The sequence below is a fragment of the Alligator mississippiensis genome, chromosome 7, assembly GCF_030867095.1.
Source record: "Alligator mississippiensis isolate rAllMis1 chromosome 7, rAllMis1, whole genome shotgun sequence".
In the NCBI taxonomy this organism is placed as follows: domain Eukaryota; kingdom Metazoa; phylum Chordata; order Crocodylia; family Alligatoridae; genus Alligator; species Alligator mississippiensis.
In genome coordinates, this window is record NC_081830.1 from 21,314,497 (window position 1) to 21,385,609 (window position 71,113).

General features: G+C 49.2%; 1 protein-coding gene and 1 long non-coding RNA gene across 2 annotated transcripts; both read left to right on the forward strand.

The window, feature by feature from the left end:
- Positions 1 to 621: 621 nt before the first annotated feature.
- LOC109284156 (uncharacterized) lies at positions 622 to 51,693 on the forward strand. Its single transcript, XR_009463386.1, has 3 exons — positions 622 to 769; positions 49,496 to 49,850; positions 51,258 to 51,693. It is a non-coding gene; the product is annotated as an uncharacterized LOC109284156 (long non-coding RNA).
- A 5,722-nt stretch (positions 51,694 to 57,415) lies between these two features.
- On the forward strand, positions 57,416 to 60,417 carry ZNF703 (zinc finger protein 703). The gene is made up of 2 exons (XM_059730701.1): positions 57,416 to 57,704; positions 57,798 to 60,417. Exons 1-2 carry the CDS (start codon positions 57,495 to 57,497, stop codon positions 59,157 to 59,159), a joined length of 1,572 nt encoding a protein of 523 aa, XP_059586684.1. The 5' UTR covers positions 57,416 to 57,494; the 3' UTR covers positions 59,160 to 60,417.
- The last annotated feature ends 10,696 nt before the right edge of the window (positions 60,418 to 71,113 follow it).

Consider the following 71,113-nt stretch of genomic DNA (forward strand, 5'->3'; position numbering starts at 1 on the left):
ATTCCTAAACTCAGACAGGTCTAGTTGTTTCTGCATCCAGGCCTCTCCCTCTGCCATGTCTGCAGTTTGAGCTTCCTAAAGGAGGCTGCTAGAGGGATTTGCTGACCCACCAAAACATCACGGTTGGAGATGGGCCTGCTTTGAGCAGGGGGGTTGGACTGTCACTAGATGGTCTCTTCCAACCCTAGCTTTCTATGATTTCTATGATCATAGGTGTGCCAGCCTGAGCTGGCAAGCTCCCTATGACTAGCTGCCACAGGGGAACGTCCCGTGCGGGTAGGTGCTCCGGTGCTACAATGTGGGGTGCGGTACAAAACTCAGCACAGCACACTGGATGGAGGAGCGGATGGAAAGAGGCAACAAGAAGGCCAGATCGCTTTAGAGATGATTTGAATGGATTTGAGTGCCCAAAAGTCCCCATAGGAATGCATTGGGTTGACCTGGTGTCCGGAATTTGAACAGCCTGTGCCCAAACTTCAGTTCACTGGAATATAGGGTGAAAACTTTTATGCTGACTCTCCTTCTTCTCGAGACCATTTTGGCCTGCCCGTTCCAAACCCTGCCCCTTCCTTTCCGCATCTGTGTCCATCCGTCTGTCTGGCTGTATAGCAAGCACACCACCAGCAGCAATTATTACCCTGCCAGATTTCCGCTGGCTTTCGCAGCGTCAGAATCACAACAAAGCAACGCGACTTCAAAAGCATCCCAGTCTGTTTCCTATTCAGCCCTTCAAGTACAACTCAATAAGGGAAGCTGACAGGCTGCTCTGGTGAGTGATCACAGTGTTTGCCGTCGCACCCCCTTTCTTTGGCTGTCAAGTGCACCTTCCTCTCTGCTTCCCCTGCCTTGTCTGTGTGTGTGAGTGTGTGTGTGTGTGTGTGTACGTGTGTAAGGAGGGGCTTGCAGTCTTTCCTTAGTGTTGTTAATCAGGCTCTTGTCAGAAGCGAGGGGTATATTTCTGAGAGGTTACTTCTCTCTGAGCACTGGCTGCTTCCCTTGCTAAACCCTGCTCCCCTTTGAAGGCATTGTTGGATGGGCTCTTTCTTTCAGAAGAAGGAGGCAAGGTCATTTGTTGAAGGAGCAGGGTAAATTCCAAACAGCTTTATGAAACCCCCCATGGGACAGATGGTGGCAAAACTAACCCCACACCAGGAAAAAAAAAGCTCAACTTTTACAGATTGAGATTTTTTTATTTTTTTTAACTGCCGCTGCTGCTTTACTTTGATTCTTGAAGCCCACATTTCCAGCAGGGATGTGGGGCTCGGAGTGATGCATTGTCAAGGGGCCCGCCTTCCAGGAAGGAGCAGCGCAGGACCTCTTACAAGCTTGGCTTCTTCCAATGTCTCAAGCTGAGATCCCAAATATATTAGTCACTTTGGAAAATCTTGGTGTGGTTCTCTCAGAGTTTCCTGAGAGTGATCCCAACTCCTATGCTGTTACGAGAAAGGCAGGCGGTACTGGAAAACGTGTTCTCCTGGGATCCCACGTTTCCAACCCAGAAGAAAACCGGATTCGTTTGGTTGAGAACTTGGGTGAACCCCCAGATACCTGGAGGTAAAATGGATCTGTCCTCACAACCCCCACGAGGCTGGGCAGTGCTCTTATCATCACTGCGCAGACAGGAACTGAAGCACGGAGGGACTGGGGGTTACCTGTCCAGTATCACGCAGTTGTGGTGCAGCAGGAATTGTAACCATGCAGCCCAAACTAGGTCCCTAATTATTGAACCATCTCTCATCTTGTCCTCATTTAACTGGTCTCAGAGAATAGTAGTGTATCATGTGGCCTAGCTGTGCAGTTGGAGCCTTCATGAGCGGTGGATAGTCCATACTTACAACAAGCTAGCAGCTTGCCATAGCTTCCCCTAAGAGGGCAAGTTTGGTGTCTTGCTCCTTACATAGGCAGGGAGAGCTTTTTCACTGACACCTCCAGGGTGTCATGCTATTAGTGGGTTATTACACCATGCAGGGCAGAGCCACAGAAACGGGGTGATCAAACAATAAAGCACATGGTGAACTATGTTACAAGACACTCCTAGATCAGGCCAAGCAAAAGGCTCTTCCCAAAGGGTGATTCGCCCTAAACTTAACAGCAAAGTCCCCTATGACTGATGCCAAACCTCCAGAGGGTGATGCTTTGCATTGCTCTCCGTCTCCTGCAGTACTTGTTTCCAAGCATTGTCTGCATCTGGCACTTTACCTTTAAAACTTATCCTACAGGAAAGAGCTAAAGGGGAGGGAAAAAAAAAAAAACACCTCCTCTGAGACCGTGGTGTCACTCTTCAAGGCTGCCCAGGCCCAGTCACATCTGTCACTTCTTATTAGACCCCATCAGTAGGGTAATGTGACTTGACTGATGTAATCAGAGGTGACATACCAGCAAAAAGAAGCGCCAGAAACTTTAAACCATGTGGTTTCCAGAACCATACACTCTCCAGCTCTTTTGTGGAGCCGGAGCTTTAAAGGGAGACTTCTGCTCCAACCCTTATAAAATTGGGGGTCAAGTGTTTGCAAACTTTACTTTTGTTTCACCTGGGCCCACAAGCCAGGGAGCCTGCAGGAGACCTGCTGAGCAACTGCATGTTGCGTGCTGGGCGACAGGAGTGAACACAGGCCCCTTTCAGAGCAGGCGAGTTTGCAGCACAGGGGGTAGGGACCTCAGCCATACTAAGGTCTGTACTTGAGGCATGACTACTAACCCCAAGCTCCACCGTATTTCCTGCTGGAGCTAAGAGTGAACAAAAACTGGGAAAGGTTTCCAGGATCCAGCTTGTGTAGCAATGCAAATGCCTTTTCTTCCTTTTTTTTAATACTGAACTGAAGTCTGAGGAATTCAGGATCAATGTGAATCAAGCCAACAAATTATTCTTAGTGATCATTCTGACTCTCTGCATAAGACTATGTATGTAGTTTAAGTTAACTTCCGCCATGTCACCTTCTCAGCTGTACAGCACCATGCACAATGGGTTCCTGTCCTCAGCTGGAACATCTGTGCACTACTGTAATCCAAGTTAAATCACTGCAATAGCAAAAGATTGGGCTCAGTGATAAAATGACTGGGCACAGAGCCTGTGATAAACAGGAAGTCAGCTTAAATGATCTAGTGGTCTCTTCTGTCCTTCAGCTCCATGAATCTGTGACTGAATAATAACAGCAGCAGCGACATCCATGAGGCAGGCAATTAGGGAGAAACAGGGCCGTGGCCCATCTCCAAACTTTCTTCACTAAAATGCTGCCTCCTTTCTGCTGTTGTGTGGCTCAGCCCAGCAGACACACAGGCCTCAAACATCGTGGTCAGCAACCAAGATAACAGCGATAATGAAGCTGCTGAAATGATGTGATGCTAAATTCCCAATCCTTTCAGATCAATTTATATGGTAAGTTTGTTGTTTTATTTGCTGAAAATACGTTCAAACTGCAAGTGTCGTATGTAACGAGCAAGCACATCCGGCACTTTGGAGAGATCAATATCTTTGCCATTGTAAATATCCTGGGAAATCGATGGGGGATGTAAAATGTGTTTTGTCTGTTTTCACTTTTAACATCTCTTTGTAATAAAAATGCTATTTTAATAAATGAAAATGGAGAGATTCATCGCCAGGCTGCGGTGGTTTGGTTTGGATTTTTTATCATCGCCGCTGTTCCCCGAACTCTCAGAGCAGAAGCAATCCACAGGAGGCAGAACAGTCACAGCCTAGGCTTCATATTATCCTTTTTCTCTCTTTCAATAAGCCAAATGCATCTTATACTCTCCAGCTCTCTATTTCCCCAGGCCAGTCGGTAGAGCCCTTACTCACGTTAGCAAGCATTTACTCACGTAATTGCCTAAAATGGGATGACTTGTGTAAGTGTTTCAATGGACAGAATTCGCCCGGCGCACAGCCCGTACACTTCTTAAGTACCACTTAATCCTCTGAAATAGGCACTTAACATGATGCATAGACCATGTGTTGGACCCTCGTCACAGGGGAGGATTTCACTCTGTCTGCGTGCCACACTTTTCATCCAAGCACCTTACATCAGCACTAACAAAATTGGGGTTTGCTCTCCAACTAGACTCAATCCAATATTTGCATCATCCTTGGCCTGGGCTCATAAACATGATGTCAACCGCTTTGTATCAAGTAACGTTGACACATGTTCATGCTGTTAGCATATTTGCAAAGAAAAGAGACAACTACAGTATATTGGAAAGATATGTAAATTGAATCTACCTCATTTGTAATTACTGTGCAATACTCGCCTGTTAATTACAAAATAAAATCTCTTGCTGTGTGCGAGATGGATTTATGGATGAAATTCCCTTATCAGCATTCATGACAGTGCCAGTCAGAAATGTGTGGCGTGGTGGGTTTTTTATATTATTTGTCGCTGTTTTAATCTTGACTGACCTTGGAATATGTGAAGGGGGAGCGCTGAGGGGGATTTAGGATTTGAGAAACATTTGCTTTCGGAGAGGCTTCGACAATGAGATTCTCAGTCACTTGAACAGGAATCTGGCATCTAGGACTATGGGTACCTTGGAAAAAATCAGACTTAATTCCCAAGAGGCCCAGACATTAACAGTGCTCTAGTTACCTGTAGCTTTGCATGCTCACGAGAGATCCTACAACCTACTTGCCTCTCCAGAAACAGCTGAGATTTGTTTTGTAGTACTCCTACTTTGCACTTTTCTGTCATCTACCGCTTGGCCATCTCCAAAGTGCTTTCTAGGTGCTACGTAGACCACAGCTTCTGTTGAGGTCGGTGCAAATATTTCTGCTTCTTGGCCATCTGGCTAAAGCTGAATGGAGGAAAATGTCATTCACCTTGGGGACTCATTGCCACATCAAAGTCATGAGTGTAGCAGGGCGGTCCAGTTGGGCAGGTCCTGTGTTTCAGTGTTGCTACTGGATGGATACCTCCTTAGCCAGTTTGAGTACGTGCCCCCAGCAGAGAACGGGTGTCTTCAGCATACTGGAACAAGGAGGCCCCTGTTCCTGTATCATTCCCCTCCTGACCCACTACCAAAGTGTCTGTCCACAGAAGTCATTGGCTGTTTCCTCCAGAGACTGGGAAAAGTTCCCCAAGCAAGGCTTGGAGTTCTAGCCCACAAAAGGCCTTTCCTTCCTCTCAACACCCCCTGTTGTTTGTGAGCCTCCAGGCAGCTCATTCCTCCTCTTCCTGTCTCCTTCAGAGCTTTTCCCATCCTACTGGCAACTAAAAGGATACCTCTGTGGACAGGCTGCTGGCCTAGACCCTGGGACATGAGGGTTCAAGTCCTTTCTTGAACACAGACATCCTATGGGCCCTTGACAAACCCCCTTAGCCATCTCAGCCTCCCGTCCATGAAATATGGCTGGCAACACAGCCCTATCCTGCAGGGTACTGTGCAAATAAGTGCATTAAAGCATATGAGGCACTGGTATTGACATCATGGGAGCAATCGCCCTACCGGAGGTAGAAGAAGGAGAGCCAAAGGCTAGGCCAAACCAACAAAGCTAGAAGGAGCTGGCATGATTGTGCATTTAGGATTGCTGGGGGACACATAATTCTCCTTTAATTTCCCAGCCAGAGAGCTCATCCTGGAGCAGCTTGGCATGTGAGGACCACACAAGTGCTCTGCAGTGTCAAGCACAAGAGATGAGGAAGAGGGAGAACTTTTCATGGTTCACCTCTCTCCTCCCAGCAGAGGAAAGGCCAAGAACGTCGTAAACCAATCTCTTGGCAGCTGTCTCGCTGTGGACCAGTCACCCATCAGTGAATGACAGCTGGAAAACCTTGGCTTTTGCTAGGAGCAAAGGGGAGGAAAGGCCCAAGTTAGCAGGGAGATAATTATAGGGCAGAGAATCTTTTTATCCTGTGACTAAAGCAGTAAGTGGATCAGAGGTAAGAGCAAACCACCAAAAGAGCAAATAAGTAAATAAGGCAGCCTTAATAACAGGGTAATTACCCCACTAAAATACACAATCATCTAGCATTTTACTAAACTTTATGGCATACGATGACAAGTTAATAAATGAGATGTCTCACCAGCAATAAAACAGCTGTTGCCAGCCACCTTGTGTGGATGGGTAGCCCAGAGCAAAAAAACCACCAAGCCAAATGAAAAGAAACTGGTTCTTTCTGTTTGTCGAACTAGCCCATGTAATAAATCATTATTAACGATGCTGTCACTTATCAAAGGCAAGGCTCTTGTTACAAAAAAGCCTTTGAAGTCATGGCACCTATAATTTCCTACCTATAAAAAGGCACCTTTATGTATGTGTCATACCTTGAACTGACAAAAGCCAGAAGGTATTGAGGAGTTCATTACTGCAACACACCCATCCTAATAAGCACGTCACTAGCAGAAGGAAGACTGAGCAATTCCAGGGAATGGCTCTCGCTCGCTCTCTCTCACGCACACATACACGCACAACCACACGCACAAGTAATAAAGGTTCAGCCAGTGGTGGGCCAGCCAAAGTGAGCTCCTTATAAAATCATAGATCCATAGAAAACCATGGTTGGAAAGGACCTCAGGAGGTCACATCTAGTCCAACCCCCTGCTCCAAGCAGGACCAGCCCCAACTAGACCATTTCAGCCAGGGCTTTGTCTAGCCAGGACTTAGAAACCTCCAAGGATGGAGGCTCCACCACCTCTCTGGGTGACCTGTTCCAGTGCTTCACCACCTTCCTAGTGAGAGAGTCTTTCCTAATATGCAACCTCAACTTCTCTTGCTGCAACTTGAGACCATTGCTCCTTGATCTGTCTTTTGCCACCACTGAGAACAGTCCAGCTCCGTCCTCTTTGGAGGCCTTCGGGTAGTTGAAGGCTGCTATTAAATCCCCTCTCAGTCTTCTCTTCTCCAGACTAAATGAATCAGTTCCCTCAGCCTCTCCTCCCAAGTCATGTGCTGTAACCCTCTAACCATTGTCATTGCCCTCCACTGGACTCTCTCTGACTTATCTGTAGTGCAGGCCCCAAAACGACAGAGTACTCCACTTGATGGCATTCAATCAGACTCAGTGCCTTGACCTCACAGCAGTTGTCTGTGGGGCTGAGGAAGCTGCTTTCCCAAGAGATCCTCCCTGGTTTAGCTGCAAGCTGGTGGGCTCAGGGCAGACACTGCGGTGGGACAGCATACCCTGTGTTCTGCAGACCTTGATACCGTCATTGTCCTTCCTGGACTTGATATCTAGGAATCTATGGGAGAGAAAAGGTGGAAGCATCATGGATTGGGGCATTTACAATTTGAGAAATAGTTTGGTTGTCAGTGGGGATCAAATCCTTCATGGTCTAAAAGTACAAGCTTTCAGCTCTTTGGACTGACAGAGCAATGCTTTGAGGTGTGAGGAAGCAAGAGCCTGTAAAAGCCACTGGGGCTAGGTAGGAATGGGAAGCATAATCCCAGGCATCAGTCCCACAGACTGCAAACACTGGAAAGCATTAGGCTGACAAAGGAAAGATGGTCTTATACCTAAGGCTCTAGAATGGGACAAGATCTGATTTTGCTTCCCAGATCTTCCTGTGTGAACTTGAGCAAGTTGCTTCAATTCTCCATTCCCTGGCTAGAAAATGGAGATAACAGTCCTTCCTTCCTCCTGCCCTTTGTCAGCTTGGTGTACTTTGGCTGTGCGTATTTGGGGAAGGGGTCTTCTCTCATGCTATATGCACACCAGGGCCCTAATCTTATTTGGGTGCCCAGTTGCTACTGTCATATAAATAATAATATTTAGTTTGAGAATGGGATAAGAGATAACAACGGCAGGGTAGCAGAGCTGCTGCATTTTGAGCTTGTTTGAATAACCACTCTGATGTCATTCTACCAAGCATTTGTGTATTAGCATGCATCATATGGACAGACCATATGATGGTGTAATCCTTGCTTAGAATCAAAGATTTTCACCAGATGAGGGTACTAAGTAGCCCATCTTGTTTAAAGCAGAAAGCATTGCAAGGCCACCCATTCCCAGAGCTATGGAAATGGTGCAGCAATTGCTCCAGCAGGATAACTCAAGGGCTGAACTTAAGTCTATCTGCTTTGCCTCCTGATGGATGGATGACTTTATAAAACCAAACAATTTGGGGTGCACCTGGCAGCCAGGGGAGCGGTCCTGGGTTCCAGGGAGGGAGAGCTGTGCAGAGAGAAGTGCTTTTTGCTAGTCAGGCTGCCTTGCCCTGATCTTGCAGATTGGAGCAGGGAGCCTGGGTGCAGCATGACTCTTTCCCACGCCGACAAGCTTTGCAAAGAGGTGGGGTGGGGGGAAATATTTCTTGGGACAGATTTTGCCCAACCTCAAGACAGTCATAAATCTGCCTGGGAGAACAATGAATGAGAGTCTGCAAAAGTGACCTCAGATTCTCCCAGCCAGCTGGGCAAGTGACACACCCTGACTGGGAACAAGAGGAGACTGGCAGTATCTGAGGCTTATCCTTCACTTGCAAATGCTTTACTGGACAGGGTAGAACAAGTGGGACCAGAAAAATGATAAGAGAGCCTGTTCTTACATGATCTCCAGTGTGAACAGACCCAAAAGATGGCTTTGTTTAGAGCTATGTAAATGTTTGTCGCGAGTCTTAATACCAAGGGCAGTTTCCTTGTCTCGATGCTCAGTTAGAAAGAACTCAGACCATGACTGGGTACAGCATTGCCTGGGATCCAAGGAAGCATGCAGCAGATCCTTGGCTCTGGGAGACACAGAGCACCACACAGTGTTGATGTGAAACCAGGTGAGGGGCATCTGTTTTCATGGGATTCTTGCCCTGAGCTCTAGGGCTCGTGCAGATGCAAACCTCAGAGCTAACCTCCAGGATGCTGGCCACCTCACACAGATTGCAACCAAAGGAAAAGTGCACAGATCTTTGAAGAAGGATCTGTATGGGGGCCCGTACCCAAGTGCCGACTTGATTTCTGGCTCGCCTTCAGAGACCTCTCAAGAGGGACAAGCATTAGCACTGGGGTTTGCAAACTAGTGTGAGGCAGCTGTCTGCCAAAATCTGATTCAGTGGGAATTGGGGCCTTCACTCCTTTGTCCTCTGTGAAACATCCTTGCTAGGATGCTAATGGCCATGATCAAGGTGGGGCAATATTACACTGGAGGGCAAATTCCAGTTTGGGAATCCCAGTGCAGTTATCGCCAATGCAGTCTAACTTAGCCTGGTGGAAATGGGGGTACTTCAAAGGCATCAATCAAAACAGGAGGTTGTCTAATAAAGGATACCTCCTTGTGCAGGTCGCAGCCTCCATTGTTCGGACTGCAAGTTCTCTGGGACGGTTTCTAATCCTCTGTACAGCACTAAGGTCTTTATTTGCACGTGCAGTCACAAGCCTGATAAATAATAACATAAAAAAAATCTTAAATGGAGGACTGCATGAGTTAAGAGCATGTGTTTACTCCTCAGAGGATCCATCCATTTAGGAGGCTTCAGTTTCTTTTCCAGAGACCCAGTATTTTGTCTCTCCTTGGTTATTCAGGTAGGCAGGTCCTGTGTAGCTTTGTCGCTTTGCTGTCGCTGAAGACACTTGTCTTTTTGTCTCGTCTCGTCTCGTCTCGTCTGCGCAGCATGCGCCGTGCCTGCCTCATAAACATCTGCTACAGAAAGTCTTCACCTGTCGCCTCTTCCAAGTGACTTCAGAAGGGAGGAGAGGGAAGCTATAAATAATTAAACCCCATCTAACACTGGTGCAATGACTAAGCGTCAAAACTGCCTGAGCATCATTTGCACTTCCCGGAGAGCCAAATGGAGCTCCAGCCTTGTTTGGAAGGGCAGTGTGAACAGGAGCGTGACCATACTCTAAGAGTGTGACCAAGCTGTACTTCTATTTCCCATCTGGGCATCTCTCCCAGCCATCCCTTTTGGTAAGGCACCCCATGTGGCCAGGCCCAAGTTTAAACTGTGCTTCAGTCCAGTAACGGGAGGTGCCTGAAAGGGATCCAGGATATGCAGCATATTTGCATCCCTTCCTGTTTCCTGGGGAAAGTGGGATTTCTTGCATTCCCCTTGCTTCTCTCCATTAGCATGTGTGATTTACTGATCAAATCCTACAAGTCATCTCAGAGCTTGTAAGAAGTTAACATCAAAGCCACCGAGGGGAGTGTACGGCAAGAGTTAGACAGAGATGTCATATTAGTGTCTGGCTCTCTGCACGCTCCTGCATTTTAAACCTTGTTCGTCAAGCTCTCGACTTCATTGCCATGTTCATAAAAAGAAAAACGTGTACGCACGCACGCACACACACACACATACACATACGTGCACGCACACAAACTTGCCTTCTGCCTGCAAGATGCTTCTGAAGACAAAATGCTGCCTAAATGTTCTCCTCCTCTCCGCGAACCCCAGCACTCATGGACAAAGTGTTTTTCGCGGGCGGATTAGAGAGCTGGTTGTGCTTTACAAAGTTCAGGTATTCGCTCTGCTCTGTTGCTCAGATTCTTCTCTGGGTGGGAGTGGAGTTGCCTTAATGGCATCCATTAGGAAATGTGATTAGCTTCTCTAATCTTCTTTCTTTCTCCCCAGCCTGTAAAAATGACAGCACATTTGCAGGCATTTGTGAATTCTCAGTGGTGTGAGTATTTGGGAGGCTGCTTGTTATCAGTGAGCAGAGGACAGGGTTATGACTCCAAGGGCAGTTACCCATCCTGCTGACCTGCTGTGACCTCAAGCAAGTCACTTCCCCTCTTGCCTCAGTTTCCCTCCCCTCCTCCCCTTTGTATATTTAGACTGCAGCCTCCTTGGGGCAGGGCTGTCGCTTGCTACGTATTAGCAGTATCTCAGTTGGGGCTTTGGGTTCAAGAAGAAGAAAAACTGTTAGGCTATGCAGTAAGCAGGATAGACAGTAATAGCACAACTCTGACAAAGGCAGGGTAACTCAGTGGTATCCCTGACCTGGAGCGGTGTGCTCAGTTCTGGTCAGGTTAGCTCAGGAGAGATGTGACAGAAATAGAAGTGGTTCAGTGATCTCAACCAACTGGTGAGAGGGCCGGAAAGCCTTCTCTTCAAAGGAGAGGTGTGAAAAGACATGGGCTTCCCTTAGAGAGGGAGCACAAAGAGGTGTCCAAAGGAGTAAACGGAAGAGAGGAGGAAGCCAGGCCCCTCTGTTTATTCCTGTCTCATGCAAGAGTGTAAATGCAGGATTTAAACCAAGGCTTGAGGGTTTTAGGGGGAGTAGGAGAGCAGCCTAGCTGATACTGGTGGTTCTTAGATTCATAGTTGTTAGGGGCTGGAAGGGACCTTACAGATCATCCGGTCCAGCCCTCCTGCCCTTGGGCAGGAAAGACTGCTGGGGTCAGATGACCCCAGCAAGATGGGCATCGAGATGCTTTTTGAAGACCACCAGGGTGAGCAACTGTTCCTTCTGGCCTTCAGCTCAGTGAAGCTTGGCTGCCATCCTCTGATAGCAGAGATTAGGAGTTTCTTGCACCTGCGTCTGTGGCTGTTGGGATGAGTGGGCTGATCCAGTCCAGCAGTTCTTGCGTTTCGAAGCTGGTAAGGTGCCTGGGGTAACTCTGCCCTTGATTGAGCCATCCATGCTTACTGTTCATGTTGAACTATCAAGCCATCCCCTGGTGCTCATCCAGCTTTGCATGGACCACAGAGAGACAGCAGCTGACCCAAGTATTATTATGACAGCTTTTTTCCCCCTTTGTCCCAGATCCCAATCTCATGACGCTGTGTGTTCTTCCTGCACCCTGGAAGGAAGACCTAAACTCTTTACCTGAACTTCGCTCTTCCCCAGATCCTCTCAAGGGGCTTTAGGGGGGGCAGGGGCTGCAACACCCTACCCATCAGGGAGCCCACCAACTCATCTGTCAGACACATGCAGTGGGCTCTGGGACACCCCTCCCTCCTCAGCTCAGGAAGGACACCCCTTAGCACAGAGGGCTGCTTTCATTTGGACTCTGTTATAGTCGCTGGGAGATTTATGACCTGAGCAGCTTTGATGTGGGCCTCTGATAAGCATCAGGAATATTTTTGTTTCATGACAATGTCAGCCAGTAAGCTCTGAATGAAAAGGGTTTATGGGCAGCCGTGTTTCCTGGAGCTATTGAGCTGGCTGCTGCATTCCAAGGGAAGGCCAGCCATTAAAATAAAATCATAAAACCCCCACTGGAAGGCTTTGTAAACAGAGTGAAGCTTCTCCTTTAAGGGAAAGGAGAGGGAAATATTTCCATTTCAATCAGGGGGCAGCCCTGGAACATGACCACAGAAAGGGCCGTGTAGAATTTGTCAGAGGATTAGCTCAGGAAAAGAGAGAGTGCAGGATTTTTCCCCTTCACACTCACTTGGCTGTTATTCCAAATTAGGCTGTTCATGTTCGACTCAGAGGAGGGATAATGAAAACCAGAAGGGTAGCAGCAGCAGCAGCAGCAAAAACCTGGCTGGGTGAGGGGGGGTTGGTTTAAAAGTTGAGAGCACATGTGGCTACTCACTCCGCCCAGTTTAGTTTCCTTTGCATGCTACCCAGTGCAGAAGACTTGGGTGTCAGGCCACAGAGCCCTGTGCCCGCTGCCCCCAGCTTCTCCTTCTCCTCTAAAGTGCTGCTGCATCATAATGGACAATGCTGGGGAGGGAAAAGGCCGTAGGAGTAGAAGCACCTATTGGCGAGGGAAGCTTCCAGATGTTCCAGATGTGCTTTTGGGCTGGAAAAGCTGATTGCTAGGGTCCTTGCCTGGGCGTCTGCCCACAAACTCTGCTGCCCACCTGCAGAGAACTAATCTTTTATTCCACACCCATGTCCTGCCAAAGGGCACAGCTGAGATGGGTCCAGTTGAGAGGAGAGAGAGAAGCTTCTTTCCTGCATCCTAGGCAAATCCATGCTGTCCATCCGCCTGTGTGAGACAACTCTGTGGGCCTCCAGGAAATGTGGGACTGTCCTAGATGTGTTAGCGTTTTATTAGTCTTCCAGGCATTAAGTAATCCCCTTAGCGGGACAGTTACAGCCACACATGCAGTGGGCATGCAGGCACCCTAACAGTATCTAGGAGCTTTGTTAGAGGTGGGGTGTTTAGCCAAACTCTCTAGCCCTGGCTCTGTTGCAAATGGCTTGTGAACAATTCCTCCAAGGAAAAGAGGCTGACACCTTCCTCCACCTTATAGGCTAGGGATCCCCCACTCATGTCTTCTACCCACACCCGCTACTCAGGGCCCCTCTTTTGGCACCCCAGGGAGTGAGGAAGCAAGTTCTCCCAAAGAATAGATGGATGCTAAGGATTCAGTCATGGCATGTTTTCTCCTTGGCTCTTTGCCCTCATGCCCTATGCTCCTACCCTCCTTCAGTCATCTGTCTCCAGCATCATTCCCCAGAATTTTTTTCAGGACGGTGCCAATATGGCTGGATCCAGTTCACACAGGGCTGGAATATATTAATATTAATATTTATCAAAATGGGTTAAAATGATGCATATCTGGAAGTGAGAGCCAGTCCTCCCTGTGGGCCACTCCTAAGCCACCCCAACCTCATGGGCTCAGGGCTGCTCAGGACTCCTGCTTCAGAAGGAGGGAGCAGTAATCACCTGCCCTTCTTCCCCATCAGGTTCTGCTCACTGTCAGCCATTTCCATTTGATTTATTTGAGGTTTACACTCCAATCTGTAATGCGAAACCACCAAGCACATTTCTTCCTCCTCGTAATTAAAACCCCCAGTGCTGAAGTGCACACCTGGTGTAAACAGCTATAAAACACTATATAGTGCCAGCTCAGCTTGAAGAGCTGGGAACTCGACGGGACACCCAGGGCACATCCAGGAGTGAGGGAAAAGGGGCTGCTGCACTGTGAGGGGAAGGGGCTGCTGGCTCCAGAGACTCCATGATGGCAAGGCAAAGTTGGGAAAGCCCAACAAGAGAGGGCTGCAGTGATCAGTCAGAGGAGAAAAAGGTGGCTCCCAGCTCTTGCTCTCGATCCATTGGCCTTCTTGCAATAAAAGAAAGCAGGACTCCATCAGGTTAAGGAGCACTGCAGAGGTTTTCCAAAGAGAGCCAGAGCCAGTACCTGGGGATATGTTCAGAGCTGAGATCACAGCTCAGTCCCAGTTGGACGTCTTGCAGCAATTCCCTTTCTCTGTCACCAGCCTTCTCGTTAGCTACACATCCGACCTCAATACCCCTTGTCCCTCCCCTGCCCTGATCTCCACACCCTTGGCTCAAAGACAGCATGCATGGTGGAAGTCAGAGGTGTCAGGGTGCGCTCAGTGCTTGCTAGAAACTAGATGTCCATTATGTCAGGGAAATTTCATTCTTATGAGGTTTGCAAGTGCTCTCTGCCTTCTTGGAAACAGCATATTTCCAAGACTGAGCTCCAAGCTTTAAAGTGAAGTGATTAATGTCTGATGGGCTTGAACTTCCCAGTAGTTCAGAGATTTATATAGCCATGGTTTTCCTGAACTTTACTTAAATACCATGGGACGTAGCCAGCATGAATTGTAAAGTGCGCTGTCGGCTGGTGTCTGGAGGAGGCCGGGTCCACTTGTCAGTGTGCAATGAAATGAAGGAACCTCAATACCACACAGGGGAGGAGACAGAAGCCCAGGTGCCACGCACAACAGCTGGAGTCAAGCAATCAGAGTGGAACAAAGACCCATAATCCTGCCTACAAATTAGAGAGAGGGACAAGATATTTCCAGCCTAGGTGCCTACATTTTACCTCCTAAATCCATGTCTGGATGCCAAAATAGAAAGTGGCCTGGTTTTCTTCAAAGAGGCCAGGCAACTCGCAATTCCCACTCGCTTTGAGAGGATTTGCAGGTGCTCAGCACCTCTGTGAACCAGGCTGCTTGTACTTCATCAACCACAGATGGAGCCAGGAGCCCAGCTGTGGGCCTTCAGTTTGGACACTCATGGTCTGGACAGTCTTGGCCAGCTGTCTGAGCCTGTGACAACATGGCTGATGCAAAATTGGAGCCAGGTAGAGGTCATTGTATGAATCAGAAGTGTGAAAAGCAGATGTCAAGGGCTGCAAAATAAAATAACTCAACCAAACACAACTCCCCCTTGTGGTGCTCCCCCTACCACGTGCCACGATCAGCTTACTTAATACCCACTGCCCTTTTGGCACCATCATTTTCCAGTGGGGCAAGCGCTATTTAACAGATTCTGGGGAAGAAAAGGGGCCCTTTGCACATGTTTGTTCCCCTTGTTAGAGCCAGACAAAGGGACTGCCACTCTTCCAGTGGCTTCTTGACAGTGCACAAACCCTAGCATTTGGGCTGCCACTCACCGCAACCTAAATCAAAGAGAGGCCATGCTACCCTGTGTCAAAATACTAGATTTGCAGTGGGGCACACAGGTATCAAGAGCTGGCGGTTCGTTCTCCCCTTGGCTGGGATTAATGAGTGCATGCCGGATTAGAGACAGAGGCCTGCTGCTTTTGCTTTTGTAAGAGAGTAATGCTTTAGCCAAGAGGGCAGCTCCTTCTGAAACCAGGACCACTTTGTGCTAAATGCCGTTTATGCCCATCTCTGCCCCAAAACAGTGGGGGCCAAACTTTTTGGCAGGCATGCAACAAATTAGCCCTGTATCCTCCTCAAGGGCTGCTCCGATTCCCTGCCCCTGCCTGATCTGCTGCTGGGCTTTCTGTCCCCAGCCCTGTGCTCCCAACTTGACCTCTGCCACTCTGCTTTCCCTGTGGTCCCTGCCCAGTCTACTACTTTGCTTTCTGCCTCCTTCTCTGCCTGCCACTATGCCAGGGGTGGGCAAAATGCAGCCTGTGGGCTGGATGTGGCCCGCCAGGCCATTCTATCTGGCCTGCGGGGCCCCTAAAAAATTTAGAAAGTTAATATTTATCTGCCCCTGGCTGCCTGTCATGCAGCCCTCGATGGCTTGCCAAAACTCAGTAAGCAGCCCCCTGCCCAAAATAATTGCCCGCTCCTGCACTATGCTCACTGCTCCCTCTCCACAGCTGTATTTGCGGCATCCCTGCCACAGGTTGGCTACCCCTACCCCAAAGCATTTCCAGTCTAATAGAGTGCAATGGAAATATTTGCTACTTCATTAGCCCGGGGCCCTGTTGTCTCCTGGATATCTGTGTGTTATATTCCTCTGAATGCTGGTGCTTTGATATCTGCTGCCATGGTGCCTTGTTGTAGTAACAGGGATTTCCAAGATGATCAAATCATAGTTCTGCACCCACCGCGGGGGGTTTCATTGGTACCACTCCAGGATAGAGAAGAAATGGTCCCGTGCCATGAAATTCAGTACTGTGCTTCAGAGTGTGGGGACGTGTGGGTTTGTGGGCTCTGCATTGCTGTTTTGGTGATGATGCATCTAGAGTTTAACAGAGCGCTCTGTCCCACCCAGTTTGCAAGGCTGAGCTTGACCTTGAAACAGCTCTGATTCGGAGATAAGCACAGTCCGCGAACACCAGTCGTACAGTGTTTCTCGCTGCATTTTGGCAACGCACAATACAACTACAAGCTCTCCGGGGGAAAATAACACCCCCCAGCATGATGGAATCATTCAGGAATTGGGTTGAAAACGCAGCAAAAAAAAGACATCCACTCTCAAGAGAAACTTCCCAGCTGTAAGAACAGCAGAACAAAGGAACAAGCTGCCTAGGATAGCTAGGGAAACTTCTTTTTCAGCTATTTCCAAAAAGACAGGAGGTCTCCAAGAAGATGGCTAGACATCGGGAACAGTTTAGGAACAATGAACCCTACCTCTGTTTAGGGAGTTGGACAAGATGACTCCTGAGGTCCTCAACTCTCTGGTTTTATGACTTCATGATAAGTTTGGGTAAAGTTTGGGCCCAGGGAATCCTTATTTTTCAGGACCTGACTGCCCTTCACTGATAAAGACAGTTTTGCCATTCACTTTGGGAACCGAATTTGCCCTAGGGCTCAATCTGCAAGCCACACAGACAAAGGAGAGCTTGCGGGCTGGTTTTGCCAGTGGAACAAGCCACACGGGGATCTGCGTCCCAGACAGGAGGAGGGTGAAAATCCATCCAACGGCCAAGCTGGGCTTTGTGTCTGGGGAGGTGAGAGTCTCCCCTGTACCTTCCTCAAGCGGGATGAAATCTAAATGCTAATGCAGGTGGCGAGAAAACAGCCAGCACTCCCTCAATGCAGACCATGGAGGGAGACAGAGCTGGAGCCTACCGGGCACTGCTTGGCATTGCAGTTTGTCTGGGGCACCACCACGCAACATAAGGAAATGAAGCTCTTTAATTGGGCACTTAACATGGTGTAACATATGCCCGGTGCATGGATAAAAACCACTTACAGCACGTGTTGGCCAGAGCCACTGCATCCGGGCTTGCAGCTTCAGCCCTCTATATGCTGAAGATTGGCAGTGCCTTCAGGAGGCATCCCGTGTGCGTGGGGCTGGAATGAAAGCCAGAATATGGGGCACATGGCAGAGACTGTTTCACATCCTCTCCAGCAAGGCAGTGGTCTTAGTTAAATGGTCTCAGCAAACAGGGTTTTCGTGGGAAGTGTACAGCTGAAAGGTAAATCTCCCAGGCCCCAGAGGCCTGCTGGTATCAACACATGAGCCTGGTTGTCAGGCCAGGCATAGAAGTTGGGGCTTGTGTATAGGACACATGGAAGTCATGACTCGCACAGTAAGAGAGGGTCAGGTGGTCCAGCAGGGCCAGCAGCTTCCTCCATTTCCAGCACCGGGATTGCTCGCCAGCTTCAGATTAATTCTGGGTTCATGTACATGCCAGATCCGAGCCTTGTCAGAGCCTTGCCATCACCCCTGAGAAGCTCCCACAGGGTTTTAAAAATAGAAATGACAGTAGGAAATCTAATGACTTCTTGTTCCCCGCCCCTTGGAAGAAGAAGGGTGTGCGTGTGCGAGCAGAGTTTCCTGAGACAATGTGGAGTCAAAGAAATGAGCTCTGCATTCGGTTCTGAATGTCGGGAGGCCTGAGGTCATTCTTATCTCCTGCAGGAGCGAGTCCTGGGCCCAGTCTCCTCTATGCACATGTGATCCATCCCCTTCTCGACTGACCTTTTCATTGCTCCAGTGGAAAGCAGCTCTCATGGGAGGTTGCAGCTGGGAAGGGAGAGACAATCTGTTAGGACAGAGAAGCTGGACTGTGTTTTGTGTTCAGTGAAAGGCCAAAGCAGAGACAAGAGCACCATGGCAAGAGCCCAGGGCACACTGTACTGCTCAGTCATTGAGCTCATGCACTTTCTGCCAGGGATGCACACAGCGCACTGCAGGAACCAAGCTTGAGGATCATAAATGCTTCAGTCCCCATGGTCGGATCTGCATCTGGCAGGATACAAGGGGCAGGTAAAGAAGCAGGAGTCCTGCCTCTGTCCACTCTGGCACTGCCTCTCCATTAGCCGCTTAAAGCAGTATGGAGAGAGGTTTTTCTATGTATTAAGCAGCATTTAAGCAGCCACATACAGGCGAGAGCTGAAGGTTTTTGCTTTAAAAAGCTCTCACACTTGAAAAAGAGAAGCATTTAATGAGGACTAAATGCTGCTCAGAAACACGCGTCCACGTTTGGCTGAGCCTGCCCGACTGTAAATCAGCAGGAAAGGAAGCGGAAGACATGATTCTGGAAGGGCAGCTCGGTCTACCCCTGCAGTGCTGCCCCTCCATCCCAGGACCTGCCACTTTGTGAACATCCTCCACCTCCCATAGCACTCAGCTGTGGTCTTTTGGGCTTTGTAGGGTACTTGGAGCATTCTCCATACTGCTCCCGGAAGGCAGGGAGTTCCCCTGAGCTCTGGCTTTGTCTCAGCTTGCAGGACTCGAGTTTCCCAATGAGAGAGAGAACTCCCAGCCCCGGGGAAAGAGTATAGGATGTGCGTGAGAGAGCTTCTTCCCCTGGGAGAGTTTGCAGGGTGCATCAATAGAGAGCCCCAAAGAGACTGGGCAGCATGCAGCTAGCCTGGGGCAAAGAGAGCAAGGGCTGGAGGGCTGAACCATCTTCCACAAGTGCACCCCTGGGTAATGCAGCAGGGAAGGATGCTGAATTGCCAGGCAGCCAAAGGGATATGGTATGGGTCCTGTTGTGCGAGTGGGGTACCACGTGCTGTGAGGGTACGTTCCCTGCAGGGTGACCCTTGCAGTCCGCTGCTGCCTCAGACAGTCTCCCCGTGCCACCCACAGGCCCCAGAGCGGATCCATCAGTCAGCTCGGCTCAGCTCGTCAGCGAGCACAGATTATTCCAGGCATTATTCAGGGAACAAAGCACACAGAAGCGCCAGCCCCGTGGGTAATCAACTAGGGTTTCTGTTTGGAGTCTAACAAATAAACATTTAATCAAAACCCACTCAAGCACTTTGCACAATTAACCTTTTATAGCACTCAGTGCTGGCATCCGGCACGACCGAGCTGGTGCGTATGGGAAAGGAAGGGACACGTGCCAGTTGAGGGCCAGCCAGGCTCGTGCGTCCCCTGTCCGGTTTCCTTCCAGAACTGGAGTCCTGCTCCTGCTGGTTTGCCAGGGAAAGAAATGAGACCCAGGGCAAAAAGAAACCAGCCTTTCTCATTAGCCTTGCATTGGGCAACAGGCTATCATAGATTTCATAGACTTTAGGGCTGGAAGGGACCTCAGAAGATCATCGAGTCCAGCCCCCTGCCCAAAGGGCAGGACGTCAGCTGGGGTCATAGGATCCCAGCAAGATGAGCATCCAGTTTGCTCTTGAAGGTGTTCAATGTGGGCGCTTGAACCACCTCCGGTGGCAGGCTGTTCCAGACCTTGGGGGCTCGGACAGTAAAGAAATTCTTCCTTATGTCCAGCCTGAAACGGTCTTGTAGTAGTTTATGACCGTTCGACCTAGTCGTCATCCCTTGGGGCGCTCTGGTGAACAAACGTTCCCCCAGATACTGGTGGTCACCCCTGATAAACTTATAGGTGGCCACCAGATCACCCCTGAGCCTGCGCTTTTCCAGGCTAAAGAGCTCCAGGGCTCTCAGCCTGTCATCGTAGGGTCTGCTTCCCTGACCTCTGATCATGCGTGTGGCTCTTCTCTGGACTCTCTCAAGCTTCTCCACATCCTTTTTGAATTGTGGAGCCCAAAACTGGATGCAGTACTCCAGCTGCGGCCTCACTAAGGCCGAGTACAAGGGGAGAATGACGTCCCGGGATTTGCTTGAGAAGCATCTATGGATGCAAGCCAGCATTCTGGTCGCTTTACTAGCCGCAGCATCGCATTGCAGGCTCATGGTCATCTTGTGGTCAATGATGACCCCCAAGTCTCTTTCTTGCATAGTGTTGGTCAACATAGCACTGCCGAGCCTATAAGGATGCTGAGGGTTTGTCTTCCCAAGTGGAGAACCTTGCATTTATCGGCGTTGAACACCATCAGATTCTCGTCCGCCCATTTGCTGAGCCTGTCCAGGTCAGCCTGGATCACCTGCCTGTGTTCTGGTGTGGATGCTTTGCTCCAAAGTTTGGTGTCATCAGCGAACTTGGCCAGTCCGCTTCTGACTCCAGTGTCCACATCATTAATGAAGATGTTGAACAGTATGGGTCCAAGGACAGAGCCTTGGGGGACCCCACTGGTCACAGGACACCACGATGAGTGACTTCCATCAATTACTACCCTCTGGGTCCAACCCCGGAGCCAGTTTTCCAGCCAGTGGATCGTGGAGGACCCAAGGCGACAATTGGCCAGTTTCTCTAAGAGGTGATTATGGGAAACCATAATCACTGGAAATCAGACATGCATGGCTCTGTGAATCCACCATGCTTCACAGCACGGCACATGCCCCAAAGCCCATAGGCAGACCCATTACCGTGGTACATGGCTCAGCCGGCACTGGTGGATTGACTCCAGGAACTTACCCGAGCAAGTGAGGCAGGTGCAAAGTCTGTAAAATGGGGATAAGGAAGCGCATACCCCACTTCTCCAGGAGGATAGCTCAGCCACGTGATTGCTTCAGGCACAGCAGTGCAGTGGGGCAGGAGATGCAGGTGAAGTGAGACAATGGAGGAGGGGGAGCAAGGAGTCCTTATGCAGTGCAGCCAAAGCATTAGGCTGTCCCAAGACCCGTCAGTCACTGGCACAGTTTGGGCTGACAGATGCCAGGCTCAGAACCCAGCAGCCCAACACACAGCCCCACAACCCCTACTGGCATGCCTGAATGCTCCTGTCCTATAAAGTAGGAAGCTGTTTGCTCTCCCTACTAATAACAAGGCAGGTCCTAGCAGCCCCCACACGACATGGCTACAGCAGGAGATCTGGAGCAGAACTCAGTCATGGAGATAAAAGACCCGCAAAAAAAAAAAAATCTCCCTTCCAGCTAATGATTCTGCATTGTGTTACTGGTGAACAGTCAGCCCTGCCATCATAATACCTGGCAATTATATATAGTGCCATTCAGGTTGCAATGAACAACATTTAATAATACTGCAAATCAAAGAAAAAGAGTGGCGGGGAACACTGTTAAAGAGCATTTTCCTCCCGTGCCTTCTCCACAAAGGAAGCAAGTTGGCTGGGAGCAGGCTCGGCTCTTTTCTACCGTACCCAGAGGCTTGGGCCACTCTCCCCAATGTAGTACAAGTGTGCCTTGTGCTTGTTAATACATCTGTATAGTCAGAGCAGCTCTCTGAGCTCGGAGAGGTTTGCTCCCAGTTTACAAATAGAGACTACAGGCTGGGAAAGGACCTCTTGGGTCATGGCAGCCAGTCCCCTGATATCACAAGCACCAAGCCATATAATCCTTTCCAGAAGCTAATCAAACCCCATCTTCAAAGCATTTCAATTATTTGCTTCTGCTGAGGATGCTGATACAGGACCTCAGGCCTCTGTTGGATAGAAATCTTCTAATATCCAGCTGAAATGACTGCCTTGCCTGTTTATCCCCAGTTGTCTTATGCCAGCAATGTCCGTCCCCTCCCTGGTGTTTGCCCCCATGACTTGTTTATAATATCCCCACTCAGCCCTGCTCTCTTCTCATGGGGCAGGCACCACTGACCATCCTGGCAGCCGTTCTTCACTCCTGCTCCCGTTTGAAGTCATTTTCCTTGAACCCCGGTGACCAAGTTATCCTTCACCTCCCTCACCCTCACTGCAGAATTTTCTTGCTAACCTTTCATTTCTGTGGTCAAGACTTTACCACTCAGCTGAGCAGGGCTTAGGAAGAGGTTAGCAGACCAGCATCTCCAAACAAGACATAACACTAAACTCTGACTGTTTGGCAGGACTTTTACACTTGTGTACAGAGGCATACCCTGCAAGGGCAGCCTCTGACTCTGAAATTTTCCATAGGGTGGGCTATCCCAGAACTGTCTTCTGCAGACTTTCTTGTACTTTCCTCTTTGGCAGCTGGTCCTGACCGCTGTTGGAGCCTGGATGATGAAGGAGATGGACCCACCCATCTGAAGTCCCTCTGTCTAGGTCCAGGAGCACAGGGACCAGTGTGGGTTATGGGGAGCTCCATGGGTGGACCTGAGGAGTAAGTGGGGAAGGAAGTGTGTGTGGGGCTGAGGTGGGGGTATGTCTATGTGCACAGAGGCACACACCCATGGGAGCAGCGGTAGCACATGCCGACAGCAGAGCAGGCTAGCTTCTGCATGCTTTGAGCATGGTGACTTGCCTGGCCTCCCGCGCACACAGGCCAGCAGGATAAACAGGTTTGGCAGGCAGCACAGTCACAGGAAACGTTTAATGTCTGAACAAACATACCCTTTTCTACTTCTCAGCAGACGATAGAAATCAGAGGCCCAACCTGCAGCTGATGGACAGATCTGAGAGCAGCAGAACTGCTTTTCGTTGGCTCCCGCAAGGGAAGGGCACCCTGGAGGATTACACCCTGGAGGATGGGGCTCTGCCATTCCCCAGGGAGAGCCCCAGCCAGGCAACCAGCCACAAGTCCTGGGGACTGAGGCTCCCAACTGCCCCATTCTCATTGTCTCTTTGAATGCCTGGGCTCTGCTCAGGAAAGGGCCGCAACTTCATTTTAATGTGGGGTGGGCTCACCGTGCAAAATGGGGACCCCGATTTTGAAGCTGCGTCCTGCCATCTCCCTCTGCTGGGCCTGGCCTCTGCATTGTGTCCTTCCCCGGTGCAGGAAGGCAGAAAGGGTGCTGGTGGGGAGGAGGGAGAGCAGCATGCTCTTGCCTCATGTGTGGACCCAGTGCAGATGCTCACTGTGAGCATCCAGCTGAGCTCCACCACTCCTAGCACCTTGCCGCTCCCCTTACTTAGCAGGTAGCTCAATGCAGGATAATGTCACGGCGCACAGAGCAGGTAATGAAGCTCATCCAGGAACCAGGCCCCCCGCCCAAAGGATCTTGCCTCCAGTCTTTACCTTCATCCCTTGAAAATAACAGACGAGGCACCAGGCTGACCTTGCCCTGGACCGGTGACGCGCCTGAACTTTTACCCAGCGCAGAGCAGATACAAATTGTAACTGGCCACGTGGCGTGGCTGCTTGCCAGCCACAGAATGCCTCTTTCAGGAGGTGTCAGGATCCTCTCCTGCAGCAGCAAACACCTGTCAAGGGCTTAAGTGTTAATGACAGGCCTGAGTGAGTGGCATTAAGGTTAACACCTGCATTAGTGTCTCCCCCCTCTTTGAAGGTCAATGATGCCAATTTAAATAGTGCTAGTGAGAAAAACTTCAATCAAGGGCTGCCGACTCTATTACTTGTGTTCAAACTCTCCCCAGTCATCCATGTAATTGAAAGAACGGAGGGGATTTTCTCCCAGCCGGGGTGTGGAGTGAGAGGGAAAGACTGTTGGAGACCTTGTTTATAGGAACTCATAAATGCGCAGGGCTGACTTTTTTGTGTTTAAATTTGGGGGTATTTTTTCAGTCAGCTGCCGCAGGGTTGGGAGGCTGCATAGGGACCTCCCCTGCCGTAAGTTCACTCTTTGCAGCACCACCTGCTACAGGACAGATTATACTGGGGGAACGTGGTACGGCGCCTGCCAACAGAGGCTCTACAGCTCTGGGAAGGTTGGGCTTGGCTAAAACCCTGGACTGGGACAACTCAACGCCTGGGTTCTCCCTGCCTAACCTTAGCAAGCCATTTCACCCCTCTGTGCCTTTATGTCATGGGAGAGGAAGGCTGCAAGGGTTCTTTGATGCAGACAGTAGAGACCGGGCCCATCGGGCTGCGACCCTGGCTGTTGATGACTGCTATGAGGCAGAGCAGCACACTCCACACCAACTGAATCAGGAATCACTCTGGCATTGTCTATTGAATCAAGCTGGGCTAATCTGGGCTGAATGGGCATGTCTACACGTGCCTAAACTTAACGCACATTTGCCTAATGCCCATTAAGGCAACTCAGGCATGCGTCTACACGTGCACACGCTAAGGCACATTGAAACAGTGTGCAAACCAACTTGGGACTAAAGTTAGTCTAAGTCAGCATGCTAAGGTGCATTAACACTGTGTATGCCGACTAAGACATGTTAACGCAGTGTGCAGACCAACTTCGTACTAAAGTTAGCCCCAAGTCAGTTGACATACATGGCGTTGATGTGCCTTAGCACATCTACAAGTGTGTTAAGGTGCTAGCATCTCACACAAAAGACTGTCAGAGGCCCAAGGGAACAGACTTCCAGCCTCAAAGTTCCCCTATGGAAAATTAACTTTATTTTCTACCTAAGAGGAGTTTTACCATCTTGGATTTGTCCTCGGCCTGAAGAAGGGTGTGAGTGCCCAAAAGCTTGCAGAAACCGATTTTTTTTTTTTGAGATTTCTTAGTTGGTCTAATTAAAGGTAACATCTCTGAACCAAGAGTTCTCGAGTTTTGCATTTCTTGAGGTGCTTTAGCTATTCATGCTTAAATTTGATACCTGCTTTTGCAGGTATCAAATTTAAGCACAAGTAACCTAAAATTGCCATTTTAAGGTGAGTTAAGGGTGTGCACATGCAGACATGTGCCCTTAGTGCACCTTAAATTGGGCTAAAGTGCCACGTGTAGACACACCCAGTGACTAGGGAAATTGGGCCAGGTCCGTGTGGTCTCGGCTGGTTTCTTGTGACTTGGGACATAGATGGGCCAATACCCCATCTGCTGAGCCTGCCATTACCACATCTCCTTTCCTTTGGATGGTGGATACAAGCCACATGACATAATCCTGGTGGAAAGTCTTGCTGTCCAGTGTATTTCCCCCAGTTCATATTTCATTGGAGAGGAGATACCAATCGGATGTGTCACTCCTGAAAACCAAGAACTCAAAGCAATTTCAGATGAACTTTCAAAATGATGAACAAAGAGCCCTGTCCGGGTTACATAGCAAATAAATCACACCAAGATGATAGCTGTAATTCCCAAAAATACACAGGGAATTGATTTTGCTATGACATTTATCATGATAAACTTGTGCAGCAGCATACAGGCACATCTCAAGTTGCAGCTGGTTACCACCTTGCCATTTATCTCCCCGCCCATCTGCTCCATCCACATTTACAGTGTTGCACAAGTGATTATTACTTTTAATGGCAACAGTCTTAGGAGCCAGAGTCAACTCCTCCTGACACATACGCTCCCGTCAGGTTCTTCCCCTTGCTCTGTGTTGGCTGACAGAGGGATCCCTCATTTATGCTAAAGATATTTGCTGTGTCACAAACTGTTTTAACCTCTTCACATGGTGGTGGGGGTGGAAACTGCGCTGGCTTAAACTGGAGTGAAGATAGCTTCCACTTGTGAAGATCTGCTCCTGAACAGCATCCCTAGGAGCACTTCAGATGGTTTGCACGGGCATCACAATCAAGCAGAGTGGACTTCGAGCCTGTGTACACTGAGGAAATAACCTCCTCAATCCTCTGTCTCTATGAGGTACGCTGGCTGCTATAATGGGAGAGATCTTGAGATGGCTTCAGTACAAAATGAGTCAAATGGCCTAGAACTGCCTTCAATCAGATCTACAGCAGAGCTCTAAGTAAGAAGAAGTTGTTCCTCCTTGCTCCTGTGATTTTTCCAGGTGTAAATGTCTGATCTGGTTTAGTGGTTTAGTGGGTGGGAACGATTTGGCTAGTTACTGTAATCTGCCATAATGCCCCGCTGCTGCTCAAAGCTGGGCTAGGAATGGGAGGATAGGCTCTAGGGTGCCTGTAGACGTGCAGGGAGGCTGCTCCAATGTATTGTCATTACAGCATGTATGAGCAAGCTAATTAGCGTGCTCCATCAGCTTCCAAACCTCACGTATTCAGCATCCCTGTGCTTCAAAATGGCAGCGGGGACACTAACTAATGCTCATCGAACCTAGGACTGCTCCGACGTGGCACAATGTGCTGTGGAGGAGCTGGCTATGTCATAAGGGTACTTCAGTGCAAGACAAGCTAGCGGGTAGCCCACACACTGAGGCACTCTCATGCCCCAGCCAGCAAGGGTTGCATTTCCATGTGCACTGCTGTGTTTTTTTACTCCACAGCAGGATAGTACTTGTGTTTACAAGTACTATCCTGCTGCAGAGTAAATTAATTTACTCTAGCTTAATAGGGACGCATGTGTAGACATGTGACGTTTGCTGCGCAGCTAATTAGTCCACTGTGCAGTAAACGTCTCATGTAGATGCACTCAGTGGGTCTTAAACCGATGCTGCCTGGTCCACGTGGATGCAATGAACTGTTCAGGCTTTAACAGATTCAATGCAACCAGGGCAGTGTAGACAAGACCCTAATGAGCTGCTCGGCCAATGTGGTACCATGGGTCACTAGGAACCTTGGCTCTTGTGAGTGTCACGGGGAAATGCCAAGCACACTTCATCAGAGGGGACCACTGCATTGCGACTTGCAGTACCACCCAGGAAGGTACCTCAGAAGAGGGAAAATAGCACAACTCTGGCCCAGGGTCCTTGTGTTCTCCAGCCAGACTCAGAGCAGAGCACCAGGAGATGTAATCTGAGCTCTGAAAGGGACTCAAAGAGAGGTCTAAAATTTTCAGCAGGGAAACCAAATCCCTCCCCAAAGAACAAGGGAGTTCTCCCAGAAAGAAAGCAGCAGCCCTAGCTGTTTTGACGAAACCAGCTCCATTAGGATAACATTGTTTCCAATTTGCAATCAGATTTAAAAAAAAAAAAAAATATATATATATATATATATATACCCCTTTGTCAGAGCCTCACCAGTCTCTCTTCTCTGCTTTATTTGCCTTGCTGCTGTTGCAGTGAAAATGTATTGGCTTTTCAGTTAGTGATTACACATCATCACATACCCAATTTATAACACCATCCCCCAAAGAACAGATGTAATAAAGTCAGGCCAGGAAACAGCAGTGTTATAAAACAGAACAGTCAACTCAAAGGTCCTTGCATGTGTGCAGGAAAGAAAGCATTATGTGCACCCATTCGGGGGGGGCTCGCTTTGTGTTCAAGAATGTCAGTAGGTGTATATGTGCACATGTGTGTCTTTAATCAGGGGAGCTGGCAGATGGGGAGGCGGGGGGAGTAGGGGATGGTTGGCCATGCAGTCCAGGAGGGCTTCCTTTGGTGGTCGCAGCACCCCAGGGGCTGCAGACAGGTGTCAAGGGGTGGCAATTGCCTGGTCCTTTCCATATCACTTAATAGGAGGGAGTTCTTGTGAGAGGGTGGGTACTTCCCCCAGTGAGCCCAGCAGGAAAATGCAAGGTACAGGATAGAGTAACTGGATACTCTCAGATTTAGTCTGCCTCCCTACCAGGGCAGAACTGTGGTATTTGACTCCCCCTCGGCACACACACATCCCGGTATCCCAGCAAGAGCCTTCCTTCCTGGGTTAGCTCTTCCTCCCCACCCCAAACACTACACCCTCTTTTTTCCACAAGCCTGCTTACTATGAGTCTGGTGACCAATGAAGCATCCAAGAGCAGCAACATCTTATGCCAGTGATCAAGAGGATCTCAGTCCAACCACAATTGTCCGGCAGGAGGCAGGCTACTAGGCTCAGCTAACGTGCACTCGTGAGAAGCAAGCGTTAGGTTGGGCAGTTTTAAGAAGGGCAAACACGCAGATCCACCTTGGTGGTCTGGGCTTGACTCAAATCAGCCCAGCAGGCTGGGCCACGAGGAGCACGTTTGATTCGTTTATGGCTGGAGCTAAATACCATTATTATTATCCTCAGTAGGATGTGTGCTTTCATGTCCTGCCAGTTATTAGCAGCTGAACATCCTCTATCATGAAGATCTTCCCCTGGGGCAGGGACCTTCCAGGTGAAGCTGCTGCTGCACATTTGCCAGCCAAACTCCTTCCCCAACATGTTTCTCACTCCCTTTCATCTCCTTCCCTCATCCCAGACTGCAGGGATTCACGCGGGCTCAGCCCTCACCTTCAACATTTGTATCATGCTTTCCATCTGCAAAGCTCATGCTCACTGTTGACGTGGCACCCCTGAGAGCTGGAGGAGCCACATTAGGCTCCTACAACAAGGAAACTGAGGCAAAGAGCTTGACCAATGGTTTTTTTCCCCCAGCACACAAAGGGAGTTTCTAGCAAAGCCAGGATTAGACACAGGGTTTTCTGGCTCCCAGGCCTGTGCTGAGGTCACCAGATCAGAACTTACTCTCAGGGGGGAGGAGGGTGTTATTGAAATAAAATTATCTCTTTAAATTGCAATATTTCTTCTGCTTTGAAATCGCCAAGACACAGGGCTGGTGAGCCATGAGAACCATTTTCCAAGAGGACCTACCCAGAGCAACCATTTATCTTCTATTAGCCCAGTTCCACAGAGATATGAAATCTGCTAGAAGGACTGGCTAATAATAACTAGAGATAGAAATAAAACCCCTGGCTCTGATAGCTCGGCAGAGACAAAAGTGTTTAGTTCAGCGTAGCATCCGTGCATTGATAAAAACGAGCAAAGAAAAGAGCAGGTCTCCGTTCCTGCGACTCCCAATTTAAAAACAAAAGCGAAGATCCTAATGTTCCATTATCAATAACTTTGTGTTTAATAATCCAGGGTAATAAAATGTACCTCTCCACGGCTTTGCTCAGATAAAGGAATGTAATTCACTGATAAAGAGTTTTGAATTTAGCTACCACAAAGAATTTCTAAGAGCCTATTGTTCTCCTTTGGCTCATCCAGGGGGTTACAGCAAACTCCAGCTCTTCCTTTGGTGTCCTTGGCTTGTGTTGTCTCCGGGAAGTTTTTTTGCTCAAATCCAGAAGGGCAGAGTAAGTGAAGTGCAGAGTTCCTGCATCAGGGCGCTCGGCCTGACTAGAAAATTAAGTCATGCTAAAGCAGGACCCAGAAGAACGATTTACCTGGCAGATAACAAAAAGAAGCAATGGTCTCGAGTTGCAATAAGGGAAGTTGAAGTTGGATGTTAGGAAAAACTTTCTCACTCGGAGGGTGGTGAAGCATTGGAACGGGTTACCCAGAGAGGTGGTGGACTCTCCATCCTTGGAGGTTTTTAAGACCCGGCTAAACAAAGCCTTAGCTGGGATGATTTAGTTGGGGGTGGTCCTGCTTTGAGTAGGGGGTTGGACTAGATGTGACCTCCTGAGGTCCCTGCCAACTCTCTTTTTTATCATTCTATGAAGTCTGCCGAGTAAGGAGACCTAGGCTATGCTGAATATCATGTTACTTTGCACGATTCCTCAAGGGCCTATTCTCATAGGAGTGACCTTTCTCCTGAAGGCGAGTCCAGTGTGGGTGGCCATCACGAGGAACCATCCTCTGCACTAGGTGCTCTGGTCTAAAATATTCAGCATCATCATGACTGGGTCAGCCTCACCAGCAGACCGGCCTCCTGGGAGACACTGTCATTCCAACTAGCCAGTGCAGGATATTCAATGCATCTGACTTGGGAGCATAAGTCTCAATGAAATCCCGTCAAATGCAGTGTTTATATCATAAACGACTGGAGCCTCCTGAGACTGGGGAGGCACCTCTTGTAGTTGGTGGCAAGCAGCAAGTGGTGAGCGGCAAGTGGGGACCACCTGCAGACGCCGTTGTGGTGGTGGGGGTGGGTGGCGAGTGGCAAGCAAGGACTGCCCACAGACACCTATGGTTTATACTCCCAGAAACATACAGTGGGCACAAGCCGCATACAATCTCCGAAACCTCTTGGAAAATCTCACCCTTTCTCACTCAACCCTGTTTCAGATCAGGTCTGCAAACCAGGTTGCTTAAACTCTACAAGTTGCAGCTTATGCCCACCACTGTGAAACAAGTCTTGCAGGGGCTGTAAAGGCTGAACTAGACATTGGCCACTGCTGCCAAAGGGAAAAGAGAGCTACACATGGGCAGCTGCTGGGCAATAGTTCTTTAAGCCCTTTCTAGTCAAAACCCAACTCCCTCCGTCCTGCCATCTTGGATATACAAGTCACTTTATCAGACACACCTCGTTGAAGTGGTGTTGGTTGCAGCAAGATGGCCTATCTTCAAACCAGTTTGAAGAAGGGTGCTAATAGGACTGACATCATGTCTGCTACTGCAGTTTTGGCAGCAGGAGAATGGGCCACTGTTAAGGCCTTCTCTTATTTTTGTGGGACTGATTCTGGTTTCTTTGAAATCAAAGCCAGGAGCATAAGCAATAGTAAAGTCTCCTTTACTTACGTACGATTTTGAGATCAATGCGTTTGCTGCTGTAGAGCCTGTTACAGGACAAACTTAACATCAAAGCTAAACAGGATTGCTGCATCCCACAGAAGGCTTGTAAGTGATAATGCTATTGATGAAAAATTAATCTTAATGTGGATGCACCATTACACATGCCAATAGATCAGCCTCGTTTCGCTGCCCCGGTCAACCAGGTTGCAATTTTTTAAATTAAGGATGTAAACCTGACCCGAATGGAGGCTACATCCTTTCTAACCTTGGGCTACCGATGGGGCAGCCTAGCAAGGGCTCGCTCAACCCATCCAGTGTGAAAATCTGGCCCCTTTGAAAATCCTGCCCAGTGGCCAGAGTGCTCCAGATATTCTGGCCATAGGCCCTAGCCCTCCAAATGCTGCCGCACGTGCTTCACCTTCCACCCACTGGCTAGAGTGAGATTGCTTGCATACACAAGACTTGGCACGTGGGCAATGGCAGGCTCCAAGCCTAATTTACTTGCCTAAATACAGAAGCAAGCACCTAACTTTAGGCTGGTGTTTGCTTGATGGCACGGCCTTGGCTTGCGTATATGCTTTAGAGACTGACATTATGCAAATTTGTTAGCTTAAAAAGCTAATCACTTTGAAAGGTCAAAACTCCCATTCATAATCGGACTAAACTAAAAGCTAATTAGAGGCCTTTTGTGTGCGTAAATGAGGAAAGAGAATTCCAAGAGCTCTCAGGAGCAGGGGGATGTTCAGAAGGGCTCTTGGCAGGATTATTTCCTTCGTGAGGTATTTACTAGTAAAACTCGCTCCCCAAATGAATGGAAATAGTGATACAGAGACAGCCAGAGTTTGGAAATGTGCGTTAATGTAACATTAAACCGCAGTTACGGGAGAAGCATAAATTACAGGGAGCCCAGAGCCAATGCCCAGCCTTCCCCTAGGAGTATTTTCAAGGAACCCGATTTTATTCTGTCCAAGCTCCAGAAGCTGCTGTTGCTCAGAGGCCTGGTCCAACTGCCTCCACCATCCATCCCAAGGGGCTAATGAGCTTGGACAGGGGTAACTCCACATAGCTCTAGATTCCCACTGTGCTTCGGCAATGCTGAGATGCTCAGTGATTTGCATGTCTTCAGGTTTGCAGCCAGTTGACTTCACTGATGCAGGACTCTGAAGATACTCAAAGAACAGTACCACTAACAACACTACACCTGCCCTTCACGAGTGGTGGGAGGCCAAATTCTGGTGTGGGAGATGAGACCACAACACCCTAAATGTTCATGTGATGTGGAACTAAGCTGATGGCACCTAGTGTCTGTGAAGCCCCTTCCTTTTTGTCCGAAACCCTCTTCCACCTGCCAAAAGTTGAATATTTTGGGTCTGCCTCACTTCAAATTTCATCTACGGAGCTTACTTTGATTGAAAGACTGGTCTCTGTCTGCGTGAGGGGGACATGGCAAGAACCTCGGTTTAAATAGACTGAGCCGTGCCACTTTGCTGCAGTTGCTGCAGGACCACCAGCATTAAAAAATCCCCGAAATGGCAAATAATTCATGTTCACATGGGCACTGTGTGCAGAACAGTCTCATGGGAGCTGCACGACCTGCTACCCCTTCCCCAGAGCAGTCCCTGATGTTACAGGGGTCAATTTAAGATACCGAAAGGATCTCTCATTGGGACGGTCATCTTTTGGAAGCTCTGGTGAGCTCCATTCTGCGTGGCCCTGAGTACTTTCATCTCTGATCTCAGGGTGTTGAGCCCCAGCAAAGCAGATCAAAAAAAGACTGTATATGTAGAAAGGCCAAGAAAGACACACTCACCCACCCACCTACTTGGGGCAAAGACAGGTTCAGCAGTTCACGGAAAGGCTTTAGAAAATATTTCAAAAGCAATCAAAGATTAAAAGAGGGAGTAAAGCAGACAGTCAGCTGGGCACCTGCCACTAGCAAGACAGTTTAACTCACCAAATAGAGACTGCTGAGAAAGGCAGAGCCTGGAACGTGGAGCCCTCGAAATGGGTCATAAGGCTTTGCTAGGACCAGCCTTTGAGCTCACCCCAGCTGTCAGCAGTACTGTCACTCCAGCTGTTACAGAGCAATGGATTCCTGTTGCCAAGATATGGATTTGGTTTTAATAACAGTTAGTGCAAACATTGTAAATTTACTGCTGCTAGAGAGAGTTTTTGAAAACGTCCAACTCTGGCTATAATTTTTCAACCGCACCAGCTGTTTGTGCTCTGTTCATACCTGACATGGTGCTTTGAAATAGCAATCACTGTATTTATAAGAAGGGAAAGACTCATAAATATGTCAGGAGTGGAATATACAACACCATATTTCACCATTTTCTATTTTAAAATTGTGAGTTATGGCTACAGAAATGTGGACCCATTAAAGGTGATATGATGTATTTTGTGTCTTGTTCAGGAGCCCATCCATCATTGAGACAATAAAGAAAACCGCACTTACTTTTTTTCCCTGTCGTCTGTAATTTATGATGCCCAAAAAGCTGTAACCTTTTGGCAGGCTTTGCAGAAACTGCTGCACTGTTAGCAACTAAATAACCTTTTATAAGGTTTTAAATGTGTTGCTACAGTCTCAATGCACTTGCCGTATCGATCCAGAAGATCCTGCAAAAAAGGGGAAAGGAACATGATCTATAACAGGATCAATAACAGTATATAGATTGTTGAAAGATGCTTCTAATGATTTTTGCCAGCCGTCATCTTTCAGTGTGTTGCTCCCCATCTTTTAGGCTTCAGTCTTTGCTCAAATTAATTAACCCTGCTTGGTTCTGTGTATGCCAGGGTGAATGCAGCAGGCAGGGAGGATTGCAATGTGTTTGCAGGCTGGAGATTAAGTGGGAAGAACGGTAACATCAAACACCAGGCTGGAAGTAGGAAAGCCAGGCTCTGTTCTTGGCTCTGCCCAAGGTCACACCACAGATCTGTGGCAAAGTCATTTCCTTTCTATGCCTTTATTCCTCCCACCCAGCCATGTTTTGGCCAAGAAGTTCTCTGAGGGAAGGGAGCAAGCTCGGGGTGTGTGTGGCACCTAGGACAGTGGGACCCCAATCTGCTGGATCTCTAGGCACTACAGTGACACTGCCAATTGCTTTACATGTAGGGAACATTATCCCCCAGAAGTCTGTTCCAATTTGGGCCTCATTATTGGAACAATTGCCTAAGTTGTGCAATTCCTACCTAAGCCACTGCTCTTTTATTTCTCCTCACGTCCACTGAGGACTGTTGGTATGACCCTGTCTTCAGGGTATGGGTATGATGCTCAATCAATAGGACCATCCCCACTATCTGTGAGACCAGTCACTTTCCTGCTGAGACTTAGCATTCGTAGGAGGTAAGGAAGCCCTGGGCATGCCCTCTTTTCCCCAGCCCTCCCTTGTGGCTCACAGCCTGAAGGATGGATGAAGAAAGACCTGCTGTGATCCCCATCCTGGCTTACTATACCATCATTGGGGCTGTTTTGCACAGGCACTGGGATGACAAGCTGCTGCAACATAAGGGTGGAAGTCAATAGGGGAATGTGTTGTGGAACAGGGTTTGAATTCAGGAGCCCAAATCCTTGAGAGGGGAAGGTACGTCTTGTGAGTAGGAGGTGTAGAGCAGCCATGGGGGAGTGTTGCTGGGCATGCACTAATAAACTGCCTGTCTTGGGCATGTTGATTGGCATGTCTGGCTCAGGCTGTGCCAATGTGTGACGCATCCCTCATCTTCCTGCACCCATCATCCAGCAAAATGGGAATACAGCCACTCCCTTTGTTTGCCAGCTTTGTAAACTGAGGCAGAGACCTTCTCTTACCATGTGGATGGGGCTTCCCCCCAGGGCACCTGGCCTCAGCTGGGGCCTGCAGTGGCTGCCATAAAAGAAGCAAATAACGATGAGACCAAACCCCCAAATAAGCAGCCAGGCAGAAAGAGTAGGGGAGGGGATCCAGGAGTCAAATTGGGAAAGCTATGAGGTCTGATGGAAGCATCATAGACTAGCCAGTGGGGTTTAGGCACCTCATTCCCTTTGATTGCATTTGGAGTGAGGACCCTGGATTATCTGCCTCTCTAAACACCTTTAAAAAAATGTGCCTGCAAAATTCAACATCTGGACAGTGGATGACTCTTGTTCAGCATCGGACTTCCTAGAAATAGGCCTGAGCCTCCAAAACAAGGCAGAGTTCCCAACCCTTTATGAATCAGGCCCCTTACAACACCACATGTGCAGCTCCCACAGTCACAAACCCCTCTAGAAGATCTTGGCCTGATGGAAACTGGATGCTGCACGAAGCCCACTCCCAGGTCCACACTTATAGGCATCACAGCTCCACTTTACAGGTTTTAATTATTAACACTGGACACTTACAGGTTTTAAAAGTGCTGAGTGGGAGCAATTATAAGGAAGAAGGCTCCTTGTTCACAGACCTGCACCATCAAATATAAAAGAGAATACCAAATGAACAGAGGATGCGTGTAGCCATGTATTGACAGTGCACTGCTCCTATAAAGCATGGGCCTGGTTACTGTTCCTTTGTGGATTAGTCTCTTTGTCATTTATGTTTTTTCCCCCCAAAGCAGCCACCAAATCATTATTAACATGATAAATAAAATGAGAGGGCAAGTTATTAAATATAAAATATGTGGAGCTCTCCCAGAACTCACAGAGTAGTTCATAAATATGATGGCTTAATTTAATCTGTAATCCAAATGGCTGATGAAGCATTACACAGCTCTCTGTTAATTGAAGTTGTTAACAAAGCTGAAGAGAGAGAGAGAGAGATTATTATGTATAGACTTTTATCCTTCAGGGGTATCATCATAACGGATCATAAATGGAAATTAATTCATCGCTTCCGCATGCCACGGAGGGATCCTGCAGTGAAGTTTTATCTGAAATGGAAGGACAGATGTGGCCAGCAAGGTGGAAGAGGGGCTGCATCACTGGGAGCAGTGTCTTTGGGATGGGATCTAGAACAGAAGATCTGGTCATTAAAGTGCCCTGCCACTTTGTGAAGAGCAAGGGGTCAGCCTCAATGCCCTGGCCACGTTCTGTTCTGCCTTTTAAGATTTCCTTGGATTTTCCAGCTCAGCGTGTTATTCTCCTGCTTTCCTATCCTCGGTTACTGAGAGCCATCAAGCAGCTGCCACCCTAAACACAGCTTCAGTTCCAGGCAGGCCTATGCAGAGGCTGTCTATCAGCTTGTGAAGTTTGTAAAGCTCTTTGAGCGCTTTTGATGTGAAAGGCAGTCCCGCGTTGCAAGACCGTGGTCATTACCAGGGTTGTTCAATAAATCAGTAAAGATGGAAAAGCCATTCTCGCAGCCCATGCGCCCTGGCAGAAGTGTTCAAGTACAACCGAATCCTCTGCGTTCAAGCTGGTTAATCTGCTCCAAGGCACAAGACAAGTTTTTGTGCTCTGAGCATGCAACAAGAACTGAGCACATTTATCAGCCTCCCAGACAAAGGGTCATTATTATCTCCGGCTTAAGTGTCTATATTTTCAGCATGTTGCTTAAAGTAATAATTGTTTGACTTCTTCAATAACGGCTTGTTAGTGATGGGCTATTTGTTTTATGGAGAAGTGGCCGCCTGCTGTAACTGGGTATTAAAAGTTTTATGGAAACAACTATACTTCTTCCAGAAGCTTGGGAATGTTTGTTTCCTAAGCCCAGATTCCTCTAGGCACCAGGAGATAATCAATTATTTGTTTGATTGATATGCCACCCTTCCCAACACAGGCTCAGGTGGCTTGCAATAGGAAAGCACAATCACTTAAAAACAGGAAAGTGACAAAAGCACCAAAAAAGCTTAAAAGGAAAAAAAATCAAGATAAACAGCATCTCGTCCCAGTTTTTGGGTTGGTTTTGTTTTTTGTTTTTTTTTTGGCAAATGCCTGCTAATATAACAATACTGCTTGTTTGGTAATGCCTGAGGTTTTATTCCAGAAAAGAGCATGCACGCACCTGTTGTAAGAACCAAACATGCAAAGTAGCTAATGTAATCATGCCCGTCACCCCATAGTGTCTAGCTTTTACCTCCATAGAAATGCTTGTCCAATAGAGCATGTGGGAACTTACTCTATGAGTTCTGTTTATATAACTATGATGGAGGCTGTTTGTACCAGAGAGAGAGAGAAAGTCTTGTAGGTGAAGGACCGGAGCACAAGTCATAAAAACCTAAGTCAGAAAATCTGCATTCATTTCCTGGCTGTGCCACTGATCTCCTGTGTGGCATCAGGAAAATTGCTGTATCTCTCTCTTGCATCTCAGCTCTTCATGTCTTGGAGCTGGAAAGACCCAGTGCCGCATCCATTCACAACACCTAGAGCTACGAAGTCCCAATGTGGTCTTGGGTCTTCAGGTGCTGCTATAATCATAATATGTCATTGCAGCCAAATAAGCAATCAGGACATTTCTGCTAGCAGGTCCAGGGTACAAGGAAATGATTTAAATGAGAGGAAACATCTCTCACTTTCGATTTTTGAATAAAAGTCTTGCCACATTGGACAGCAAAGATCCAAAGCACTACAGCGTGATAATTAAAGTTTGTTATTGCAATGTGAACTGAATAGCCATTTTCAGTGTAGTTACTCAACCTGGAGCTGGAGGACAGCCGTGTCCTGGGGCCAGCTGAGAGAAGAGACAGCAAGGGAGGTAATCCAATTGCCTCCCAGGAAGTATTCCTCTTCTGACCACCTGCCATTGGCATGTTGGGTTGTGACTGAAACCCATTCCCATGCCAGAACGCACAGCTTACCTGGCTACAAAATGGGTTCCCAGTGGTGGAGGATGGTCTGCGGAGGCCTGTAGGCCTCCTTGCCTATAATTGAAGTAGCCGCCCCACTCATCCTGCGAAAATGCAAAGCTAGAAGCCACTATCCTTATTAGCTCTACATCAAGCTAGGGTTGAATATGGAGCCCCATCCCCTTTTGACTATGGATTGGCGCTGCTGCCCTGCATTGTAAATGCAGCGTGTATTTTGTGACTGCTCCACTTCCAGGCGGAGCTCTGAAAACATACAGTGCTGTTTCCTTCTCTTGGACCCCGCAAGCTTTTTCCATCCAGAACGTTATCCAGGAAATTCCCGGCTATACCTTTGAGGAGTTACCGCGATGATCTGGAATGCGTTACTTGTGCACGGCAAATGCAAATTAATGTAGTCTTCACGTTTTGCTGTGGCAGTAAAGGGGAATGTTGACATCAGCCTGAAAGTAGAATTAGCTTTTGCATTATGTGGTGTGAGACCGAGGTGTTGAAACCCACTTGTGAGACTTTCCAAGCTACAGTAAAGAACTGTTCTGGCAGCACTGCAAAAACATCGTGCTGCTTCCAACGGCCAGAGGTAAGCTGAGCGGGCTGTCCATTGGAGCCTGTTTCTATTGCTTCTGCTGGCCTTTCAAAACCCTGCCATTTTGTCTAGTTACTTCTAATGCGCTGCTCGGTTTATTGCAAACTCATCTCCTTAAGAAGAACAAAGTTACAGCCCTGTCAGGCTCTGCTACTCTCTGATAAAGAGCTGCCTATAGTTCTCAGCAACATTAGCCCCCATTATAATCCCTCTAACAACACTCCTTTTATAATCGCCCTAGGAATACTTCCAACCAAGCTAGACAAGGGCTGCAGGGGCCAATCCTGCTCAGGCCCAGACAGGCTTTATTAGTGCTTTCCCAGCTGACTTCTGTGATTCTGCATTAGCACCTTGTTCACAAAGGTGATGTTTGTGATCCTGGCAGGTCCTTAAACAAGGGCCTGATAGCAAGGTGTAAGGCTATGAGCTTTATTGATCCTTTCTCCCCAGCAAAGGCGCTAGGGCTCCCTGCTCCAAAATTCAGTGTAAAACCAGGCATGGACTTCTCAGGGATAGCTGCTCCTCAGTCCTGGATGGGATGCCCTTGGGATATTGTGGTGGTGCAAAAGTATTAGTCTGGGTCCAACCTGCCTTCTTCAGCCCTGTAAAATCAACACCAGCTGCACTTTTTCTGTAACCAAGTGTCTAGTGGTTGGGGCCCCCAGATGAGCCCCTTTAAACAGAGGCACTGTTTTTTTCATAGGCCAGGGCCCCTGCTGTCTGCAAAGCACACCCCTTTCGGGCCTCTCCAGTGGAGGACCCCAAACGAAAGCCCATGACATTGATAGGCAAACTGTGGTCCAGTCGATGTCCAGCCTGGCATTCTGTATAAAGAGCAGCTGTAATGGTATGCATTGGCCTCTGGCCCTGCTAAAATGCTCACTCCACTTCTGATGTACCAGGGAGTTTTGCTGTGCCCTTGGGATGCATGAGAGGGATGGAAATGTGTCTAAAGCCACCAGAGGTCAAGCTGGAACCCTGAGTGCGGTCACAGTGCTGGGCAGAGCAGCCAGGGGCTATTATCCTAGCAAAAGCAGGTCAGTCTCCGTTTTCTGCCTGCGTGGTTGAATGTGTGCTGAGTTGCTAATTATACTGAGATCCGCTCCAGGAGGCGTGCAGAGGGAGAGCAGGGGCTAACGGGGGCAGCGCTCACGCTGAGCGGCTGGGCTGAGAGTTGGGTGCTTGAGGGTGATGGCAAAGGGGTTGAGGAGTTTTTGCTTGCCCAGCAATTATGCTCCACCTTCACTCCACACACATTTGTGAGCAGAAGGGTAAGGTAGGATGCACAATGTGAATTAACCCTGTGTCTGCCTTTACCCTGCAGCTGGCAGGAAGGACTTTGCACGACAAAATGCAGTTTGGAGAGCAGAGCAGCACCTGGCATGGGGTACATCCTGGCTTCTGGGAACCCCACCTGCTCAGGAGCAAGAGGCAAGTGTTCACTCAGCCCTACAGCAGGCCCCTACCTCTGCTATCAGCCTAGCGCCAGGCCCTATCTATCCAGGAGAGGTGGGGAGTGACAAGGAACAGGGCAGAGCAGAGGGAATTAGAGCAGCAAACTCCAGGGCACAGACTGGAACAACGTGAACAGGCTTGGAGAGTCTGTCCTGAACTGGCCAAATTCCAGCTTAACTCATTATTTGCCAGTAACTGTGTAGCCATTTGTCACCAAGTCTATTCCAGGACAGGCACAGACAGTGCAGATAAACAAGTTATGCTACAAAAATTCCTGGACTCTGTGCCACTGGGCATGTCTACACGTGCATTTACACCGGCTTCAATTTACTGCACAGTTCAGCGGGAATAGGGGACTGTCTCCACGTGCAGGCATTAAAGCACATTAACGTTGCATGTGAACTGACTTAGGACTAAAGTTAGTTCCAAGTCAGTCCGCACACATGGTGTTACTGCACAGTGAGGCATCTACACGTGCGTTACTGTACAGTAACTAATTGGGCCCAGGGGTGATGTGTAGGGGGTGCACATGGGTGCACGTGCACCCCCTGCACATGGGGGTGCACCCCCTGCAAAAAGGCACTGCCGACACTGTCAGCAGCACCTGCAGGCGGTTGCTGCTCACCACCCTGCCACTGGCAGTGGCCGCCAACCTGTGGTCAGCACTCACCACCCCCTCCTTCCCACCACCAACAGTGCCGGCGGCATCTATGGGAGCTCCCCACTCATTGCTGCCAGGCTCCCGCCACCACAGCTGTGCCCCCCAGCCAGCATAAATTGGGCATAAATGCCACAGCCGGCATAAATTGGGCATAAATTTGATACCTGCTTGATGCAGGTATCAAATTTATGCTCAAGTCGGCCTAAGTCGCCATATTTACTGAGCAGTATGGGCGTGCATGTGTAGATGCACCCCGTACTGTGCAGTAAATGCGCACATGTAGATGTGCCCACTGATTCCTCATCTACCAGGAAACAAGCAAGCAGGGTACAACATTGCTAGTGCTAAGCTAAAAGAGGGCGATATCACTCTGAGAGGAAGCCTCCTGCTGTGGCTTGGTCACTTTGTGATTCCTGTATTCACTTAGCTGTGAAGCTGGATTGATGACTACCCCCAGGTTCTTTTGCCAGCTACAGGACTGAGTGATCTCCGGCAAAGGCAGTTCCCTGCGTTGTACAGCAAGGATAATACAGTTATGCAGATCTGCCTCACAGCTGGGCTGCTTTGATTTCCAGGCACTGGAAAGGGATGGTGCTGCTGCAGACAAAGCCACCTGCCTGCAAGGAGCGTGCCCCACTGCCGAGGAAATCCTGACTGTGCTGAGCACTTTTATTGTCATGTGCTCTGATGGGCAGCTCCATCCAACCTTCCTCATCCACCAAATAGGTCTCCCACCAAACCGTGCAGGCTGGGAGAGTTATAAGTGGGGAAGGAGAGAAAACAAATGATGCCAGAAGCAGGTGAAGGAAATGTAGGAGCGTTATGTATAATATTAAATTTAGTGCTGTTCCATTTTCCATCTCAGTTATTAAATTAACCGAGAACTTATGCTAGCACTTAAAAGATTCCTGTCATATTTTATGAACACGATGATCTCAGAGTAATTCAGGCTAGAAATATGTCATATTAAATTACAGATACCAATAAACCTTACTTAAATTCTGCATTGATCATATAAGGTACGATGGAGTCCAGATTCTGCATTATCTGACACCTAGCTAAGGCAGGGCCTCTGTGCAAAGTGGGGTGTAGGTGTACGCACTGTGCACAGGTGTCAATACCTCACAAGAGGCAGGGCTGTGCAGGAGCAGGTTCACTGTGCAGGCCAATATCCATCCATCCCTGCACGCAGCACGGTAGACACAGGACAGCACTCTTTGACAGTCCTTTGCTTTGGCCAGTCCTTTACTTTTCACCTGGGGCCCCCAGAACCTCAAGGCACAGCAGAGACCTCTGTCCCTACTGCTTGCCACCTTGTGTCATCATGATCGCCTGCTTTGGTTCAGTAGCACGTCCATTCCTGCTATGTTGTGCGCGTACACTGGCACGTGCCGTGAACCTAAAGCATCCTCCTCTTCATTATCATAATTCATTGCCCTCAAAAGTGGAGAAAAACCAACTCACCTCATCTGAGAAGAACCCCTTCTCCAATATGCTTGTTCCCCTATCTTTTTAGACCCGCGTGAGCGCTGAACATGAGAGGCGCAGCATAAAACTGGAACAACTACCTGCAAATACCCACGGACCCATGGATGACTGAATGCTCAGCTAAATCCATCTGTCTGATAACCTCCGCTGCCCAGGCAAACAGAGACATCACTCGGGTGTTGTGGTTATCCCTTGGCTGGGTTGTCGGTCACCAACCAAATAATCTCGTGCTCCCAGGCCACACCCCACTTCTGCTGGGAAGTTTATATGTATGCTAATCAACATGAAAACACATCCCTATCATTTTAAACATTCTTATCTTTTGCTATACTTTACCCAGCAGCTGGGACCATGATTTGAGGTCATTCTATGGAAAGGTTTTTTTTTTCCTTGCCCAAACACCACCAAGCAAAGCATGGAGGATATCACAGTGCAATGTCTGGAGCTGGGCATAACCACAACGCATTACAAGTGTCGATGTAATACAAACAGACCAAGCCCACAGGGCTTTGCACAAACACAGAAACGGGGTGGCAGCTTATCTGCTCCAAGCGGCATTGCTGAATGAATGGGTGTTGCTTGATGTGTGTGGGAGAGCAGAGTGGTAGCTGGTAGGAAAGTGACAGGTGTGAGTGACATGTGATGGGTACCCCGAAGGGGGGGTGAGGATGGTGGGGGTTGAGGAGGCATTGTTTATCAGCAGCAAGATTTCATGCTACCACATCAAAAGTTGCAAGACAAGAATCTGGGCCGCGTTCATTGGCACCTGTAGCCGCTCCGGTCTGTAGCGCTGCTACCCTGGGCTGCGGAAACCTGCTTGCACTGGTCCAAAGTAGGTGTAAATCATCACCCCACCTTGCACATACATTGCTGCTGTGCAATGCATGTTGTGGGTCAGGCTCTGGGGAGCTCCATGGAACTTCTTCGCCTTGGCTATCGATGGCATGGAGAGAGAAGTTCAGCAGCTTCTCGTCCTCTCTTTCTTTCTGGAAGAAGAAAGGCCTTTTCTTCCCTGCACTCCCACCCCCCTGCCTTTTATGGGCCATTCATCAGGGCTCATCCAGATGGCACGTTCCTCTGGGTCACTAACAGGGTGAACAAGCGTGGTTGTTATTAGAAAAGGTCAGTTTTTATGAAGCAGGAAATTTCGTCAACTTTAAAGAGGCCAAATCCTGATAGCTGCACTAGTCATATAACTAAGAAAAACAGGATCTGGCCGCACTTTTCTCCAAACTGCACTCACATGAAGCTGCTTTGAATAAAAACAGGGATGGCCAGATCCTGCTTGCTGCAAACAAGCCCAGCTCCATTGACTTCAGTCAAGTTTTGCCAACAGACCCTAGCTGAGGAGCTGGCTTCATGTGTCCAGGGCCCTGTCCAAAGACTGATCTCTGGAGCTGAAAGCATGAGCTAAAGGACGGTGGTGTCTAGCTGGGGCTGAAGCAGACTCAGGTAGTCTATGAGTGAGACAGAGAGAAGAACTCATAACACATGCAGCCTGGTGGATCGCACTGCAAAGGAGGGGAAAATGATGACATATTAATGTTTCTGCGGCCCTTGGAAACCTGACAAGTCTCACTGTGCTGCACAGAAGCAGGGGAGGGTAGCTAGAACAAGATCTCCCTGTCTGCTTGGGTTCTCAGGTCATACCCATCTCTGGGGCAGCTCCAAAAGCATAGGCCCTGCCTACTTGACAGGAGGGAGGATCTCCATGAACCCAGTAGTCTATGACATGCCACTCCAGTAATTCAGATTCCACCCAGCAGAGAGCAGGGCTAATGCATAACAGCCTCCTATTGAAGAAGAAGCTGCATGAAGGCCATGGCTTGGTGCATGAAGGCCAGCACCTTTGCAAGAGCTGAAAATAGAATCCCTTTTTCCTGCTTGCTCTGGCTCTTTGCTCCGTGGCCCTGCCCCATGTGATCAGGGAAACGTGCTTTTCCCCTGATTAAAATAGCTCTTACATTTATGTGGAAAAATCACAAGTTCCAGCTGCCTCCGGGCTGCTCCCAAGTCAGCACGCAGGCTTTTCAAGACAGCTCAGCCTTGGCTTTCTCTTGAATGGATCTACTTGTTCTCCCGAGCGGGCTGCCACTGCTTGCCTTCCGTTCCAGCCCTGCCTTGGTGCATCCCTGGTTCTCTGCTAAATCGGGTGGCTGCTCATGAGCCAGCGAGAGATGGAGGTGCTGTTTCGATGAAGAGGAAAAAGCCAGATGAGTTAGGGCCGTGTCCACATCTGGACACAAGGTGCAACGTGGTAGCTACTGCATGTGAAAGCCCTAGTGGAGAAAAGGCAGCTATCCATCTAATATGCTACTTGTTTTTAGGGCCATCCCAAAGCTGAACTCTGCGAGCCCACTCTATACATTGCTTCCATTTTGACGTGTGTTTGCTAACAAGACCAGCCCAGGGGATCGCTGCGGACTCGGAGAGCTCCTGACCTGCACACTTTGGCAGGGCTGTCTTCTTCGTTCCTACACAACGCCACAAAGGGCCTGATTCGCAGAAGTGCTTGGCACCCACCGGGTGAATTAGGTGGCTAAGCAGGAGCTGGAAGCTTGGCCCCAAGTTCACTTGGCCCCTAACTCTTTAGGCTGGATGTGAAAAGGTGCTGAGTCCCCACCATGCCAAGGGAAAGGGCTGAGAGCTGCAGGCACACAGCAGCTCTGAAAAACCAAGCTCTCCATTTCTGGGGACTGGCATTAAAAAGGAAGGCCTGTAGTGATGTGTGGATCTTAGTCATTGATTATAAAGACCTTTAAAAGAATAGCTCTGCTTGTTATACTCTCCCCTCCCTCCCTCCCTCCCACCCCCATGTGGTATTTTGCTTGGCCTCCCAGCTGCCTGGAAATGCAATGTACTCCTCTCCTTGCGTCCTGACGGGCAGCAGAGCATAATTGGGTGCAGCAGCGCATGTTGTCTGGCCGCTTTAATCCTGATCCAGGTGGCTGCAATCCAGTACAGGATTTACAGTGCCCTGACCCTGAGCTGTCAAGAAGGAACAGCCAGATTAATGGGGTGGGCGGGTTAGTGTAATAATCGTTTGTTTGATGTGACAAGCCTGATAGGCGTTGATTTACTTACAGACTGATAGGCTTTTAATTGAGCACCTCCATCCCAGTCACATCAAAGGCAGAGAAGTTGACAAGGGGCCCCTTTTACCAAAGCTCCCAATGACTGACAGATCCTGTATGCTAATTCTTCTGCATTTTTCCCCCCTTTCCTCTCTGGATTGGCCAAACCATGCTCAGAAAAAAAGCCCCTTTTCTCCCAGGAGGGAGTGTCTCTCTGCCCCACATTATCCAGTGCCCTCTAGCAAAGTAAAACAGGCTCTGTGTAACTCAGCAATAGCCTTTTGTCAGCTTCCAAGAGGCCGTTTAAAGTCCTCTTTCTTCCTGCTCGGAGGACTACAAGGATGGATAGATGGGCACTGTGACAGAAGTATCAATGCTGTCCTGCAATCACAGGGGTATTGAGTTTCTTCTGACGTGACCAGGATGACTGGCAGCTGCCACTTTTTTCCAGCTGAAACAAAACACATAGGAGAAGGGACCGAACAGAAATGGTTGATCCGAGGTTTTATCCCGGAATTACGTGTGAGGCAATGGACAGGAGTTGATTGGGTTTAAATGGTTTGCATGGCTCTGTAAGAGGCAGCAGAACCTTGTCTTCCCTGTGACACATGCTGGTGTCTAGGGAGAGCGGGGGATGCTCCCCAAGACACTGCTTGCTGTCTCTTGTGTTTGACTTTCTATGTTTGAAAGAGGATGGATCACTGTGCGTTGTGGTGGTCAGTTGAGTCTGTGTTTCAGACTATGTGACAACAGTTTCCTTAGGTCCAGACAGGTCTTGTCTATGTTACAGGGGCTGTATTAAAGGGTCTACACCAGCAAATCCCTCTAGGGGAAATGGAGACTGTATTGGCAGAAGGGTCTTTTTGCCTGATACAGCTTCAATGAGTTCCCCTTGTAGGATAGGCCATGCCTGAAAAAGGAGGGGCTTTGGGGGGGCTGACAGGAAGGAGTTTGCACCACCAACCTCCATAGCTCTGTCAGCAAACTTTTGAAGTATAGACCCATGTGTGTGTGTAGATAAATTATATTGGCCTCCACTTGAATGTCATTTCACCTGGTAAGGATGATAAGTTTGAGTTCATTAAGGACTCTGTATTTCTGTTCAAATTCCTGCAGACCAGTGCCATTACAGACTGCTCGTGGCAGGAGTAGCACGGTATATGTTGGTGAGCTTTCCCTATGCCTCGCAGGCAGTCTCAGCATAGCTGTGCAGATATTAAAGCCAAGATAACACCCAAGACTCTGGTCAAGTCAGCGGCCTGTTCCTGTTTTGAGGAGTGTGCGTGTATGTGTGTATGTATATATATCTATATAGATATATGTATGTATGTATAGATAGATAGATAGATAGATAGATAGATAGATAGATAGATAGATAGATAGATAGATAGATAGATGTTGGGGGTCGGACCTGAAGATCTGGTTAGGTCCCTTCCGACCCTAAGTACTATGATACTGTGATGTGTGTGTGTGTGTGTGTGTGTGTGTGTGTGTGTGTGTGTGCGTGTGTGTGTGTGTATGTATATGTATGCATTAGCATGGAGGGCAGTGGTGGGTTTGAGGACCTGAAGACCCTATAGGAACCTGTGGATCGTGTGTGTTAGCCTATATTGCCAATCTCATGCGCCCCAAAACTAGGAGGCTTAAAAAGTAATCGCCGCTTTTGGGCTCTTTCTCTTTTCTTTGCCATCTTTGAGCCTTTCTCTCCAGGCTGTAAAGATTAGAAGCTTACTACAAAAGACAAAAGAAAAGAAAGCTCAGAGTCCCCTGTAGTACCATGATTCCAGGAGCTGGGGCTTATGCTAAATATCAGTCATCATCTGATGCACACGTGAACTGTCAGACTGCGTTGCCAGCTCTGTAAGATCATTCTGAACACTTCTGGCTGGCCATTTTAAAAATGACCCCCAAGAGACCTGGGAGAAATGCAGCTAGCTTGTAACTTTTAGCCTCAGTAATTAAATGTTCCACTCCTGCTAGACTGAGCCGGATTTCGTAGGTTTTTCCCATCCTTCACTCTTGTACTAAATATATTCAAGGAAAACCATTAATGGCACTGTTTCTGGTTCCATCTGCATTAGATAATGAACAAGAGATGGTTCCCAAGATGTGAGAAAGGTATGGGAGCAGTGAAAGCAGGAGCCAATATGTGGTTGTTTTATAGCAGCTTTTTTATGCATCAGTTAGGCTAACCTATCTTATCTGGTATACCGTACTCGCTGGAGTTCAGCTACTCCACTGAAATATAAATATTGCAAATTAGCTACAGATAGGCAAAAGCTAAGAAAGAAATCCTGTAAGTGAGAAAAGTATAAGCGTGCATGTGTGTACAGTACATGTATTGTTCACATACAGTGCATGTTGTGTGCACTTTTCCATAAACCTACTAACTTGCTGAATCATAGAAAACTGGGCTGGAAGGGGACACCTTGTCCAGCCCCCTGCTCAAGGTAGACTTTCTGAATGTCCCCCCCAAAAGAGTCAAGCAAACTAAGTCTCACAAACACTTTGTGAGAGACTTAAGGGCGATTATATTCGTAATAGGAAATTTAAGTTACTGGGTACAAATCATTGTTTTTTATCTAACCTGTAGCACAGTGTGCGCCTGAGTCTTTTGGGCTGAATTAGCTATATATATTTATGTTTTAAAGCCTGATGTGTTTTTCAGTGCCTAAGTATAAATTATTTTCAGTGTATCAATGATTAAATATTTTTCTCTGAGATCACAGAGTCCCAAAAAACAAATGTTTCTGAAAAAGCATTCAAAAAATTTAAAAGAAGAAGAAAAAAACCCTCTGAGAACCCTTTTTGTCATTTGCAACCAATAAAAATGCCTATTGTTATGAAGGGCTCATAAATAATCTGATTTTGGCATGCTTTCATACCATACAGAAAATGAATAAATTAAACTTGATTTACAGCCTTTTTCATTTTTATTAGAGCCGCTCCAAACATTTTATGTAACGTACGTGCCAGAGGAGCTACGCCAAATGGTTTAAGGCTCTGGTATCGATATTATATAAATTAAGTTTTGTGGGGGGGGGGTTTAATTTGCATAGTTTAATTAACACTGGCAAGGAAAAAAAGAAAAACAGAGGTAACTCTCTTTTTTGTGGGGGGGTTAGGGGGCTTTTTTTGCATCTGGAGGGACAATGCACCCGCTGAGGCAGATCCTCAACAAAACATTTTATTCAGTTTTGGTTATCAGTAAAGCGTTTGTTTTCTTAGTAAAGTTTTGTTGGGAAATCATTGCACACTTTGGATCTGCCCCAGCACCCGCTGAAGTTAACAGGAATCGTTTCCACCAACTTCAGAGGGACGACTCGTGTGCTGAAGTGTGCTGCTGGATCCAGTCCAGCATGCCCAGCCTCTCGCAGGATGCAACCCTGGCTGTGTTTCTGAGCGCTCTGAAACGTCAATGCTTTCCTAAATAGGCATCGGAGATGTCACCAGCTCTGTGGCTCCAGCTCGCCAGCTGGCAGCGCCACCTCCTTCTGGAGGGCAGTTTGGGAGCAGATGTGACGTAGGAATGCACGCTCCGCCACCCTTCAACTTGCACCCTGACCCTACAAGGAGCTGCATGCATGAGCTGCATTCACATTCAGGCCCTAACCTACCTCAGGCTGTAAGATAGGAAGCAGTAGGCTACCTGGTGGCTCTGGCTGGAGTTTTGCCCTGATTAGGAATGCAAGGTGTGTCCCCTATTTTCCTAAAGCCCACAAAAGCAGTGGCAAAACAGCCATGTGAAACGTATTATTTTTGACTCAGGCTGATGGTACGAACAGGCAAATAATAACCATGCATCTTGCCAAGCGTGCCAGCCCCTGAGAGCTGCGGTGCATGGTTGGCACTCAGACTGTGACATGGGAACAGTTGCCGTTCCATGCATGGCCTTACAAGAGACCATTCACGTGAGAAAAATGGAGGGTTGCTCTCCAAGTCGTTACATATTTATTTGGCACAGCCCAGCATCGCTCAAGCGAGTGTCTGCTGGCCCTCAGAAGGAAAGAGTTGAAAATCAGACAGGAAATACTTTTTTTTTTTTTTTTTTTAAAGGATGCATCATTAACCTATGGTATTCATCACCACTAACCCTCCCATAGGTTGAGAGCCCAGTGGAAACCAGAAAAAGGTCAGGCATAAATGGATATCCCCAATAACTTTGGTCAGGGGAAAAGATAAAGGATACACAACCCCTTGTGCTTCAAGCTACAACCAACCCAGAGAAGGTGTACACAGTTTCAGAGAAGTCCAAGTCCAGTATTCAGATAGGGTGCTGACAGCATCTGATGATGGGAGCAGTCCAGGAAGGCATGAAAGACAGTCTCCTCTACCTCTTCAAAAGGGCAAATTGCAGATGAAGTTCCTTCATTCTGTATCATGAGCTTTCTCATCTCGTCCTCTGAAGCAGCGGGTGCTGACCACTGTTGGGGCTACATGGGTCTGGTCTGAGTCGATGGTCCCAAGCAATGCGGGTTAGCGGGCAACAATGTAGAGGTACTGCTAGTAAAGGCCATTTGGAAGTGCAGTTGAGACCAGAAGCCTGCCTCTGTGAGAAGTCAGGCTGCACGATCCCTGAGGTCCTGTCCAGCCCTGTGCTTCTATAATTCAGGAAGTGAGAAATTCGACACAGCCTCCCCAGTTCATTGATGCGCACTGCATATTTGCAGGCTGGTGCTGCATCAGCCCCTCGTTTGGGAAACAGTAGGAGCTGGAAACATTTTCTGTCGCAGGACCAGGTGGGCTTGGAGCTGTAATTATGCCGGGACCACAAAGCATTCTACCTTCCTTGCTAATGCAGAACTTTTAGCTTCTCTTCCTTTGGCACACTTGTCCAGGGATGCTCCCTGTTCACACACCCACCTCCTCTGTTTCCACCCCCAGCTGAAAATCCCAATGGAGGATGGTACTTTCTGTTGATTTAACTTTTCCAGTGTGTGAGTTTAGCAGTAAAAGGGAAATGTTGGAGGGGAGGGAGGCGGGGGTGTCCTGCTCTTTCACTTTAGCCTGTTAACCTTTCAGCTCACTTGACAGAGCTTTGAAATCTGAACCCTGAGATCCTCAGTGGAAAGCCTCATGATCCTTTTTTTTTTCTTTTTCCTCTTCCAACTCCTTTCAGGTCTTGAAAACCCTCTGAGGCTTCACATTAGCACCCTCTTGAAATCCCTGCCCTGGATTCACAACTTCCCAAGTGCAATGCCAAGAGACGAACTCACTGACCAAGCAAGCAGGCTCCCTGGAATGCCAGCTCTGACATGGCACTGGAAGACTCCTGGCTTGTTAGAGCATTGCTGGGCACATATTAAACAGTGCATCTGCTGACAGGACCTACCCAGCTCCCACTGACCTCACTGGGAATCTCCTTGCCTGTGCTGGGGGCTGGGGTCAGACCCGAAAGGACTATACAGAATGCAGATTTCTTGCAGCAAGGAAAACTGCTCCAGTGAAGCTTTGCTTCCACAGTAGATAACAAGGTATTTATTTACTCATTTATTTGGCAGCAAGATAACTACCAGGCTAGCTAATTAAGACTGGATAACTGAGGTGTGTGAGCTATCCCATTATCCAATCATAACAGAGACAAGGCCCCACATTTTAGACCGTTACGTAGCTAGATACATAATACCTCTCTTTTGATGTTGATTTGTGCCTCAAACCCCCCTGATAAAGCCGTTGGTGTCCCCTCCATCAGGCTTTTGCAGCATGAGTGCTAACACACACCTACATCACACTAAGTAACAAAACAGTCTTTTCAGCTGGAAAGGCTGGGCTTTAGGTTGGGCGTAACTAGCAAATGCTGGTGAAATTGGACCAAAATTCAAGCTTTTCTCCTAGTGCTAATGCAGGCCAACACTTTAACTCGGTTTTCACTGATTGGGTTTGAGCCTAATATACAGCGTTAAGTTGTGACCAGTCCAGGTAACAAGTTTGTTTCAGTTGGTCCAACTTTCACCCATCTCTGCCAGCTACAATTGACCTAAAGGAATTATTGTGAGTTCACACTAAGAAAAAAAAAATGCCTTTGGTTGTGCCTAGCTACTTGGGTCCTGTATTTCTAGGCCCTACCTAGACTCGGCCATGTCTCCTAGTCAAATCTTTTGAGCCAACCCCGAGGATGATTTAGGGGCATGCTGTTTCAAAGTATCAGTTAATGTGCTTCAGCACATTCCAGAATGTCAGACCAGACAAGGCAGTGTGGACTTCCACGTGCGCTAAGGTGGCGGGGTTGAGGCTCCAGGGACAGTGCCCAAGCACCACATTAATATGCAACTTGCTCTTCCTAAATGGCAGTCTTACAATGTGTTGATAGGGATGGTGGCTGCCACCTTCTAGCACAACACTACACTGGTCAGCTCAGCCCATTAAAGTCGGAGAGGAATTGTTCTTCAGTCCATAAATAGCCCTACCAACCTCAACTCTCTGCAGCACTTTTTAGTGGTGGATCTCCAGGAGCTTCCCAAAGGAGGCCAGCATCAATAGTCTCATATTGCAAATGGGGAAACAGAGGCTGGACGACTTGCTTTTGCCCTGCACCTGGCAGAGAGTAACCCCAAATCCTTACTGCGGCCTTGAGGTGCGACTGTAATTCAGCTAAATACCAACAATGCTGGATCCCCAGGTGGGGGGGGGGGGGGCCATCTCAGATTGCAGTCAGATGTTGCATTTTTCTATTGAGAGGATCATTTTTGCTCGCAAAAGACCCTTTAAAATAAACAAGCAAACCAAGTATTAACTTGATATCTGGCATTCCACATGGATTTTGATCTGCTGCCCATCCCTGCAGAATAGAGAAGAGAGGGGTTTTTTTTCCTCTTTTCTTTTTCTGAAGTACTTTGATACATGTGTGAAGTTCTCCTCCCCTTGTGCAATTTATCCTGCAGAATTTCATGCCAGGAAACAGCTTCATTACATCAACAACAGGAAGACCCCACTGCTTTGTCACAAAGAAAAACAGCTGTTAGTCGCACATCAAGGGAATGGAGAAGAGAAAAAAAAAATCTCACCTTTTTTTTTTTAAATGTTCACACAGTTCTTTAATGTGAATCACTCTGTTGAGGGAAGTAAGCTACCAGGGGAGTCAAAAACTAATCGTGATCCAGTGCGTATCAGTTAATATCTAAGTGTCTCCCTGCTTTTCCTGCTACATGATTGCTTGAGAAATAAAGATTAATTCCAACTTTAAAAAAAAAAAAAACTATTTTTATCATTGCCAGAAGTCTATATGGGTTTAAAAAAGAAAAAGCACTTGCTTGTCGTTTTACATCTTGCAATTTTGTCAGTTGTTTTAAAACATGTCTCCTGTAATAAATAAGATCATTTTTATGCACTTGTTCTGCAGTTAAGAAAAAGGCCTCTAGCTCGTGGAGCGCCAGCAGTAAGGTGGAACTTTGAAGGCTGTGGGGGGAAATAGCTGACTTGCACACATTTCTTCTATGGAGTCAGCTGAAAAGGATTGTTATAGCCTGAGTACAAGCTCCCATCGTCTCATTTACAGGATGACTAATAGAAGGTGATTTACCTAGCAAATAACAGGTGTATAACAAACAAATGAAACCTCAGCTTTTAAGAAGCACCTTAGATTTCCTTCACTCTATTAAGGCAGAAAGCTGCAATGGATCATTTTATGCCTCTATTTCCCTCCTTTTCACAGCCTCCCAGTACACCCTGGATCAGATGCTGATCTTACTCAGTCCTATGCTGACAGCTGTAGGTGTATGCCCACCTTTGTTTGCTTTTCAGTTCATGGGGCCTGAGTCGGGTCTTGCTTATGCCACCATGTGTCCACCAACCACTGCAGCTTTCTCCCCATTTATCCTAGGGCAGGGAGAGAGAACAATGGAGCCCCCATGCAGGGACAGAGAAGCACCCATTTTCTGTGAAAAGCTGTCTCCGTCTCTCCTCCCTGTTTGCTGTGGTTCTGGAGTGTTTGGTACCTGGGTTGCTTGATCTCAGGTCTTCTCCTCCTGGCACCATTTCATCTACAAAATACAAAGAGGGAATATGGGGAAGCAGCACTTTCCATTTTCTGCACTGGGGTTTCCCCAAAAGCAGCCTCTTTTCTCCGGGAGAGAGCACAGACACACAGTGTGCCCAAACATCTGAGCTCTAATGCTGAACCTACCATTCATCCCCACTTCCTGTGATTTAACCCCTAATTCCAGCTGGCACCGAGACCCTGATCCCAAATCCACGGTGGGGTCATCATTCTTATTAAAGAAATCCCTCAGGTGCATGGTGAAGTCCTGCTGAAGAAGGTGTTTGAACGCAATTCTGGCACCCCTGAATCAGAACCTCGGTGGCATCTGCTGTTTGATCTTCCAGAGCAAGTGCTACCCTCTCCTTCTTTGTCATTTCCTGGCATACACACATTTCTGCTCCTCTTTGTGTCCGGTTCCTCTTCTGAAACACCGTGCACTTTGTTCACGTGGGAATCTGTGCTGTTAGGTGGCAAACTATTATAGTTGTACTGATACATTCCCCACGGGGATGCTATCATTCTGGAATAATGGTGACTTTTTCCTATTTCTCTTAAAAAGCTTCCAAAGCGCTCTAAGCTAAATGGGAAAAGGGCACTTTGAGCAGAGGGCCCGGATTAGGAGTGAGGGGTAGCAGCCTGGCAACACATCTTTATATTGCTAAGAGTTCCTATACTGACCAGCGCCAACATTCAGATGCCCCCTGCCCTGTTTCCGCTGCCATCCTCATATTGAGGGGGTGTCCCTGCTGCCAGCCCTGTTTTCAACTCTGGGGCTTTCCATTTCACTACTTGTTAGCTTTCCCCCTAAGTCCCTCCCTCGCTTTCGGAGAAAAAAGGCATCATGAGCCAGCAGAAATCCAAGCTACAATAGAGGAAAATCTAGATGCTAAAGGCAACATTCTGCATATCAGAGGCCATGGGCTGTGCTGTAGAAATCAGGATTTCTCTGTTCAAAGGCAGAGTTGAAGCGCAGAATAGAAACATCCGTTCTGAAAACACTGCAGTTGTTACCCAATGATTGAATTTTAAACATCCTTTGTGATAGCGAAGAAGGTGCATATGAGAGTATTAAGACTTCAGTGCTATCAAGTAGTTATTTATTTATTTCCTGCATAGTTTGGGGCAATATCCATGTCCAAAAGCAGTTTCTGGAAGGCTGGATTGCTGCCCTCCCCATCCTAAATGACATGCTTCCTGTGTTAGTAACTTTGCAGACAGGCCTGGCATTGAAGGAGTGTTTCCAGCGCACTCTGTGTATCATTCACTTCCCAGTTTGCATGCTTTTTCTTTCCCTTCTTTATCTGCTGTATCACGTTTTCCTTCCTCTGTAAAGCTCCTTTCTGCAATGTCTTCAACTTACGGGACAAGGCCGGAAACCTGTACGAGGCGTGATGGACACCCTAATCTCTGTGTTTAACAAGGAAGCCTTGCCAAAGCGTAATTGCACGTCGTTGAAAGATCTTAAACACAAAAGGAAAACAAAATTCCCTGTTCAACATACATACTTTGCAGTTTGTAAAAACGTAAATAGCTATGCAGGGGGATATTATTACATGTTGTTGCTATTGGAACTTGTGTTTTGCGGTAGCTTCGTGGGGAGATGAAACAACCCAGAGAGTTGTTTGCATAAATAGGGACAAGAAGTCCCCCTACCATTAAAATGTTAAACAGGACTCCTCATTATCTGTGACGGTCTTTTGATGACGTTTGATTCCTGCAAACACAAGTTGGAGCTGGCAATTTGGTTTCCAGCGAACTGATAACTGCCCACACACTTACTCCCCTTAATGTTCCACTAGTTCTGCGCTTGTTCTGTGACTTAGGACTGTTTCACTGAGAGAGAAAAGTAGCCCCTGCTTGAGCCTGAAAACCTCCAGTCCAGTTCCCGGGTCAGAATGCCGCACTGAAAATATGACCAGAAATGTAAATGTGACCTGGAGAATCAAGTCGCCCTTTGGAAAGCAGGGAGGTGATTTCTTTTAATAGCTTGGCCAGTTGGGCTTGAAAGCGAGCAAACAAGCTGTGTTAATCTCAGTCTGTGGGGCTGAGTCACTACTGAAATTTCTCCTGCGTTACAATAGCATAGCTCCGTCTATTCCAACTGACTTGGTCAGCATCAAAGCAAAGGCAAAGCAGGCCCACGGGATTACCGACCCCTAAAATATTTCTCGGGTCCAGCAAACACAGCCCTTAGGATGTCCTCTCCTGCTCCCTTGCTTTATTTTTGGATTGCTTGCAGAGAAGGGCTTGCAAGCGCTGATGCTAAAGGCAACTGAATCCCAGCCTGCATTACACCCCAGTCCCACCCTATTTTGTTTTATTTTATTTTGTTAGCGCGGTGTTGTTGTTGGCATGCCGCTTGCATTACTTTGAGGGAAGATTTTTTTTATTTTTTTTTTTTTATATTTCCTTTTGACTTGAATGGCCCCTTTGAAAGGCAGGCCTCTCCTCAACATTTTTGTTGTTCAGATTGAATCAATCTTGCGGTTGGCTTCGGAAAAAAGTCTCACAATGAGACGGAATTGACAGGTCTGACAAACAGAGTGATTGATTGTGGTTGGGAAAGTGGTCCTTGAAGTGAGGCATGTGACACATAGATGCCTTCGCTGGGGGAAATCCAGCAAAGGTTGTTTTTTCTCCCCCCCCGAACACCGAGCGCAGACTTGGTACTGGGTGGCCCTGTGAACTTAATAATAGCAACATTGTTGTAACATAAAGCATCTGCCAGGATTTAATATGATTAATTATACGTGTCTGTCTGTCTCTCTCTCTCTTTCCCAGGTAGATGGGATTTAAAAACCACACTCTGCAGCTGTAAAAGTGTGAGCGTACTGTAGCATTCGGGTTCCCAGGAACGAACACGGCTGGCCTGTAAAGCGTACCCGCAGTTAAGCAACCCGCTGCTGAAAGATTGTTCTTTTCCATTATCCCCAATTATTCAGCAAACAATTGCCATGCAATGTGCTATTGGCAAATTATATGCCTTCAGCCAGAAGTACATGAAAGAAAACGTGGAAATGTCAAACATTCCAAGTTATAAATACGTTAGTGCTATGCCGTGCCAATCAGAGAGACAAGGTTACTGGGTTTTCAATAGGTAATTTGTTCCAGATAAGCCTCAATTTTAGTATTGTAGCAATGACATCACCCAATATGTACGAACTAGTCATTCCTTTGCTTTTCGGTACATGACCTGACAGATTGGTTCAGCGTGTTCGCCTTGATTCATTGCTTCCTGCATGTTATATGTACAGTGTTTAGATCGCTGGAAGGGCATCTTCCAGGTGGCTTTCCAAAGAACTCCCATTTCTTTGCTCAAGGGCCGAAGACAGAATCATAACAAATGAGGGTTGGAGGGGATCTCAGGGGTCACATCTAGTCCAACGCCCTGCTCAGAACAGGTCCAGCCCCAACCAGATCATCCCAGCCAGAGCTTTGTCGAGCCGGGCCTTAAAAACCTCCAGGGGTAGAAGTATTCTCCCACCTATGCTTGGTATTCGCCCAACCACAACACCCACATTTCCATTCCCTGCCACCCCCCCACTAACTCCACAGTCCCTTTGGACTTTGTTCTCATTCATGGGAACCTAGTCCAATCTGGCATGGGTGGATAGTTTTGAACCCTAACCCATGCACTTGGGCCTGCAAGGAGTCCCCATTAGCATCGCCAGCCTCAATCTGCACAGGTTCAGATAAAGGCCTCGTCTTCCAGCCCTACACTGAAGTTGGGGCCAGGAGTCGGCGTGCTCTTGTAGCGCAGTCCAGCTATCCTGGTGGGACCAGGACTTCCATCAGCAGCCCTGGCTCGGGGCACAGGCGGGTAACAAGGGTGAGAATAGGAAGGGGTTACAGAAAGCCTGTTGAGCGCTTTACACACCCGGGCTTTCGGGTGGTTGTGTTGGTCTAAGGACATAGGCAGACAAGGTTCTTGGGGTAAATGTGATGTGTGTTATTAGATCAAGTTGGGGGAAAATTGGTTTAAGGATACAGGCAGACAAAGTTCTTTGGCTAAATGTGCTCTCTTTTATTAGACCAACTAAATACTTGGAAAAATTGTTCTAAGGACACAGGCAGACAAGGGTCTTTGGGTAAATGTGATGTCTTTTACTAGACTAACAAAAAAGTTAGAAAAATTGGGTCTAAGGACACAGGCAGACAAGGGGCTTTGGGTAAATGCCATGTTTTTTACTAACCCAACTTATTAGCTGGAAAAACCGGTTTAAGGACATAGCACATTTAGCCACAGACCCTTGTTTGCCGATGTCCTTAGACCAGTTTTTCCAACTATTTAGTTGGTCTAGTAAAAGATAGGCAGATGAGGGTCTTTGGCTAAACGTGCTATCTTTTATTAGACCAGCTAAATAGTTGGAAAAGCTGGTCTAAGGACATGGGCAGACAAGGGTCTTTGGCTAAATGTGCTATCTTTTATTAGACCGGCTAAATAGTTGGAAAACCTGGTCTAAGGACATGGGCAGACAAGGGTCTTTGGGTAAATGCAGTGACTTTTATTAGCCCGACTGAATAGTTGGAAAAGCTGCTCTAAGGACATGGGCAGACAAGGGTCTCTGGGTAAATGCAGTGTCTTTTACTAAACTGAGTAAAGAGTTGGGAAACGGCTCTCTGCAAGCCTCGGGGCTCCAGGCACAGGCGGAGGCTGCTGGTGCTGCGCTGCCCAGCGGCCCCAGAGGACCAGCCCGAGTGGGTTTCCTCGCCGCCCCGCGCTGCCCGAGCCCGCTGAAGCTGCAGCTGGCAGAGCAGGACGCGTGGCGGGCGCTGTCCCCAAGCCGGGCCGCCCGACGGGTCCCAACCTGCGCGGGCGGGCGGGCGGCGCGGCGGGGGCGGGCTGTCGGCGGCGCCTCCCCCGCCTGTCCCCGCCCCGGGCGCGGGATTGGCGGCGGGGCCGGTGCCTTTGCAGCGTGGCTGCGGATCGCGGCTATTTGACGTGCGCGTCGGGGACCGGGGAGGTTTTTTTTTTTTTTTTTTTTTTGCATCGCCGGGGCTGCTGCCGCTGCCTCCGCGGCCGCCCGCTCCTGCCGCCGCCGCCGCTGCCGGCTCCTTCCTTCCTTCCTTCCTTCCTTCCTTCCGTCCGTCCGTCCTTCCCTCCCTCCTTCCCCCCTCGCCCCACCCCGGCCGGCCCCAAATGAGCGGTTCGCCCGCTGGATCTACCGCCAGGACCTCGCCCCGCGCTCCCTCCCCGGCGGCCGCGCTGCTCCTGCCCCCGGCCGACCCCCTGCGCCAGGCGAACCGGCTGCCCATCCGGGTGCTGAAGATGCTGAGCGCGCACGGCGGCCACCTCCTGCACCCCGAGTACCTGCAGCCGCTGTCCTCCACGCCCGTCAGCCCCATCGAGGTCAGTGCCGCGCGGGGGGCGAGGGGCGAGGGGCTGGGGAGAGGGGGACCGCGCCCGGCGCCGGCTCCGGCTCACCCGTGTCTGTGCCCGCAGCTGGACGCCAAGAAGAGCCCGCTGGCGCTGCTGGCGCAGACGTGCTCGCAGATCGGCAAGCCCGACCCGCCGCCCTCCTCCAAGCTCAACGCCGTGGCCGCCAGCGCCGCGCTGCCCGGCCCGGACAAGGAGCCCAGCGCCCGCCCGGCCGCCGCCGCCGCCGCCGCGCTCAAGCCGCTGGACGCGCCCCCCGACGACAAGTCCAGCTTCAAGCCCTACTCCAAGGGCGGCGAGCCCCGCAAGGACGGCGCGGCCCCGGGCTCCGGCCCCGGCCCCGGGCCCGGCACGGACAAAGCGGGCTTCCGCGTGCCCAGCGCGGCGTGCCAGCCCTTCCCGCCGCCGCCCGCCGCCTCGCCCGCCGCCTCGCCGCAGCACGCGGACTGCAAGGGCCCCGAGGACAAGAAGGAGGCCGAGGCGGCCGCCAAGCCCAGCCCCGACGGGGAGCCGGCGTCCGGGCGCAAGTCCGAGCCGCCCGCGCTGGCCCCCGCCGGCCATGTGGCCCCCGTGTCGCCCTACAAGCCGGGCCACTCCGTCTTCCCCCTGCCGCCCTCCAGCATCGGCTACCACGGCTCCATCGTGGGCGCCTACGCTGGCTACCCGTCCCAGTTCGTGCCCGGTCTGGATCCTACCAAGCCCGGGCTGGTGAGCGGCCAGCTGCCGGGCGCCTTGGGCCTGCCGGGCAAGCCGCCCAGCTCCAGCCCGCTGACCGGGGCCTCGCCGCCCTCCTTCATGCAGGGATTATGCCGGGACCCCTATTGCTTGAGCTACCACAGCGCCTCGCACCTGGGCACCAGCAACTGCTCCAGCTGCGTGCACGACCCGGGCAGCCTGAAGAGCGGCTACCCGCTGGTGTACCCCACGCACCCGCTGCACTCGGTGCACACCACCCTGTCCTCCAGCGCCACGCCCAGCCTGCCCGGCCACCCGCTCTACACCTACGGCTTCATGCTCCAGAACGACCCCCTGCCCCACATATGCAACTGGGTGTCGGCCAGCGGACCCTGCGACAAGAGGTTTGCCACCTCGGAGGAACTGCTCACTCACCTACGGACTCACACGGCTCTCCCCGGGGCGGAGAAACTCTTGGCTGGCTACCCTACCTCTGGCCTCGGCTCTGCCGCTTCCTGCCACCTCCACCTCCCGCCCACTGCCCCCGGGAGCCCCAACACATTACCGGGATCTCTGTCTTTGAGGAGTCCACACACTTTGGGACTGAACAGGTACCACCCGTACGGCAAGAGCCACTTGCCCACAGCCGGGGCTCTGCCCGTGCCCTCCTTGCCAGCAGCTGGACCTTACTATTCTCCATATGCGCTGTATGGCCAAAGACTAACTTCAGCTTCTGCGCTTGGATATCAGTAACTAAAGCGGCCCTCTCCTCTCCGACCCAGCTCTTGTCCCTCCTTCGCTCCCGTCACTTCCCTCGGACTGTGTATTTATTTACTGTATGTTAGCTTAAAGCTGGGAATATAAGTGCATTAATACACCAATGAATCAATGGTATGCAAAAAGTCTGTGTCCAAAAAAAAAAAAAAAGAATCCTTTCCTTTGCAGGTGTGGGGCTTTTATTTGTTCCTTTATTCTTCCCTCCCTCCCTCCCCCCCCCCCCCCATTTTTGGGTTTTGTTTGATTTTTTTTTTTTCCATTTTTATTTTATATATCCCCTCCCCTCCCTGGGAATTTCTTGCATGACTTCTGACAAGTACATTTCGCCCTCCCCACCCTTCCCCCCGTTTTATCATTTCGAAATCCCCTTTCTCTTTGTTTGTACAGTTACCAGAGATGTAATATTTTTTGTAATGTATTTTGGGGAAGGGGCAGCCGTGGGGAGGGTGTGGGGGCGGCTGGGAGGAAGCCTGGCAGCGCTACCCCAGGAGCTCTCTTCATCCCAAAATGCGGCTCTGCCTGCCAAAGCCGAGGTGGCCTCCCCTGACTGCGTGGAAGCAGGTGGATGCTCTGCGTTCCTTTGCAGAGCTTGAGAAAGCACAGAGGAGTTGCCATGCTGGGTCGGGCCAGCGGACCAGCTCATCCTGTCTCGTGAATCCTGTCCTGCTCTCCTGCGATTGGAAAATATGCCTTGTCTTCCAGTGGGCTCCGATACAGACTTAGCACTAGCGTGCCGCTCAGCCTGGCCCCCGGACTCCGCAGCTAATACTCCAGGAGTCCATCGATGCCCGGGCAAGCGGGGCCGTGCCGCTGCAAATGATACGCTCGTGCTAGCTGGCGCATCGCAGGGCACCCGCTCCAATGTAGAAGAAGGTGACTTTCAGAATCCAATGCCCTTGTTGGCTTGGAGGGGGAAGCCTCCCCCCCTCCCTTCTTGGTAGCAGATGCAGCTAGAACTTGCCAGGCCTAAGATCGTTCAATGCAGCCCCCGGGGCCTGCCTCACCTCAATCTGGTTGCTGCAGGCCCAATCTACATACCAAAAAAAAAAAGCGAGAAACAGGCCCTCCCCGAGCCCCAGCTTTTCTTGACCTACAGGAATGAACAGTGAGCGGGGTGCGGACCCCCCCTTGCCCGGTCTAGTGCAGCGTGGAGGGCTGTGGATCATTTGGGGTGAATAGAGCTCCACCTTGGTAAGTCTTATTTTGTTAATAAATGAATACTTGGTTATATTCACCCTGTGGTGTGTTCTCTCTTCCATTCTCTCCCCCCACCTCCCCCCTCACCCCTCCCATGGCTCTGTAGGGGTAACCTCCCCGAGTAAGGCAGTGCCTCTGCAGAAGCCTGCGTGGCCTGCACGCAGTGAGAGTACTTCGCTTTTTCGGTTCACAAAGACAAATAGCACTTGTGGGGGGTGGGAAGCAGGGAAAGTCCCGTCTCTTTGTCCTGCGGACTGCTGCCGCTTTTGTGCCTTACTGTCCCAAGCGGCTGGGCATCCTGGGGTAGGGGAGACAAAAGCAGAAGGGTGAGGGAGTGCAACCGGAGAACGCAAGAGGCTGTTCAGAGTTTGGGGTGCCGGTGGGTGGGGGTGTTGAGTACAAGCAGATGATTAAAGGGCTATAGTACCATCTAGTGGCAGACGAGCACCACGGCAAGCTGGTTTCTCTACTTGTCCTACTTAGACCTTTTCTATCTGCAGAGCAGTTACGCACCTGGAAAAGAGCAAAGGCAGCAGATAAATGGATCCCTACCAGCCCTGTTCTTTTGCTTGCATGGATCATGCCGGGGCCCCAGAATAGCCGCCGTGCTCTGGACTGAGCCGAATGCAAACAGCACCTCTCAAGCACTTTACAAACATTAATTTATCATCTCAGCAGCCCCTCGGGGGCAAAAAATCATCCCTGCTTTATAGATGCTGGGAGGCTGGAAGGGAGTGCCGCAGGGAGCAGGAGTGCCCGGTCGTAAGTTAAATGGATCGATTCCTCTTCCTTAAGACTTGAGCGGGAGTTGGTGGCTGAATGCAATTAGGGAGTTAAGGATACAGTTAATACCTCCCTTGGCGTCATTATCAATTCCTGGCCAGATTATATCTGTGAACATAGCACCATATGGAGCTAATGTTGCAGAAAGGGATGCCTGATACATTGGTTCCTTTTTAATCATGTATGTGTTTCTGTAGGGCAGTTGCTCCTCTCCTCTCGTGCATGCTGATGGATGGGAGGAATGGGGAAGCTTTGGAACCAGGATTTGTACCGAGATCCAAAGTGCCCAAAAGGTTTCTGTAGGCAATAGATTCCCAATAATGCCTGTCACTGCACCACCGGGAGTTAGGCTTTAGAGCTGAAAAAGCAACAGAAATGGCATCCGAAGTCTGTTCCTGTCTCTCTGAATTAATGGCTCCCCAAAGGTCCATGTGGGCAGCTAACACATATTGAGCACTATTTTTTTCCCCCTTCTCCTCCTCTCCCCTTTCCACTGTCCACATAGAGGGAATGCGAATGGCTGTGATAAATTACTTCGGCACCAGGATCTTTCCCAGCCCCATCCCGCTTGGCAGGAAATGATTACAAGCCGCTGGGCGGTGTCTGTCTCCACCGTGTTTGGAGCGTGCGGAGGCCAACAAAGCCGAGAGCTGTTTGAGAAATGGGAGCCGGGTCTGGTTTGGAAGAAAAAGGGTTTGGGGAGGCATCTTGTGCATTCTGCACCAGGCCAGAAGCACCTCTCGCTGCCCCCTCTTTCTGGTCCCAGCAGATGCTTTTGTTCTTCTGAGCAAAAGGCCTGTTTTACAGCTGACCTCCAGGGTGTTGTTGAGTAGCAGTGGGATCTTCCGAGAAGGCTCCTTGCTGCATCTCAACGATCTCTCTGACTTGGCAGAAGGTAGCGCTCTCCCTCGTCCCCATTTGCTGCTCTCCCTCCCACCGAGCGCTTCTCTCCTGTCGCATTGGGGTGAATCACGGCATTCGCTCTGAGTTCCTGACTCTCGGTGCTATTTGTCTTGTGCCCTGCATTAACATTTATCTCTGTTCCCTCCACTGAATGTTCTGTTCTTCGCCAGGGGCGGCTTTGCCAAGGGGAGCTGATTCTCTCTGCATCCCCCAGTTGGTGGCAAGCAGGCCAGATATGAAGGACTGCACAGAGGTGCATGTGTGGAGGTGGCCAGGGGTGTAGCCATGGTGTTGCCCTTCTCTGCACCCTACCTTTGGGGGATTTCAGAGGGCTTCTCCTGCATGGCTAGCTGGGGAGATACACAGCCACCAGGCTATTCAGGAACCACCCGGTTCCCATGGAGCATGGGAGAGCCATATCACAGCTTGCCGGTCCTCTGTGTAAAGCCCTTTTTTGTGTCTTGTTGGGAGGAGAGAGCAGAGCACTGATGGTCCCCAGGGCTTCCCAGCTGCAGAGCGGCAACTCATCCACCCCACACTGAGCGGGATTGCAGCTGTGTAACTCTTTGCAAGGACCTGGGAAGCCCACTGAGTGGGTAGGAGTGGCTGCTCGCTGCGTCCAGCCCTTCAGTTGGAATTGGCTGGGGAGAATGGCCGAGCTAGGAGCTGGTCCTGTGTGCCCGCGTGCCTGGGTCTTCTGTTCATGCTGGGGCCGAGTTGTATGTGTACAGGCTGCAGGATGGGGCCTTGTCGGAGCAGGGTTACGTGCTTCATCCATCACAGCGGTGCCCTATGGAGGTTCTCTGGGGGGTTTGTAAGAGGGGACACTGTTCCCATTATTTCTCTCACATTTCCCCCGGCATCCACTTCCCTTCACGTTCAGCTGGATTGTAGACGAATGCCTTGACCCTGGGCTAAGACTGGTTCTGATGTCAGCCAGTCCCAGCCTGGTGTAACAAAGGAAGTCAAGAGCCACTGCAGAGGAATAGGATCCTGAAGGAGGCCTTTACTAAAGGCTGGGGAAGCCAGGGCTGCTTCCTGAGGGTGGGAGGACTTTCCAATCAGCTTGCCTTCTCCTCCCTCGCTGCCACCGAAGGAAGCAGATGTGAGCTACAGGAAGGACGGCAGGGGAGGGAATGGCTTGTTCCAGCTTGGATTCCACATGAAGGCGGTCTAGGGGGCAGCTGGCCCTCTAAGGCATGGGAAGGAGAGGTTATGCTGATGGTCCAGATGTAGCCAATGCTTTGTTGCAGGCTCAGCCTGGGTCTGTCCTTCCAAACCTACATTGCCTGCCATGTGAGGCAGCTCTCCTGAGACTGAGGTACCTGGGAGCGAGTGCAAGACCCTGTGGCCCCAGCCCTGCATGGACAAAACTCAACCCGCCGGAGCAGGCCTGGCAGGATGGGTGTTTGCAAAATACAAGGCAGAACACTGGCTTGACGTTGGTTTGATGGCATCAGCGTTGCCTGCCTGGGGCAGGTGGGGGTAGTTTCTTGCGTTGTGCATGAAGGCCTGGCTGCTGGGACTGGCTAACTCCTCTCAATTCGGAGGCACCCACTAGGCCTTCTGATAAAGGATTAAATAAACACACAGCTGTGAAGAGATGCGAATAAGGGGCTCTGCCTGAGCAGGGAAAGGGCTGGAAGAGTAGCATGCTCTGCTGTGCACTGGCTGCATCCTCTCCCCCCTGCTCTCACATGATGGATGTGGGCCTCTCCTCTTTGTGGCCGCAGTGAGGGCTGAAGACCCCCTGATGTCCCTGTGGTGCTTGCTAGCTGAAAGCAAAAAATGGGTCGGATAACTACGAGGACCAGCTCTGGCTCAAGGCGCTAAGAGAGGGAGAACAGGGATTGTCACTTTGTGCCAGTGACTCACAGGCTCTTCCTGCAGACCTTTTATTTTGGAAAAGCAGTGCTTCTCCCTATGGCAACCAGGTGCTTTCCTTATCCCCACGGGATGAATTGGCCAAGGAAAGTTGCACCCTACAGCAGCAGGAGCAAGAGCGAGCAGGGCCACAAGACAGCCCGGAGCAAATGGAGCCCAAATGGTCTCCACAACCAGAGCAAGTCTTCTCAGCAGGACATGGGACAAGCTGAGCTGCCAGCAGCCCTGACGTGAGTCTGGCTAGCTCCAAAGAAGAGGAACAGAGATGCTGAAGCCACAGGGATGAGCGAGGGCTGAAGCCTACACTCCACCTTGCAGGAAGTCCCTCTCGATGGAGCACAGAGCAGCTTTGCAGCCTTCTGGTTTCCCAGCATCACTCCAGAGCATCCCCTTTTTATCAGGACTTTTCCAGGTTAAGGGCATGGTGGGCAGAGCTGCCAAATGGAGCGGCTCTTGCATATGTTCCTGCTTCCCCTGAAGAGCAGGCTTTTTGGGGATATGAAGCCCCCACTTGAAAATGCAGCTGAATTCAGGCTCCACATGCAGCTATGCCTCAAAGTCACCAGGTACATCTGTATGATGCAGACAACTCCCTGTGGGTTTCCCTCTCCCGCCCCATGAAGACTGCAGTGCCCTGCCTGGAATGAGTAAAAACTGCAAAGTATCATCCAATACCAGTCAACATGCCATGACTTTATCTGCTAGGAAATGATTGTGTTGCCAATGTATTAAATAACTCCCCATCTAATGTATGCCCTGGTTACTGCAGAATTCATCTTATAATAAGAGCTCTGGGATGCACTTTATTAATCATTCTGTCTAACAACCTGCACTCCACAGTTTCAGTTTGATTTGATTTCAGCCTGTCTTTCTGCAAAATATATGGCTGAGTGCATCGGATAATGTATGGCTTAATTTAGAGTTGTATGGGTTTGAATTACCATTTTCATAATGTGCTGTGCATTAATGTGTTACATCATTTATACAGAAAAATGTGCGAGGTTGCAAACCTATTCTGAAAGCAAAAGTCACCTAAAGGCAGCACGGTGAACCAAAACACCCAGCCTTTTCCAGGAAGTTGGCAGTGGGTTTGTTTGGGGTGGGTGCTAGGGGACCGGGGCTCAGTTAACACAGGTGGGTGTTAGGACACTGGGAAATGTGTGTTTGAATCTGTATTGGCAGCAAGCAGCTCTCCTCATTATTGCATAACAACAACTTTTCCAGCTAGCCCTGAATTGCCGGAGACCTCCAGTGGTTGACTCTCCGTTGACCCTGATCCCAGCGTTCTCCCATGAATGGCTATAATAACACCAGCTGTCTGTTACTCAAACTCTGACTGAGGAGGAAAAAGCACTGATTATCCAAATACAGTCATTAAAGGGGAAATGTGTTTTTAGGACTGTCAGAGTGATTAATGAGGGTTAGCAATCCTTGCAAATGCACTTGTTTAGTCTAACTGGCAGCCTCTATTTTCCTATTGATTTATTGCAGCAGTTGCTGAGGCCGCAGTGTGTGTGTGTGGAAAGAGCCTGGACACTTCACAACTGTGTGCTATTTAAACAGAAAACATGCAAGATTTTGTTGTGGAGGGGGCGGGAGGAGGAATCAAATGAAAGGCATGGAGCACTTTTACTGTGCCTCTGCCTTCAGACCCAAATGAACAAAGGGAACATTATACCTTGTGCTGGAAAAGGAGAGAGCCGGATGTGCGGGCAGAACTGTTCCTCCATGGTGCGCTCCTTTTAAATATCCTCATTTATGAAATCAATCTGACCGCAGAGGATCTGTTCACCTAATAAATATCTGATGGAAAGCGCATGGATGGGGTTTTTTTGCTCTTCTGCACATGGGTCCCAGGTGGCATTGAGGGGATGGAGAGGTGTCGGACCACTTACAGCAGCCCAGGGCACAAAGTCTGTACCCTTCTTGGGTCTCCAGCACCCATATGCCAAGGGAAGGTCACCCCGGTCTGCAGAGACAAGTGCTGGGGCAAAGGCAGGGGTAGTTTTAGGCACTCTTATGCACCTAAAGCAGATTTTCTCTTTGTATTAGCGCTGGTAGAAGTGACAGCCTTGAAGAAAAAATGGCCAGAACAGGGATGGACTGGACAGTAGCATTTCCCTTTGCTCAGGTGTCCTCTGTCCTGCCCTCTTAGGGCCACTGTTCAGTGCCAAGGAGCCACTCCACCCTCCAGTAATTCTGCTGGCACAGGGGACAAGTATTGCCAGGCACCAGGGTGTGGATCTGTGTCCAACTGGTACTCCTCCAAAAGCCCTTCCAGACCAGCAAACAGGAGCAGTGCAAGCCATGCTGAGAGGGGAACAGGCCCCGTAGTCTGAGAACAAGGCATCAGAGCATGTTCCTCAAGGATGGGTGTTAGGAAAGGTCATTACCCAGCCTGTAATAACACTGATAGCTAACATGCACTAAGGTCAGAGTGACTGCATCTCCTGCTAGAGCTCTTCAACCTCAGGGAGCCAGAGAATGTCTCCTATACTGCGCCAGAGTACAGCATTGTGTAGGCGGCTATCTGTGTTCCCTTTCCACCACCACACCACGTAGCAGCCACTTCAGAAGTTTGGGTCCTATGAACTGTTCTTCTTTGTGCCATGGCATCCAGGTGCACTGGAAAAGGCAGGTAGATGGGTAGCCCCTAGGATCCAGGCTCTTTGAAATAAAGGAAAGGGACTGGGAAAGGTGAAAGAACATGCAATCAGCACAGGGACAGGGCAAGGAGAAGGACTGGGAAAGGGTCAGAGTCGGATAACTCCATGCTAGAGGGGTTGGGCTGCAACCTCAGGCATGGAGCAAGTCACAGAAGGCAGCAGCGTGCCATGGGTGAGCTGGGAAGGAACACCGATGCTCTCCAGGGATGGAAGAAGCCACGAGGACAAGGAAAGGTGAGCACATACGGCAGACACAGCCAGGGCCTGGCTTGCATGATGACTGGAGGATTATTGCAGTTGTTCCCCTGGTCCAGGCAGACTGCTTGGATCTGTTCCTTGATGGGTATAAAATGGCCTAACTGTACAGCACGCAGTGAAGCTGGGGATCCAGACCACTGCATTCCCCTTATAATAACAACAATGCTGCTGCTGTCAACTTTGTTGTAATGCATCTTCCAGTGCTGTAGAAAGGAGGCCAGGAACATTAGCCCCATTTACAGGAAGGTAAGTGGGGGTAGGAAAGTGATGGGACTTATTGAAGGAAGTTAGGGCTAAAACCCATATGCAGTTGCATTAGATATGGAAAGAATATGAGTGTTACCAACCCACCCAGCCTAGAGCATCAGCCATGCTGTCCCCAGGGCAGGTTCCTGGGTGGGTTCTTTCTTTCCAGCCTTGGATTTCTTCAGTCTTCCCTCAACACATCTCGTACTCGCCACCAAGGACTGCATCGGGGAGCCCACTGCTCTATTCAGCACAGCAACCCTGCCGTCCATGTGGCCTGGGTCATGCTCGCTTGTTTGGTAGTCTAGAAAATGCCATTGTCCTAGGAGGTAAGCTGAGGTGACTCTGGCAAAAGCATCGAGCTGCAGTGTTTCTCTGCGTAAGCGAGCCTGGTTTGCTTCCATGCAGATTTCGACTGGGACGTTTGGAAGTGATGCTGTTCGTTACGATGATGCATGGCTAATAGTTATCTCTGTTTATTATCACAATAAATAACTGGTGAGTCGTAATTCCATAGGCACAAATGTTTCGGCTAAAAGCTGCCTTGAGAACTTTGGGCCAGGCAGCCAGCTGGCAGCGTGATTCCCAGAGGAAATTTCTTTAGCCCGATTTACCATAACAAACAGATTTCCACAGGCCAGAACGTGGCAGTGACAAAGTTGCTTTCTCCTTAGAGCCTGGACTATGGGAAGCTAAGATAGGACTCTCCTGGTGCTATGCTTAGCTGCCTGGCTCCACCAGGATGTAATAGCCTGAACGATGGCATGCTGAAACAGGCAAGTAATATGGCCTTAGACCTCTGACAGCAGGACAGGGTGCAGTTGGCTGAGCAGATCTGGGTCATACGCTCAAAGAGATGGCAGACAGCAATGCCTGAATGCCTCATCAGATCACAGCCAAAATCTCTGGGGATGTTCTAGGTGCTGGGGGGTGGTAGGGGAGTGAGAACAACGGACAGAAACCTGCTAAAGTAGTAAAAATTGAGAAACCAGAAAGAGGAGCATCTGGAGGACAAGTGGAGCCCTAGGCAGCCAGTTGGCAGACTCAGCCCCTTCAGCTAGGTCTTCAACCTGTAATGGTGGCTAGCAGCCATTAATACTTTCCAGCACGCTACGCCCCATCTCGGCTCAGCCTGTCCTCCCATTGCAGCTGATGCATAGGATATTCTCTTCCAGACAAAAGGAAAAGAAGATGGGGAGAGGGGAGAAGAAGAGCATGGGGTACCTGTAGGGAGGGCAGGTGCAGAGAGCCCTTGCCTTGGGAAAGAACAGAGGCCCGGTATGGTAGAGGAGAGATGGGACACAAAGCCCCTGGCAGGGTGGCAAATGGTGGGATCTGGCACAAAGGGAGAACAGAAATAGTAGGGGGACAAAGAGGGCAGGTGCTATGAGATACATGGAGCCCCTGACCTGCGGGGAGGGGTTGAGGCAGTCCCTGAAATACAAGGGAAGTACCCCAGGTACATGCACTGAGATCTTAGCCTTATTAATTTATACTGCAGCGGCACAGAGAGAGCCCAGCTGAAACTGGGGCCTAGCACAGTAGGCAAGAGTGAGATGGTCCCTGCCAAAAAAGAGTTTACCATTCAAGTGGAGATCAAGAGAAAGTAAGGAAGAGACCTCCCTAAGGTCACACAGTCTACCCATGGCAAGAACAGAACCCAGGTCCTCATGTCCAAAGGGCAGTAGCCAAACCCCTGGGTCTACTACATCTTTTTACTTCTGCTTTCCTTACATATATCACTTGTTAAGTGAATTTAGCTCACCGCAATGTATCCCACAGCTGTGGACTCCTAGGGAGAATGCAGTGCTGTCACTCTAAAGACACAGAGGCTCATGGGATCTCTGGAGGAGATATAAAGCTGGCTTTCTCCATAGGACTGCTTGGCAAGGGGGAGTGGAGGGACTTTCAATTGTGGTGCTAGAGGGGAAACCTGTTCTTGCTGTTGGCTTGTTATAAGTCTATTTGCTTGTCAGAGTAGCATTTAAGATTTGTTTAGAAGACTAGAAGTCACAGCAGGGAGCACTCCCTTTCTACTGCCATGGAGTAAGGCAGAAAGCAGGGCAGGAGACTAACTGCTTCAGAGAAGCATGAACTTTCACAAGTGAAGGTCTTCTTCAGATGCTATAAGTGGACTTGCAGAAAGCAAGGATAGTCAACTGAGGGTGCATCTCCATGAGATGCTTAATGCACAGTAGCGCGCCAGTCAAAAACCATGCTATTAGGCTAATGTGTAGTGTTATTAGGCTACTGCACAGTAAGCATCACAAAAAAAAGTGTGCCAGTGCTACTGCACAGTAGTGCAAGTTACTGTGCATTTAGTTAGTATTTCATTAAGCAAGTACTAAACTGCACATGAATGAACGTGTACATGTGCCCAGAAAAACCCAAAGTAATTTAAATAAGCCTTTTTTAAATAGGGGCAGGGCTACATTTCTTCTAAGGAGTGGCTAGTGTTTTGTTCTGTTTTGAGAGCATGGGGGAGCAGACCACTTACTGGCTACCAGGCACTTACTTCCCTCTCTGTCTATACTGCTATGTGAGCCTGGGGAATGGGTTAGGTGTGGATGGGAGGGCAGTACCATGATTAGCCCGTGGATGCAGTCTGGGCTGTCTTATACACCTGCAGCTGCAAAGCCAGCTAATATGCTGATGGGAGCCACGTGTTTGCTATACGGTGCTTCTGTAAGAGTGACTAATTGTTTCTGCTGAACATTCATGGCTTCTTGTCCCAGTTATCAGTGACATCTGTTGGATGGGAGAGGGAAATAATCCAGGTCCTTTTCTTTCCAAAGTGGAAAGGCTCATATTCTGTGGAAAATGCCTTCACCATTAACTCAAGCAAGAGCTGCTGATGTCTCACAGGTGCTTGCTGATCCAATGCCTCAGTCAAGGGACTGCCCACCTAAAGAGTGAAATCTGGGCTTAGTCAAGGTGGGGCAGGAAGAGTTCATCAGTGCAGCCCTTGAGAAAGAGAGTTAAAAGCACTTCCTCTGGGTTTTGAGCCATCAACTTTAGGTACAAACCAAACTTGGCTTGGTGTGCATCTTACCAACCTGCTCACAGGCATGGATGTATTGTGAATTTTCACTGGCCCTCAAGCTCTGCTTTGATAAACTCACAACTTTTATGGCTTAAATAAAGGCATCTGGAAAAATGTGCAGAGAGGGGAAAGGATCCCGTGGCCCTTTCTAACTGGCTCTAGTGCCACCCATTGCGACTCCAGAATTCTGCTGGAGCTCACCTTTCTGTTAAGATACTTGATTTCTACTTCCCTCTCTGACTTCTTATTGGCTCAGAAAATATCCCTTTTCTGCAAAAAGGGACACGCACACAGATCTGCTGTACTAGTTGGTGCTTTTTCATAAAGTCTTGACTCCAGGAGTCCTGTTATCTTGCAAGAAACTTGGCATTCCTTTAAGAAGCAAAGTGCTTGTAGTTGCAGAGGAACGCTTGGAAATGGGTTTTCTTTAAAAATCTCAATGCTTAGGCCTCTTACGTTCTGCAGGGCACCTGAGTCCTGGGAGCTCAAGACGAGGAATGCTGCAGCAGTAGGTTATCCAAGAGAAATGAGGGGTTTCTTTAGTTCGTCCACACACACCCCTTTCACCCAGCTTGTTTCTGGCTGCTTCTTCCATGTCTCCCCTTGCTCTTGCTCAGACCTGTGTTGTCCAGGTTTTCTTTAATGTTCTGCACGAGAGAAAAAAGAACGGTGCACAGAAGGCCGGGGCACAGCACTATAGGAAGACGAGACTTGGCTCATAAGGGGGTGGCAGGTGGCAAGGTGACGGCGCTGCAGAAATGATAGTTGATTCCCACAGAGCTGTAGCCAGGGAGTGAGAACTCTCCGTGGACTGGATGGGAACATAAAGGTGCATGGGGAAGGGCGACACAGTGGGACCTGGGGCATCTGAAGCGGCAACTCCTAGAGCCTTGAATGCTGTTTGCATTTGTCCTGACTCTAGCTAGCATCGGGAGCCATCCACCCTGCTA

What these genes read in the sequence shown, in the direction of transcription:
- ZNF703 (XM_059730701.1), top strand. Translation starts at nt 57,495, where the DNA reads ATGAGCGGTTCGCCCGCTGGATCTACCGCCAGGACCTCGCCCCGCGCT. An exon ending in CGCCCGTCAGCCCCATCGAG is followed by an intron (nt 57,705 to 57,797) that starts GTCAGTGCCGCG and finishes CTGTGCCCGCAG; the next exon opens with CTGGACGCCAAGAAGAGCCC.